This window comes from Dipodomys ordii, unplaced genomic scaffold (assembly GCF_000151885.1).
Source record: "Dipodomys ordii isolate 6190 unplaced genomic scaffold, Dord_2.0 Scaffold125, whole genome shotgun sequence".
NCBI lineage: Eukaryota > Metazoa > Chordata > Mammalia > Rodentia > Heteromyidae > Dipodomys > Dipodomys ordii.
The window spans coordinates 3,335,598-3,406,449 of NW_012267341.1; the positions used below are offsets into that span (position 1 = coordinate 3,335,598).

At 50.8% G+C, this 70,852-nt stretch overlaps 1 protein-coding gene across 1 annotated transcript; it reads left to right on the plus strand.

Annotated features, from left to right (window-relative positions):
• The first annotated feature begins 16,015 nt into the window (after positions 1 to 16,015).
• On the plus strand, positions 16,016 to 57,365 carry Alx4 (ALX homeobox 4). The gene is made up of 4 exons (XM_013029988.1): positions 16,016 to 16,588; positions 48,097 to 48,404; positions 53,705 to 53,833; positions 56,823 to 57,365. Exons 1-4 carry the CDS (start codon positions 16,120 to 16,122, stop codon positions 57,150 to 57,152), a joined length of 1,236 nt encoding a protein of 411 aa, XP_012885442.1. The 5' UTR covers positions 16,016 to 16,119; the 3' UTR covers positions 57,153 to 57,365.
• The last annotated feature ends 13,487 nt before the right edge of the window (positions 57,366 to 70,852 follow it).

Sequence of the window (70,852 nt, forward strand, 5' to 3'; positions counted from 1 at the left end):
ACATCCTGGATATTGTATCTCTTTGCCCGATATGTGCAGAAAAACAACTTATGAGTATCCATCATACAGTCCTGCCTTTCTGCCCTGGCCTTCAAGCTTCATAACAACGTGTCAAGGCCAGTGTTATCATCATCTGTCATCAAATACAAAACCAACCCAGGCGCTGGTGGCTCACGCCTGTAATCCTAGCTACTCAGGAGGCTGAGATCTGAGGATCACAGTTTGAATACAGCTTGGGCAGGAAAGTCTGTGAGACTCTTGTCTTCAATTAATCACAGTGGCGCTGTGGCTTTTGCCTCGAGCAAAAGGAGCCCAGGGACAGCGAGTAGGCCCAGAATTCAAGCACCACCACTGACCACAACAAACAAATCAAAAACAAAAAAGACCCACAGAGGTTAAGTAGCTCACCTGAGGTTGCACAGTTAATGAGTAGCAGAACCAGGATTTGAACCCTTGCTGGAAGAATGGTTGTCATCCACAGAGAAGGCCTTGTGGAGCAGGTACCCCTTCTGGGTAAAGACAAAGGGGAAGGTGGATCCAGCCAGGGGATCTAGCCAGAGCACCTCCCCTGTTTGATGGGGAGGGTGGAGTGCTTTACCCACTCAGGTCAAGCACTTCACATTCTCAAACAACCCTATCATCCTGGATCCAATTAGTAAAGTTTCTCCCAGGGTGCAGGCAAGAAAACTGAAGTCTCGCACCTGTAGGTGGAAGATCCCAAATCATTCCATCCCTGAATGCTCCTGGCTTCGGGTGTGGGACACAGTCCCCGCCTTCAGTGCCACCCTCTTGTCAGTTTAAGGCACTCTGCAGTTTACAAGCATATTTTCCATTCATTATCTTCACTTACAATGTGAGCAGGGCATCTCCCAGACCCAGGCTTTGATCCATGGCTCCTGGGAAGACTGGTGGGAGGGGCTGTGAGGTTCTGGGAAGGAAAGAATGGTGGCAGACAGCCAAAGGTGGAGGAAACTGAGCCTTAATCAGCCACTGGGCATCATCATAGCCCGTAGCCTTTACTTTTCAGAAAGTAGCCCTCACTGCTTGTGTGTATGTGTGTGTATACACTCGTACTTGGACTTGAACTCAGAGACTAGGCACAGTCCCTTAGCTTTCTTACCCAAGGCTGGCCCTCTACCACTTGAGCCATAGCTCTGATTCTGGCTCTTTGCAGATTAGTTGTAGATAAGAGTCTCTGGGAGATGACTGCCTGGGAGGGCTTTGAATCTACATCCTCCAATCTCAGCCTCCAGAGTAGCTAGGATTACAGGTGTGAGCCACTAGTACCCAGGTTGCCCTTGCTGCTTTAACAACTTGGGAGGAACATTCACCCTTGGTGTCTACCTGGAGTCAAAAGAATGGAACTAGAAGTATAAGTGATTCCTCTTTTGGCCTGTGCATTGGGATTAAGATGAGAACACAGCTTCTGTGAATGAGGGAGTGGTATGAGGTGCTTTCTAGCTAAGTCTTTGGGATGGGGATGAGGATAATACTGAGGTTTGCATTCAGGGCCTTGCACTTGCTAGACAGGCACTCTGCCACTCCAGCCACACCTCCAGCCCTTGAACCCTTTATTAAAAAAAAGATAACTAATCATTCCCCAAACAGTCATCTTTATAGCAATAACTTAATTATGGTGAAATGAAACTCTTCAGTTCTCTACCCTTCCTTCCTTCCTTTCCTCTCTCCCATCCTTTCTTCCTCCCTCCTTTTTTCCTTTCCTTCTTTCTTTTCTTCTACAGTTGTTTTATGTTTTGTTTTGCTTTGTTGCCTAAGCTTTATTATAACTAAAGATCATATTACAGCCAGGCACTGGCGGTTCATAGTTGTAATCCTAGCTACTTAAGAGGTTCAGTTCTAAGGATCACAGTTTGAAACCAGCCTAGGCAGACAAATTTGAGAGACTCTCATCTCCAATTAACCACCAAAAAGCCAAAATGGAGCATCAAAGTGGTAGAGTGCTAGCATTGTGTGGAAAAGCCAAGTAAGAGCATGAGGCCCTGAATTCAAGTGTGCATGGACACACACACACACACACACACACACACACACACACATACACACTTACACGGTTCATTACACTGCATTAAAGGTGAGAAGAGGAGAGGATAAATACTATTCAAGCCAAGGTTATATAACCCTATCGGAAACCAGGTGCCAATGACTCACACCTGTAATCCTAGCTACTCAGAAGGCTGAGATGTGAAGATCACAGTTCAAAACTAGGCCAGGCAGAAGAGTCCACAAGATCCCTCTCTAACCATAAAACTGCTAGACTGAAGATGTAGCCCAACTAGTCGGGTGCCTAGGGAAGTCATAAGGCCCCAAGTTCAAGCCTTAGTCCTGCTCATCCCCCTCCTAGAAAAAAAGAACCTCGGTGTGGGAGAAGAGTGTGGGAAGCTTCCAGAAGATGAAGCTATGCCTTAAGAGTTCCTGGGAAGAACTGAGCAGGACATGTCAAGTCAAGCACCCAGCATGGGCAAAGAGAACATTCCAGAAACACTCTGGAGCCAATTTTGGCAGGACCCAGCTGATGCCCCATGACAGTTGCTTTCTAGAGCTGAGACCACTGCCCCGTCTTGATAAGGTGTCATAATTCCCCTCCTTCCTTTCCAAGTGTTGGCTCCCCAATTTGTGGGCAGTTTATTAAAAACACATAGTTAATGGCCAGGAAAGAGGAGGCTTTTTTTTTTGGCCTCTCTCCCCCAATCTGACCCCTCCCTCCTCACCCGGAGCCCCCACTCTGGCTGGAATGTAGCCATCAAAATAAACATTAAATGTGAAATGCCAGAGCTGAGTTATTACTTGTGAGAGTTCTGGGAGAAAAAAAAATTTATAGCAACATTACAGTGTTTTGTTAAAAAAAAAATCTCTTAATGCACCCAAATGGGAAGGTGTGTGTGTTTTTTATTAAAATGTTACACTCTATAAATCCGATCTGTAGGAAGGACACAGGTGGCGACCCAGGGACTCAGCTGGGGAGACTGTCACTTCTATCTTTGGAGTGATCCTGTCGATCCTGTCCCGATCCTGTCCCGTGGCTCAGAAAGTCGCTTCTCCCCAGCCTCGGCCCCTCCCTCCTCCACACCCTTACCCTGGAAAAGAAAAAAAAAAGTTTACGTTTTCCCTCACCACCCCAGAGGAGAAGCCACAAAGGGTGTGACAATCTGTGTCACTTCCCCATCCCCTCCGGGGTCTGTGGAAAAGTTGCAATTTTCTTAAAAGGCCTTTCAGAACTGCTGGGTCCCCACAGTGCCCTTATGAAGTTTGTCTGGCATGGGGTGAAATTTCCTGTTGGTCCTTTTTTTTTTTTTTTCTTCAAATTTAGATTCTGGCTGATGTTGCACTTTTCCAGGGCTTCTTTGTGAAAGAAAGAAAAAAAAAAAAGCAAACCGGCTTCTGTCTCTAGCCTTGTGTTCTGGAATGTCCTTTCTCAAAATAGTCCATGATATCACGGGCACAGAATGGGAGCTTCATTTTTCTCTCCCTTTAACTGTATGGAGGTGAGTCCTTTCTTAAAAGGAGAAAACTGTAGAAATTTGGATTTACGTAGCAGAGGTACCTGGCTTTCTCGTCAAATAGTAATGTCTAACAGTCCCTTGGTGACATTAAAAGAGATTCTCGGACTGGATAGTAGTCTGAGAGCTGTTTCAGTTGCACATAAAGATGGGAATATGCACCTGTTTGGGGTTGGATGGTAGCCCATCCCACCCCACCCCACCCCCCCCAAAAAAGCATATCCAAATCCCCATCCTCAGTGCCTGTGAATCATTCGCAAATAAATTCTTTACAACTTAATTAAATTAAGGATCTCAAGATGAAATTCACCTGAGTGGGTCATTAAACTATAACAAGACATTCAAGTGTCCTTCTAAAGTGCTGGGGAAGGAGGGTTGGGGAATGAACAACAGAGAAGTCTGGTGCTGGTGGCTCACGTCTGTAATCCTGGCTGCTCGGGAGGCCAAGATCTGAGGTTCACAATTTGAAGCCAGCCTGGACAGGAAAGTCTGTGAGACTCTAATCTCTAATCACCAGAAAACCAGAAGTGGCGCTATGGCTCAAAGTGGTAGAGTGCTAGCCTTGAGCACAAGCGCTCAGAGACTGAGTCAGGGCCCCACTAGACCCACGGCTAACAAAAAAAAAAAAAGAGAAGTTCACATGAAGAGAAGACCAAAAGTAAGCATGGGACAATCAGAAACTTGGAAAGACAGAGGCAGATTCTCCCTCTGGAGCACCTGCAGAGGGAGGAGCCCCTGTGGACCTCTCCATTTCAGAGTTGGGCCTCCAGAGCTGGAAGAGAACAAACTCTGCTTCTTGTAAGCCCCAAGACCTGTGGACATTTGTTAGGGGAATTGTAGAACTTTTACATCCATCCACCTCTTTCTGAGAAGGGGGGGGTCTCAGTCTCATTCCACCACTCTGGAGAAGCTGCTCCCACAAAGGTTAAGAGGCACTAAGGGTTTATGTGAAAATGTAGGGAGGGGGGAAACGGTACCCATAATTTACAGCACATGTCACAAAGCACAGAACACCCAGCCCTACCTCAAAAGCTGCGCCTTTTCTTCTCCCTCTTACCTCTTCTGTGGGTTCTGAGAAAGCGCCCTCCTTTACCTTCTGGGGCCAGCTCCCAGGTCCTCTGAAGCCAATTAGTAAAACATTAGCCAAGAAGCAGTTTTATTTGTCTTTTGGTGCTGGTTCTGGTGCTTGAATTCAGGGCCTGGGTGCTGTCCCTGAGATCTTTTGCTCAAGGCTGGTGCTCTACAAATTGAGCCACAGCTCTGCTTCTGGGTTTTTTGTTTTGTTTTGGTGGTTAACTGAAGATCAGAGTCTCACGGACTTTCCCATCTGGGCTGGCTTCAAACCAGGATCCTCAAATCTCAGCCTCCCAGGAGCTATGATTACAGGTGTGAGTTGCAGATGGGCTTCTTGCAAAGAGGTTTTTAAAAGCACTGAAGAGTCAATCTGCAGGGCTCAGAACTCTGGCATCTACACTCCTGGTGTTTGGGGTGGGGAAGGGAGGGAAGCAGCCCTTAAAAAGAAAAAAGTAGCCTGATGTCAGTAGCTGACACCTGTAATCCTAACCTCTTAGGGGACTGAGATCCCCAGGATCCAGGTTCAAAGCCAGATTGAGCAGAAAAATCCTTGAGACTCTCTCTCCCAAAGAACATGCAAAATTTTTTTTTAAAAAAGAAAAAACAAGGCAGGGTTGGAGTTGTGGCACAAGTGGTAGAACACCAACCAAACAAGCTGAGATAATCAGAGTTCAAACTCAGTACCACCACCAAAAGGAGGAGGCTGGAGAAGGAGGAGGAAGAAGAAAATAGGTCCTTCTGGAGATTGAGATGTTTTGGAACTAGACAGAAGTGATGGTTGGTCCGTGCTATAGATATAACCACCAAAGGTTAATTTTATATTATATGAATCTCATGGTGTGTGTGGAGGCGATACAAATTAATTCTCGAGTACAATAATTTGCAAATTCATTTCGTCCCTCTTTTAGTCCTCAATTAACTGGAACTATGTCCCTTCGCTTGGCAGGATAGGCCAGTGAAACATTTTATGACACAAATCATGAAGGGCTGACTGGCCACATCTAGAGGCTGAGAGATCATGGCCCTGGGACCCTGGCAAGAAAAAGAACAGGGAAACCAGGTGAACACTTACTATGAATGTGTCAGGAACACAGGGCAGCCAGGGAACTTCATGCAGCCCTGTGCTGGTAAAACCTTTCACCTTGGACCACGCTAAATAAAGAAATAGACCTGAAGTTAAGAGATACTTTTCACGTGACCACCACCCCCAAGCCTTACAACCTCCCTCAGAGGGGAAACTTGTGGGGTTCTATTTCACAGGCAAGGAAACTGAGGTACAGTGAGAAGCGACCTGCTTATGATTGCACACCTGCAGGCGAGGGGCTTCACAAGCCATTCTGTGGCCTCTAGAGCCTGTGATTTTTCCATCTATCCTTTGCAAACCCCGATCTCGACCTGGAACTCCATTTAGAGAAAACAGCCAGATGCTTCCCTGCTCTGAGGAGGGCGGATTGGCTCTGTGTCCCAGGCCCACATACAGGGCCCAAGTTCCTTCCTTCTAATGAGGGGAGGTGTTTTCCTGGGTGGGTCAGAACTTATGGCCTCCCAGGCCTGGCTCTGCCTCAGAGACCTTGGATGAGGACCCAGGGAGAGCCACTAACTAGCACCCACAAAGCTGAGAGCAGGCGCCACCTCCTGGGGACCTGGGCAGCCCAGCTCCTTCCTCTCAGCCAGGCTTCTGCCCTGGGCCCAGCCTTAGGCCATAGTCTTGGCTTATTTCTTTTTCTTTCCTCCACTGCTCCCAGGCCTTTCTCTCCCAGGTTTCAAAGAGACCTGGGAATGCAAGCTGTGGGGTGACTTTGTAACTACAGTGGGCTTCTACCTTTAGAGCTGCAGACAGGGGCTTGAACACCTGCGCCCGCCCCCACAAAAGAGGTCAGCAGATGATTCCTCAGTCTTCCTGCAGCATCTTGCTCCAGGGGCTGTCCCAGAGAGTTGAAACTGCCCAGCTATGTACACAGGTCCTGGTGAGGGAGGCTGGGTGAGAGAGAGGGTAGAGGCCAAACCACTGGAATCCGCTCACACTCCAGGCAAGATGGAGGAAGGGCAAGGGAAGGAGGGAGGATGGGGGAAGAGAGGGAGGGAGAGAGGTCAGACAGTGAGTAAAGCAGTAGAGGACTGTAAGTAAAATCACACACAACTTACTAAGCATCTACTATGTGCTAAGCACCAGACTCTCTGCCAACTGGGTGCCTAAAAGTATGCAAGTATGTATCCCAGCATTCCTTTTGGCCTTGCCCCTCCCCCTCTGGAGCCACCTCCCCTGCCTTCCCTAAGCTTAGATCACCAAGATCAAAATAAGCATCCCTCCGCCTCCAAGGACAGGTGCTGGGGCAGGAAGCAGGAAAAGGGGTTGAGGCAGAGGGAGCCAAAGCCCAGAGGTGTCCACTGTCCATTCCCTGTTTCTAAGGCCCCTAAGGGAGCAGTGGGTCCTGAGCTCATGACACACCTGCCCTCTGGCTTACAGGATGACTCTGTACAAGGGAGAGGCCTCTCTGTGCTCTAGTTTTCTCCAGCTGTAAAAAGACTCTTAGTTGGAGCTCCAGTGACTCCTGCTGTAATCCTACCTACTCTGGAAGCTGAGATCTGAGAATCCAGGTTTGAAGCCAGCCTGAGCACATAAATCCAAGAGACTCTTAGCTCTAATTAACCACCAAGAAGCCTAAAGTGGAACTGTGATTCAAGTGGTAGAATACCAGCCTGTATGGAAAAAGCTAAGGGGCAGCACCCAGGTCCTGAGTTCAAGCCCCACCACACACACACACATCATTCTTCCAAAAGAGCTTGGAAAGAATCAAGGGATTTGCCTAAAACATAAGATGGGTACAGCCAAGGCTTGAAGGTTCCTAGAAGCCCTATTCCCAAAACTTTCCCCTTCTCACCATGCACTTTCCACCCTTCCAGCCCCTTCCAGCCCTTCTGGGAAGAGCAGAATGTGGGGGGTCAAATTCCTTTGGCCTTTTCACTCTTAGCTTTGAAAGGCCTCTGGCCCAGGATAGAGCTATAAGCATAACACAAGAGGATTCTGGGGGAGAATTTCCCCAGTTTGAGGAACTGAACAGAAGGTTGCCAATTACTTTGGGGACTCTGAGGCTGGGCTGTCATTCTAAAATAGCAGTCTCTAGTATATGAAGGAAGTGATTTAGAGCGCTCACCTTGATCTGAAGAGCACAGGAACAGCGCCCAAGCCCAGAGTTCAAGCCCCACGACCGACCCCCCCCAAAAAAGTAAAAAAAAAAAAAGTAAAGCATCTCTTTTGGTAGAACCAAGGACCTCACATTTTCTAGGTAGGCTGGCTACTGCTTGAGTGGCTACTGCTTTAGTTATTTTTGGAATATGCTCTCCTGGTTTTTTGTTTTTTGTTTTTTTGTATTTTTGGCCAGGCTAACCTGGACTTCAATTCTTCTACCAATAGCTTCCTACATTGCTGGGGCCACAGAGCCTAGCCACTACACCCAGCTTATTGATTGAGATGGAGATCTTGCTAACTTTTTTGCCTGGGCTGTCTTTGAACTACTCTCCTCCAGACCTCATCCTCCTGAGTAGCAAGAACTGTAGGCGTGAGTCACCATATCCTGCCCAGTAGAGTATATCGTAAGTGAATATGATGCCATTTAATCCTTCAGCTCTTTTGAGATGGGTGCTGTGAAGAAAGGGAAACTGAGGCCCATGAAGGCAACCACCTAACAGACCTTTTACATTGTATCCAATAAACCACAGAATTGGGATTCAAACCTAGATGTGAAGCCAGGCTCTAGACCACTGACAATGGCACCTTTGTCAGCTCCAGGGAATCCACCGCTGTTATGGACAGACCCCTCAGGCCAGCTGTATCCTAGAGGCTCCCTCCTAAAATTCATGAATCCAACACTGGGAAGGGGTGGGGGAAAGATTAGAATTCGAGTCAGCACAGCTGCCACTGGCTGCCCACCAACTCTCAGCTCAGGCCCAGGTGGACAGACAATGAAAGCTTAGAAGAGAAGGTCTCCAAGGTGAAGGGCAATGGTGAGAGGTGAAAAAGGGAATTACAGACCATGCTTCCTCCTGGAGGGGCAGCTAGGCACAGGGGGCTAACCACTGGTGCCCTGGGGATTGTAGGAGAAAGGGGGGGGAAGGAGAGAAGAAGATCCCCGCCCAGCTCCAGGATGCCCAGCCAATGAGAAACAGGAAATCTGTCCCTCTGCCTCTCCCTAACTCCAGCTTAATTTTCAAATGCCACTGACCTCCAACAAACAGAACCCTGCCCCCCCTCACCCCCTTGGCTGTCAATTAAGCAGTCCCAGGATGGATAGGCTTCTCTAATGCAGAGTAAAAGATGAAGGGTGAGCTGGATGCTGGTGACTCTTCACACTTGTAATCCTAGCTATTCAGGAGACTGAGATTTGGAGAATGATGGTTGGAAGCCAGCCTGGGGGCGGGGGTAAATCATGAAATTCCTTCTCCAAAATAAGCAACAAAAATCCAGGCTGGGGGCATGGCTTAAGTAGTAGAGCACCAGCATAGCAGGCTTGAATTCAAACTCTAGTACTTACCAAAAACAAAAACAAAAAACAAAAACCACAAAAATTAAGGTTGGAGAGTGGAGAGGGGGTGGAGTCTGTATCCGAGATGCCAAAGGACTTTGGCAAGGGACTTTGGCTTTGTCTAAAGACACCAGGCTAGCTACCTCAGATTTCAAGGGATCCTAAACTTTTTTTGGGTAGACTCTACAAAAGAAAGAGGCAGTGGGGGTGAGCTGGGAGCCTCAGATTCTTCTGGTCACACAGACCTTTCCTCCTATTACTTGGGCCTCCACTTCTCCAGCTGAGAAATGGGTTCCCATCTACCTCTCTGTCTGCAGGCTAAGCTAAGGCAGATCTACCCCCCCCCTGAAAGCACCTAGCCAGCCTCAAGTCCGCTCCCCCTTTCCCCCTGCCTCCCCACCTGTGTATGTGGGGTGATGTGTGGCCCAACTGCCTCCATCCACCCATCATGTGCAGCCTCGTTTGTGAAACTTTAGAGGACCGCTTCCAGGAAAGACGGGACAAGGGGGAGAAGGCACCGGGGACTCCAGAGTAAACACCTGGCTGGGGCCGGTTGGCTAATGACATTTGGGAATTCTTCGTGGACTTAAATTACCGTGTTCTCCGTTCTAACCAATACGCATGGGGTGGACGGGCTTGGACTCAGAGGCGGACTTCCGGTTCCAACAACTTTCCATTTTTTTGGCGGGGGGCGGGGGGTGCACAAGATCTAAGGTGATCCCCAGACCTCCTGTCACAAAATCTCCCGCTAGGCTTTCTAAGGAGGTCCGTGGGGCCCAGGTTCTGCCTGCTCGGTAGCCTGGCCTTGAGCTCTGGGCTCGGTCCCTGCTGGGACAAAGTGGGGGAACAAAGAAGTTGGGGATCCCAGATCCTAAGCGCACGGGGCCAGCAACAGCTGCGCATGGAAAGCATCCGGTGCCCCGCGCCCCCAAGAACAAGAAGACAAAAAGGAAAGTCGTTTTTGTTCCTGGGTGGGCAAGGGTGGGCCACGTTGCCAGCCGGAATGGCAAGGTTGCTGGTTTATCAGAACCTTGGTCTCTCCTCCCGGCTTTGGCTTCCTACAAGGCTCCAACCGAACCTCGCAGCTTGTGAGCCGCCGGACGTTCCTAGAACACCCTGTGTACCAGGCACCTCGGGACTTGTTGCGGTGAAAAAAGAAATGTGTCCCCGAATGCAAGCCACTTCAGTCCCCCTCGATGCCCGCTGGGCGGTATTAAACACCACGCGGGGACAATGGGGAGACCGAAGCTAAAGGCGGATGCCGAGCGTTCCTTCGTTGGCCATAGTTCCAGAATGGCGAAGCACTTAATTTCGGGGTACAGTTCCCTGGGTGCAGAATGGGCAGCGAGAAGCTGCCAGGGCTGTCCTACTAACAGAATAGGCCCCACCCGGCACTCCTCGATACACCCTCCACCCCGATCCTCCAGCGGGTTCAAAACCTTAGACTCCCTTGGTTGTGGGAGCGCGATGCGCGCTCGCCTCGGCCTCCGAGCGCGGAGACCTTGGGTGGGGCAGACCCTCCTCCCGCCTCCCGGGGATGGGGCGCGGCCGGACTGCAGCAGCGGGGGCGCTGGAAAGCGAGCTCTGGATGGCGCCTTGGTCCCCGGGTTCCAGGGAAATTTGCCCTGGGTCTGGGACGGCGGCGGGGTGCCTGCCTGGAGGGAAGAGTCACATCTGCTTCCCCTGGTGGATGCGGGTACGAGCGCTCTGAATCCCCGCCTTTGCGGTGTTACTGGAGAGATTTCCTGGGATTGTAAAGGGAACACACACACACACACACACACACACACACACACACACTGCGAAAGGGTGAGGAAACTTTCCACTGGTCCGCCTTAGGGATCAATCTTAACTCCAGAGATCGCTGCAACAGTGCCTGAGTTCTGAAGTCACATCACCTGCGTTTAAAATTCCAGGTTCAAATCCCAAGTCCTCTGCTCGCCTTAGGACCACCAAGGACCCTCTTCTTTATTCGCTTTAAAATAAGACTCTGCAACTCTGTGCATCGCCTGTATAATAACAATTAAAATATTTTTTAAAAAATAACAAAATGAGAAGCAGAGTTCCACATAAGCCTATTGTGAGTACTGCATATATCTAAGCCGCCAAGAGACTACCCATACAACCTCTCCCCACCACTGTCATTATCTTATCCTTATTTCCAACAGGAGGTTTGTGTAACCGGAGGGGGGGGGGGTATTGGTAGGACACAGGAATCCCCTCTCCAAATCATTGAGCTCTGGGCTTCTTAGGGTGGTAACTTGCCCTACCTGCCTATCCCCTGCTCTCCTGGAGTGTTCAAAATGTCCTTTTAGTGGCTCCAAACGTCTGAGAAGCTTGACAGACTCCGACCTTTTGTAGAGTTACAAATTCAACTTGCTGGTTTCCGTGTCATTCAGAAGGAAGCTCAGGTTTGGAGCCCCTGGTGAGGTCACTCAACTGCCAAATTCCTCCCGGGTTGGAGAGTCCCACACAGTGCCACTGTCCCCACAGCTGGGCAAGGGGTGGGAGTAAGGGTTTGTGGCAGCTTGGATTAAAGAAGATGGTTCTGACTCTGTCCTTCCCTTGGAAAGAAATAAGACAGTTCTGACTTTCCCACCGTTTAAGGACCCTCAATCCCAAAGTTCTGCCTCAGAGCTCCAGTCCTGAGCCACCAGAACCCAGCAGCTCCCAAGTACCAGGCAGAGTTCCTCATAGTCATTCGTTTGTTCATTCATTGGTTCCATCACCAACTTGTTCAACCGATATTCTCTGAACAATGCACCTAGGATACAGTGGTCTGGGATTGCCTCCTAGCAAGGAGATAGACAATTAATCCTATGCACGTGAGAGACTGTGTTTCATCATCGCTGGGCTGGTAAAGGAAACCTCTCTCTGAGGAAGGGAAATTCAGACTAAGGCTGGGAAACAAACATTTTCTTGCCTCTTCCCTGTTCCCCTAGCATGAGTGCCCCCTTGTCCTGGGAAGGAGAAAACTGTTTCTGGGGAGCTGCCTGGGAGAAGTCAAGGTGAGAAAAGTGCAGATCACTGGGGATAAGGGCACAAGACCTGAAGCCAGGCCCGCGCTCACCCCCCTTAGTTACCTCCCCCAGTAAGGAGTGAAGTAGTGGGGCTGCTGAGACACCTCCTGGCCTATTAAAGGGCCTGCAGAGAGGTAGACAGCAACCCGGGGAGCATTGGCTAAAGGAGAGACACTGCCTGGGGAGCAGAGCCCAGGGCCAGAGTTAGGCTTCAGCATCCTCCGGGTGACTGGCTGAAAAGCCTTCTTACGGAGGAGCTGGGCAGTATGGCGAGGCTTCTCACTCACAGGAGGGATGGCTGATGGACAAATGGCTGAATTCATGATTTTACACTCCTCAGCATCTGCGCTGGCAAACCCAAAGGCATTTCCTAGCCCACAGGCATACGCTTTTCCTTCCTTGTTGCATTCCTAAGGTAGAATGTAGACGGTAGAGGGCTCCAGACTAGAGGGCAAGTTGGAGAGATCCCAGTGAGTGCACCCAATGCTGTGCTTAGAATGTCCAATATTTGAATCCCAGATGGACAAGAAAAGGTTAAATGAGGCAGTACTAAAGCAGGCCATCAAAGCTCAGGTGAGGAGTGGTGACTGGCAGCTTTGGAGTGCACCTGGCCCTTGGAATACCACGTGACCACAACTATCCCCCCCCATTTCTGCTGCCCCCCTCCTTTGTAGGTTAGGAATCAGATGGGAGGGGAAGTGGAAGATTGACCACCACCATCTTGGTGTCTGTGGACAGCTTCTGGGCTCTAGAGACTGGAGTAGAATGTTTCCTAATGATGCCTTGACAGAAGTGAGTCTCTACGCCTTGGGAGTCACATAGCATTTTCATTCATTCATTTAACACACATTTTATGAGCAACTGTGTTGTGCCAACCATTGTGGTATATACAACAGGTCTGTTTCCTGGTAGGAGAGAACTCACTGTTCTCAGGACCTTGGCCTGAGGGACCAGCAGGCTGGCTATTAACATTTTGATTTTGGAAGGGGAGGTGAATGAGCAACTGGTTATCCTTGGCTAGTAGAATCTCAAAACTCTTGGAACTCTGTTCTGTGCTGGAAACTTGGAAGGAGTCAAGAGGCCAGGGATCTAAAACTCCAGCCTGCGTATTTTGTTCTACAAATATTTGTGGGGTACCATGATCTAGGAGGAAAACCCAAAAGGGTTGAGAATAAAGTTGGACAACTATGAGGTCCTGGATGGTGAGCAGACAAATGAAGGCATCTACCTAGACTACCTAGAAAATCCCAGTAGAACCCCAAGTCACCAGCCAGATAAAAGCATAGGATTGATAGTGGTAACTTCAGGTAGAGAGAACCTGGGGTAGAACTTGGTTCTAGAAATCAAAGCAACTTTGACTAGTTAGGAGCATTTAGGGTGGTGGCAGGCTCCATCACCCTTTTGGTTGGAAAGTGATTTAGTTTTGATTAGTAGTAGTATTAAGTAGTGTACAAAGAGCTTTCAATTCCGTAGGTCAGGTTATAAGTACAATGCATCTTGATTAATGTCAGCTGATATAGGTTTTTGGTTTGTTTTCAGTGATTTAGTTCCATCCACGGAGACTCTGTCTGCCCATGACAAAATGGGTATGAGAGGACAGGCATGTGCCGCCATATTGATGTGGCTTCTGGCACAACAAAGGCACAGTAAATGCACTAGTTTTAGATCTGCTGGCCAGAGATGGGGGACCTTGACCGGCAGCAAGGGAGGAGTTTGTGCCTCGGCGCCCCTGGCTTGGTTTGGGAAATATCTTTATTAACGAGCACTTCAAGGTAAGCCAAGATGGAAACCAGATGTAGGATTGCACAGTCGGCAGTGAGCAGATACCGAGGGGTGGGGTGAGGCAGAGATGGGTCCAGATGTCGGAGGTAGGTGCACAACCTCCAGGTATTTTCTCTGGGGCACCATGGGTGCTAGAAGTCTCCATCCTGGATATTCCTGGTTTAAAGCACCTAGGTCCTCTTGCCTCATGCTTACCCTCCCTCCAGGTAAGTTTTGCACCTAGGGGGATTTCCTTCTGATTTAAGGAGATTGCTCTTAGTGGTCTTCCATCAAAGTCATTCCACAGCTGGATGCCAGTTTTCTCCTTGGGTCTTGATGTTTAGGCTCAGCTTCCCAAGTCCATTGAGGCTCCCAGGAGGGACAACTTTCCTATAAGCTATTTTTGACTATGTGACCTCCGCTAGGAGTTACAGCCTCTCTGAGCCTTGGTTTGCTGGTTGGAAAATTGTAGAATCAATCTCCATGACTCAAACTTGTGAGATGCAAGGACTTAGCTATGTGAATAGAGAGATCTGGACAGGTAGTCCATCTTTCTTTTTCTTGCTGTGTGTCAGTTGGTCCAGGGGTCCAGAGACCACATGAGGGGGAAATCACAAACCATCAAATCCAAGCCATGGAAGTGGTGATGCATGCCTGTAATCCCAACACACTAGTGGTGGACGTAAGGAGGCTTGCCAGTTCAAGGCAAGTCCGGGCCATCTAGTAGAAACAAAACAAACAAACAAAAAACACACCCTCATTTCAAACAACAAAATAAGAAAAAGAAGACATCCAAGCTTCCTGTTTTACAATGGGAAGGAGTGAGTTCCTTACCTTCCTCAAGCTGTGGCAGGTGACAGACGAACGATCAGGCAGGACTAGTGTTTCTGGACTCCCTACGCTGAACCTGACCTTGCAGGAAACCCACCTGGCCATGCTCAGAAGAGAGGCTCAACCCCACTGGGCCTGGGCAAGAGAGGAGTGGGCAGCACCCTGAGCCAGTTGAAACAGCCCTAGCTGGGGGTGGGGAGTGGGGACCAGCCAGTGGCTCAGTTCCACACAGCCAACCGCACTGGTATGGATACCGGTGCTGAGAAATAGTTTAAAAAGACGAGAAAGGTGCTGAAGATGCCAAAGTTCTTGTGTTCATTTCGAAAGGCAATGTTGGAAGGAAACAGAGGCAAAGGTGCCGTCAAGCCGCAGCCCGGGGCTGGGGAGTTTGAGCACATGCATCCAAAACTCCCGCTCATTCCCAAGCGCTACTCCCAATGTCGAATTAGTCTCGTTTGTATTAGTTTCTTCACTCTTTCTTCTCTTAACCTGTCAAGGCAATTTGCATCCCGGCTCCCCCACCCCACCCCACCCCACACTAGGCCAGAACTCAGATCTCCTATCAATTTGAAGCCCAGAGTCCTGCGAGTCTCAGCACCTCGGATCCCCAGCCTAGAATCCAAGAGGCCCTCAAGCACCCCCCAGGGGTTGAGTCCCGCCCCCCCTTCCATTTGCCAGTTAGTGCGAGTAGCATCTCCTTAAGAGAGGAAAGGAGGGGCAGGGAGGGTGGAAAGGGGAGGAGGGAGGCAAGGGAGAAGGAGGGAAGCAGGAAGGAGCAAGTCAGAAAAAGAAATCACTTTTTTTTTCCCCTTCCGTCTGAAAACCTTAAGAGGGTTTGGGAGATCTGGTCAACTTTCCGAAACATCTGAATCTTTTTACAGCTCGTGGTTCTTTCCCTGGACCAGCTGTGTGGAGGGAGCAGAGAAGTGGAGAGAGGGGAGAAGAGGGGAGGGAGAGAGAGAAGAGAAAAGAGAGAAGAGAAGAGGGGAGGGAGAGAGAGGAAAGGAGAGAAGAGAGAGAAGAAGGGGGAGGAGAGAGGAGAGGAGAGAAAGGAGACAGAGAGAGGAGGGGAGAGGGGAGAGAAGGAAGGAGAGAGAAGAGAGGGGAGAGGAAGAAGAGGAGAGGAGAAAAAGGAGAGGAGAAAGGAGAAGAGGAGAGAAAGGCAAGAGGGGAGAAAGGAGAGAAAAGAGACAGAAGGGTGCAGAGAGGGGAGAGAAGAGGCGGGAGGAGGGGGGAGAGCGGGAGGCGTAGCGGGGAGGGGAGGGGAGACCGCGGGCAGGCCCGCAGCCACCGCCTCCCGCCTGCCTCCCTCTCGGAGCTCCGGGCCAAGGCGCGCGGTGGCGTCCTCGCGCCCTCGCCGGCGCCCCCGCCCGTCGCCCGCGCGGGCCCGGCATGAACGCTGAGACTTGCGTCTCGTACTGCGACTCGCCCGCAGCTGCCATGGACGCCTACTACAGCCCGGTGTCGCAGAGCCGGGAGGGTTCGTCGCCTTTTAGGGGATTTCCCGGGGGCGACAAGTTCGGTACAACTTTCTTGTCGGCCGCAGCCAAAGGCCAGGGATTCGGGGATGCCAAGAGCCGGGCCCGCTACGGCGGCGGCGCGGGGCAGCAGGACCTGGCGGCACCCCTAGTCGAGAGCGGCGCCGGGGCGCGGGGCTCCTTTAATAAGTTCCAGCCCCAGCCACCGACCCCGCAACCCCAGCCGCCGCCGCCGCCCCCGCAGCCCCAGCCGCCGCCGCCGCCGCCGCCGCAACCGCATCTCTACTTGCAGCGGGGCGCCTGTAAGACACCCCCAGACGGCAGCCTCAAACTCCCGGAGGGCAGCAGCGGCCACAACGCGGCCTTGCAGGTCCCCTGCTACGGTGAGTGCGCGTGCGGGCCACCTGGGGCGGATGGGGGGGGGGTCCGCGCCTCCGACAGCCCCCCCACCCCACCCCATCCCCTGAAACCCACTCGGGTTGAGAAAGTTAGTGGGGATCGCGGGCTAGGAGGCTCCGGGGCCGGCCGTGGGGACTGCGGGAGGGAAAGTGAGGATGGGAGATGTGGAAGGGGTCGCGGGGAGGGGGGGGGCGTCCCGATCTCCTTCCGAAGTTCCCCCCGACACACACCCCACCCCGACCCGGGTCCCGAACGCTCTGGCGGTTACACTTTGTCCTGAAGTTGCTTTCCTTGGGTCTCTCTTCGCGCTTTGCCCAAACCGATCCGTTTTACGCTGCCCCGCGGGGCCCGATTGGAAGTGGAGGCTGCGTCCTGGTTCCCGGCGTGCGGCTTGGGAAGAGGCGCCGAGCCGCGCGCCGCCGGGACGGACGCGGGGCTCCCGAACGGGCGGAGGACTCGCTCCACGCCTGCCGGCCCGCCCGCCCGCCCGCCCCCCCGGGCTCCTGGGTTTAAAGAGGGTCGCAGGTGCGGAGCCCTGCGCGGAGTCCGCTCGGAGCGCGCGTCTCGCGGGGCGAGCGCTGGAAGTCGGGGAACCACAGAAGCGCCGGTCGGGAGAGCCTGGGGGTGCTCCCCACGACAACTCCAGGAGTCGGAAAGCGCGGCTCTCCGAGGGGACGACAGCCCGCCACACTTTGCGGGAGCTTCTTCCCCGGGCGATCTTTGGGAACCGCGGGCTTCGGAACAATAGTTTAGGAAGAACCGGGGCCGGAAAGTAGGAAGCTGTGGTCGCTTGACTGTGGGAAGATGGAAAGGGTCGGGTCTTGTCTTGGGACCACAAGGAAAAGGAGGCTGTTGGCCTAAATGACCTCCAAGCCCCCTTGAGTGCGGGACGTTAGGCCTGGGTCTCTAGAGCTCAGCGACCATTTACCTTGGAGAGAAGCACTCAAGAGCCGAAGCCTAAGCCTTCTCTTCCTCCACAGAATTGGGGTTGGGGTTGGGGGCTCCCAAGAGGAGAGGAGTAACCTTCCAGTTAGGAACATCGCCTGGGTGCAATAATGTCGTCCACCCCTTCATCCCCAGGGCTTGGCCTTAAAGCAGGTCCGTAGGGAGGTGAGCCGATCCTTGACAGGATGATAGATTTGTGCTGGCCTAAGCTGGAAGTAGAGATGGTGGGCAGGCCTGGAAACTGGGGTGAGACACGGTGGAGGACTTCTTGGCCAGAGGATTCTTAGGAAAATAGCCCATGGCGCCTACATGCACTTTTTCACATTCACGTTTGCAAGCTTAGAATGAGCTAATAGGTGGTCTTAGACACACGACGACTTAGACAGCCATACAGTTATTTGTCTACATTTGTGTTCTACACATATCCCTCTTCTTCGTGATAAAACATGATTACAGTCCAAGTAGACACAATTAGGTGGCCTCAGATAAATTATGCACTCCCAAACCTACAGAGTAAGTTTGGAAAGATCTGGTAGGCTTTTCCCACTTCCTCTACCTTTTCCTGCCCACCTCCAGCCTAGAGTGAGGGCAGGCACTCAGATGGCCAACACTCACAGCTCCACACAGCCTCTCCTTCCGTGTTCAAATTCAGGAGCCCAGGCCCTGACATTGGGCTCCTAGGTGAGAGCCGTTCCTAGATTTGGGGACTTCAGAGGTACATTACACAAAAACAGGGACTCATGTGTTTTCTCTCTCGCACCACACGCTGCTGCATTTTCATATTTTAAAGAAACTCAAAACTGTGGTGAGCCTCTGAGGAAGCTGAGAGATAGTCAGTCAGACAGACAGACAGAGGGGGACCAGCTCCCAAAGTTCCTGGTCACGAAGATGCCTTCAGAGCCAGAGGGAAAGGCTGGGCACCCCCTCCGACCTCCTGGGTCCTCCTGGCCAAACTAGCCCATCCTTGTACTTGTCTTAGCCATCAGGGCTGAGGGAAAAGGCTAGCCACTTGACCTAAGGCTGCCCCTAACCTCCAGTGTGACCCCAGAGCAAGTAACCCCTCTAAACTCCCATTTCCTCACTGGTATTAGGGCAATAATAGAAAGGTCTCACTGGGTCGTAAATGTCTCAGGGGGAGCTCCTTCCTCCACAGTTCACTTCCCTAGCTCTCTGCTGTTTGGAATGGCCAATTCAGAACACAAGGCAGGGCCTTCCTTGCTGCCTGTTTCTGCTTGGACAAAGTCAGAAAGCTGTAGGTTAGAAGGGAAGGTAGACCCCTAGACCTGGCGGGACCCCCACTTGTCTGCTGCCTAAAATGGAGGCTCAAGGCAAAACATGATCAATGAATGACAAATCATTCCCCTCCTTTCCCTTCTCAACAAGAGTTTGTTTACCTGCCCTCTAGGAGATTTCTGATTCATGTAGGGAATGGCTTAGACTCATTGGGTTCAAGATGGACAAACTGAGGTACGAAGAGGCAGGGACAGGCTCTGGACTTTACAAGACTGAGGCTGTGGAATTACTTTTCTAGTCTGCCAGCAAGCAGGGAAACTGAGGTGGACTTTGACAATAGTTCTGTGCCACAATTCTGAGTAGTCTGGGGTTCAAGAAAAATCCTACGATGTTCCCCAGAGGTTGGGGAAAAGGCAGAGGCCAGATTTTGGCCTTGGCTCTGGGCCTGGCCTTGGCTCATCCAGACCCCCACCACAGGCCTCTCAGACCCGGAGAACCCTTGCGGCTCAGAGCTGCTCCAGTTGGAGGGGAGGCTGGAAGGCCTGAGCTCCAGCTCCTTTCAGCTTCTATGCCACTCCTGGTGTCCAGACACACACGTCAGTGGGAAGTGCGGACCAGGAGGCCGGGCCAGGGCTGCCCTCATGGAAGTCTTTGACCAGGTCTTCTCTGGGTTGCCCAAAGAGATAAGAGAAAACCTCGGTGGGTGCAGACGTTCCTACCCCATCCTGGGCCTCCGTTTTCATAGCTCAAGGTGACTTTAGGAGTGCGGGGGGGGGGGAGACATCTGTTTACAAAAGAGCCCCCTACCTGGTGGTGTGCGGGGAATTCCTACCCAAACTGGACCCTTCTCTTCAGTCTCCCTAAGCCCCTGCCGGCGCTTGGGGTGTGGGTGTGTGGGTCTCCTGAGCTGTGCCAAATTGAAGATTCAATGTTTCTCAGCGACGCTGGAAAGCCTCCCTGTCCCATCTAGGGACACCTCGCCTCCAAATCCTAGGCTTCGCTCGAGGAGGGGGGTGCGCGGTGCGGGGCAGCTGCGGGGAGGAGGGAATCCCCCATCTCCTCTTTCACTTTCGGTTCGGTGCACGCAGGTTTTCGTGGGAAACCGAGAGCCACCTCCCATCCCACCCCACCCGCACCGGCGCAGCGGGCTCGGCGCCCGGGGCTGGGGAGACCCAGCCTGGCCAGAACCCCTCCGATGCCGCTGCCACCGAGGGGCGCATCCTGATTTTTCGAATTAGACGCAATGTTCAATGTTAAGGATATTTTTCCTCTACCTCAATAGGATCCATACACCACGAAATGTGTACGCTCCTCCGGGGTCTGGAATTTAGTCTAAGAACGGGGACTTTATCATCGATATTATTTTGCATAAAAGAGATCCCCGCCCCCGAAAATAAAAATAAAAGAGAACCGGAGATTTGGGGGACACACAGTATGAGCCCTCGTGTGATTGTGGGTGCGAAAAGGAAACTCTCGAACCTGGGCACAGAAGTGTAGGTGCTCCAAGGCAGAGACGTCACGGCCAATTTTAGGGGGGAGATGCTTTTTTTTAATGTTTAATTTTCTTAATTTCCTTAGCCACCAGCTTGCCCCTAACAATCTGGCCAACACCCATAACGCTTTTTAAGTAGAAAAACAGAAAGCTTGGATCAGAAGTCTAGATGATTTGAAATCAATCGACTCCTACGAATTTTCTCTACTTTAATGCACGTTATAGTAAAGGCTTGGATTAAAAGTCGAGATTATTTTCAATCAGTACGTAAAGGCTTGGATTTAAAGTGGAGATTATTTTCAATCAGCAGGCTTGCTCGAGTCTTCTTTATTTTAATTTACATATTAAAGGTAATTGAGGAAAGAAAACTCTCAAATGAAAGAATTATTCGGAACGTGTGTAACCTACACTAGTAGAAGCTGGTTCAAGATTTGTTTTAAAAAATCGACATGAAACTTGGGGATATATATATATATATATACATATTTATAGCAAATGGTTTTAAGGTGCTTTCAGGGAACGTTTGGAGTGCGGGGATGGGTTTTGCGCCTCGAGGTCGAAGCCTTCCCACTCCGGACGGCGTGCGCGGTATGGGTTCTAAGCCCATGTCACAACCCGCACTAGATTCCAAGAACCTGGAGGTGAAGGTGGGGACCCCCGGAGCCATCGGAGCCCGAGCTAGAGATTATGACACGCTCTGTGGGTGGAACCTACGTTACACATCCTAAGTAGAACCTCGCCAAAGTTCTCCAAGGGCTTCGGTTGGGTGGACCCGCTGGGCGCCCTTTTGCGGACGTTACCTTTCATTCTCCTTTATGGGGGAAGCTTCGCCCGGCCTTGTTTGGGAAGATCGCCTTAAAATTGGAAAAGGGGGGAGAGGGGAGGGAAGAGAGCCGAAGAGAGCGAGCGAGCGGCCTTAGCTGCGGCGGCGGCTGAGATGGGGGGGAGAAGGTGTGCGGCCGGTGCGCAGGACCCGCACCCGGGTTCGGGTTCGGGTTCTCCGGCTAACCCCTGGGATCTGAAGACAGAAGGCCGAGAGAGGAGGAGGCTTCCCTCCGCCCTAAACCCCGAAGGCTCTGCGGGCGCGAGCGTGGAATGCGGTAGCCGGGAGGCCGAGCCCAGCAGCGCTGCCCAGCGCTTCCCGGTCCTTCCCAGCCGAAGCTATCTAGGCGGGATTGAGGGTGAAAGCCTGATGCGGAAAGTTGAAGGGATCGAGAACCCCCTACCAGCCTCAGAGCTCAGCCCCGAAGACCCCCCTGCGCAGAAAGCCCCACGAACTCGGGCGCAGACCCCGTCTGGGTGGGGCAGGGAGGGCGCCGCTCGGTCCCCGGCCCGCCTCGCCTTGCTGGGCGCCACCTGACCACGTGCGCGCTGCCGCCGTCCGGTTCCAGCGCCCGGCTTGCTAAGGGAGCTCGGAGAGCCGCTAGATCTGGGAACCCGGAGTGCTCGATCCTCTCGATCCTCTCGATCCTCTCGATCTAGCTGCAGATCCAGAGCGGAAGCTAATGGCTCCACGCGCCATCGGCTGCTCCGGCGGGGCGTTGGGTACCATTAGACAAGCAAGAAGAGGCCTTTCTTCCACACACGCCTTTGGGCCGGGGGCGGGGGGGGGGCGGACGGGCAAGAGGAGGAGGGAATTTCACTCCGGCCAGCAAACCCTCCCAGGCTCTTCTGGGGGAATCTGTGACTGGTGGCCTCGGGCGACTATGCCCCAGAGGTGCAGCCCCATGCGCCTGTACAGCTGTGTTTATGAGGGATACCCTCTCTTCAAGCGGCCCGCCCCATCACGTCACCTGCTTCCGAGGTGCCAGGTAGCCCCAGGGCTGAAACTCCTGAGCAGCCAGGAAGGGGCTCCTCAGAAAGGCGAACAAAAATCCACGGTGTCCAGAAAAGTGCTGTGGGCCTCCTCACGTCTGCGCTAGACTCTCCCACACCCTCTACCTGGCACATCTGCCACCCTAGTGAAGACCCTCTTTAACCCACCAGCATTCACCAGCACCAAGGGGGAGAGGGAGAAATAGTAAAGGAATTGAGGCTCGGAGGAAGAGAGTCCGGCAAAAGAGAGGTTCCTAGGAGCCAAGTGGCTGGGCTGGGTCAGGCTTTCGGTTTCTGACTTGAGAGGCAGTTAGCAAGCTCACTGATACTGGGACCTGGTACAGGGGTGCCCTTTTGGACAAGAAGGGAGGGTCACTTGGAGATACCAGATGAGACTAAGAGGTGACCTAACTCTCCATGCAATGGACCGTGCGCTAAAGGGTTGTGTGGTGCGGCTGGCTGTGCCCTGCGCATTGGGCACCCAGAGGGAGCCCATTCTTTGGAGGGGGTTGCTATCCTGAACGGGGTGGGGGGGTCGTGGAGCATGGATGTCGGCCCCATTTACTTCCACAGGACTGGACTGTGCAACCCTGTTCCGAGTGGACTGCTAGTTCCGAGTGGACTGCTAGTTGCTTGCATGCTCCTAGGGCTAGGACTAACCAGATCTCCAGGTTGTGGACCGGTTGGGAACTGCAACTGTTTGGGCTGCCTCCACAGCTCGGCGTTTGGGGTACAGGGAGCAGAGTCGGAGCCGAGATCCAAGTTTCTGCCATTCTCAATTCCCTGCATTGCCTTGCAGAAGTCCTTTGAAAGCGGGGTGTAGGCCCTCTTGGGATGTCTCCATTGACCCCTGTCTGGGCTCACCTTCATCCTCATTTTCCTCTCTCCATGTTCCCACACATATTTTTGTCTGGAAGAAATTATGATCAGCTTGGGCAGAAAAGGCTTCTGTCCTTGGGAGCAGAAAGAGATTTGGAGAGGGGCTACAGCCCCAAGAGAGCAAAGAAGGCTGAGGGGTTCGGAGGTGGGTTTGAATGCAGGTTCTGGGCTTGTGACTCAGCTTAAGCTTAAAGAGGTGTGAGCCTCCTGTGATTCCTTGCTCCCTGGGAGCGTATGTGGGGGGTGAAGTCCGTGCGCGGGCTCCCAGATGCGCCTGCCCACACTTTCCTTGTGCCTTTTCTAACCCCTTCTTCATTTGGCACCTCTTCATAGGCTGGGGCTCCCCTAGATGAATAAACTGAGCACACACTTCTTGTGCGAAGTGCATCAGCTTTGAAGATTATATATTGAGCTGCCTTGGCTAGGAAGCTGATGGAAGGGTTGCTGTTTGGAGAGTTGCCTCCAACCTGGTTCAGTGCAGTTATGGGCCTATTCCAGTATATCTGGCTGATGGATGAGTGAGTCAGATCAGCGTCAATTTATGAGTTTGTGTGTGCAGGTGAGAGAGAAGAACATGAATTGTGCATACTCTCTGGGTCAGCATACCCCTGCCCAAGGATTACAGGTTATGATTGTAGGTGTTGAGTTGTGTGAAGGATGTAAGTGTTCCCCAGGACTTTAATCTGTGTACCCCAGTATATGAGCCACCTGCATTATAGGCATGTTTCTGAAGGGACCCCCTACATATGGTTCAATATGCCTCTCAGCAGAGCCTCTCAGAGTTGTACCCCAGGGCATCTGTGTGTCTCTCATACCTGGGGCCTTCCAGCTGGTTGCAACTCTCCAGGAAGGCTGATTCAGTTTCTCTGTGGCCAGTCTTCAGCAACCCTCCCACCCCCACCCCCCTATGCAGACTACCTGCACTGCAGTGAAGGCTTGTCCCCTATTTTCTAGCTTGGAATTGTCCCTTATGTCCTATGTGGCTTGTTGCAAAAGAGAAGCCAGTCTTAATTGGGTGCTGGTGGCTCATGCCCGTAATCCTAGCTACTCTGTGCATCACAGTTCAAAGCCAGCCTAGAAAGAAGAGCCTATGAAAGTCTTATGTCCAATTAACCAGCAAAAAGCCAGAAGTATCGCTCAAGTGGTAGAGCATCAGCCCTGAGTAAAAAAGCCACTCATTTTAGTTCAAGCCCCAATATTTACACAGAGAGAGAGAGAGAGAGAGGAGAATGAGAGGAGAGCAAAGCCAGTTTCACACAGTCTTTATATACACCTTAAAGCCCATTTAAAGGATGAACAAACTAAGGCCTGAGGACTTTGAATCTCACAGCTAGGCCATGAGAGAGCAGGAACAGAAGGAGTTTGGGAAAATCTAGTCAGTCTCCTCCATGCAACCCACCACACAGTACTCAATAAGGCAGCTGTAGCCTTCAGTCCCTTTTCTGTCTCCTGAGAAGTGAGCAGATCCCACTATGAGCTCCAGGGGATTTAAGGGGAGCAGAGAGCGTGTGGAGAGTCCCTGTGGGGTTTTGGGGTCCTGTCTTACATGTGACATCCCTAGGTTTGACTTTCTTTCCTAAGGGCCTGAAATCCATCAGGCAGGGGTTGTCCAAGGCCATGTGACCAGCTTCTTCCTCTCAAAGATGACTGTCCTATCAGGCTCCTTGGTCCCTCCAGACACACAGGGTTATGGTGGGGAGTCACCCCATGTTAGAAGAGATAGCTAGAATGTTCACCTTCACCCAGGAGGGTCCTGAGACGGCTGGTTTCACTTATTTATGGCTCCCCAAGATTTCTCTAAAGATCGGGAGCCCTGGGTGCAAGTCTTGGTTTTTCCATTGAAATAGGCATGGCCTTTAGCATTCCTCTCCAGTGCCACTCAGCGGCTTGGTTTGTGGGGATTAGGGGGAGGACTCTTTGAGCCTGTCCTGCATATGAGGGAAGTGAAGGGGATGAGAAGGTGGTCTCACCCCTCCTGAAAGTGTCCGGAAAGTGCAAACAGTGGTAGTGCAAGTTTTGTTTGTTTTGTAGTGCCAGGACCTAGCTTGCTAGGCAAGTGCTCTATCTCTAAGCTGAACTCCGGTCTCCTGACTTGTTTCAGGATAGGGATGGGGGATGTAGGAACCTCCCTGAGGTATCATCATCCCACACATTCGGCCACATGGACATGTTTGCGCGGCTCCCCTCCTGTGCTGAGCTGGGACAACTGCACCTCCATGGCCTTGGCCTTCAGGGGAGGGAGCTCACATGGGGACAGGAAAGACAAGCCCAGGAGTGACTCTGTAGCTCAGGTTTCTGGGGACCCAAGAGATCTCCCCATCTGTGAACCCTTTTCAAGGGTGCCAGGCCTAGCACAGTGTCCTTATGACTGGCATGGGGGGTTACTGGGTGTGCCACTGGCCAATATGGGTGCAGCATCTGGAGAACCAAGCAATTTGGAAACAGTACCACTCCTCGATGAGAGCTGCATGACATGCTATATTCTTCCATATTGTTTCCAGAACCTAGAGCAGGCCCTGGATGTGCAGTAAGTCTCAGTAAACACTTGCTGAGGAGTGAATGAATGAATCATGTGGGATGTGAGCATTCTAGATGCCCTGTAAATCTTTCCACCCTCCCTTCTGTCCTCCAAATGGAAACATGGGGTGACAATCTGACATGCAATTCTCTTACACCCTGGTAGAAAATGATTGTCTTCTCTGCTGGGAGTCTTGCGGGGCTGGGGGCAGGGTGCTCTCAGTTGGCCCTGTTTTGAACCAGCCTTAGTACTTTTCGATTCTGACAGTTGGAGGAGCTCCTTGCCCCTGACCTGCTTTTACCTAGCTTTACCTCCAATGGCATAGGCCTGGTGTCTGGCCACTGCTTCCCTCCAGAACTAGCTCTAGTCATGTGGGTACCCTCCCCATCCTCACTTCATGCCTTGCCTGCAGAATGTTCCTGCTCCTTCTTGATGCAGTTCCATTTCTTGGGCCCCTGTTCCCACCTGAGAACTGCTGTGGTTCTCCCTTGGAACCCCAACCTTTTCTTCCCTCCCCCCAGGATCTTGAGACACTGACCCCCCCCCCTCCCCTGACACATACACACTCAAGGGATGCAGCCCTCTACGCCAGCTGGGATGCAACCCTAACCTCTGCTATGTTGCCTGTTCAAGAGCCTGGGCTCTCTTCCCACACCCCTGGCTCCAGCTCCCAGCACCTACAACCTGTGGGCATCAGGGAGCTGAGCCTCATTGCAGGACTTTTGCAATAGGCATCATGTCCCCATTTGGCACATCCAATGCAAGGAACATACATCACGGGTATGCAGGCTCTGGTGTTCTGCTGCCTTGGACTAAGGAACTCTGGCCTTTGCCAACTCTCTGACCTTTTCAGTGAAGAGTCCCCTCATTTGTAAATGGAGATTTACACACAGACACAGACACAGACAGACAGACAGACAGACACACACACACACACACACACACACACACACACACACGGAACTGTAGACAGATGAGACCCATGATACAATGAGACCCAAACTTGGGGGTGTCAGCACTCAGGGGTGGGAGCCAGCCCTTTCAGGGGATGGCGTGGGCAGAACCATGGAAGGGCTCCCTCCTTGCTTGCTGGATACCAGCATGGCTGTGGGCAGTGCTCTGAGAAAAGCGTCTTTTTGCACAGCAGGGCCTGCAGGCCCAGTCCTTGGCAGGCAGGGCCTAATGAAGCTGACTCCTGCCCTGTGGTGCTGGCACCCTCACTGGAATAAGCCACATGGGCTGGGTGAGAATCCTTAGTGCGGTGCCAGTGGTCTGGGGCTTCCTGAGTAAGGACATCTGAAGTGGGCCTTGGAGGCTGACTGGAAGTTCATCAGCTGAAGGAACCGGAAATAGCCCTCCAGACAGGAAATAGCATGAACCACAGCCTTAGGTTGGAAAAATGCATACAGCCAGCATGTGGCATTCGTTGGGGACGTGGTGGATGCTATAAGGTGAGGCTTGAGGAGGATGGGCAGGAGAACTGGTGGACGGGGCTTGTTTTCTGCCAAAGGTTCAGGCTTGGGGAGCCACTAGACAGATGCTCTGAGCACAGCAGATGCAAACCCAGGCTGCAGGGGGTTCTTGTGCTGCTAACTTCAAACACTTCATTTTAATTAGGGGTGAACATTGCATTGTGGTAAAACATGCATAGTATAAAATTCCATTTTAAGTATATAGTCCCGAAGCATCAAGTACAGCCACAACCCACAACAACACCCACAACCATCACCTCTGTCTATGTACAGAACGTGTATGTGTGTGTGCCAGTACTGGGGCTTGAACTCAGGGCCTGGGCACACTCCTTGAGCTTTTTTCACTCAAGATTGGCACCCTACCCCTTGAGCCACACCTCCACTTCCAGTTTTTTGATGTTAGTTAGCACATGAGTCTCTCAAATTTGTCTGCCTGGGCTGAATTAAAACCATAGTTTTCAGATCTCAGCCTAGAATTACAAGTATAAACCACCAGCGTCCAGAAATTTTTTTTTAATCATTCAAAATGAACTGTACCTATGGATGACATCTCCCAGCCTCTCCTCTGGCTCTCCGTTCTGTCTCTGTGAGTTTTCCTACTTCATTTTTTAAGTGGAATTGTGTAATATTTTATCCGTTAGTGTCTCATCATTTCTGTCTCTTCTGGGCCAATGGTGTAACTTCTCTGAAGTTCAACACTTTTGCCCTTTATTAACTCTAGTCACTTGTCTTTTTGTTGAACTGAAGGAATTCTTTTTCTCCCCAGTGCTGGAGATGGAACCCATGGCCTTGCATGTGCTAGGCAAGCATTTTTTTCCTTGGCTATATGTCCAGCCCTGAGCAATTCTGTCTTGTTTGTTTGATTAATTAGTTGGTGGGTTGATTGATGATTGACTGGTATTTTCTTAGACTACATATTTTCAGGCTGACCTTGAACTCAGGATCAACCTCCTAAATACTGGGATTATAAGTGTGCTTATCTATGCTGAATTAGGAATTGTTTATCTATTTTGGATGATAGTCTCTTATTGGATATTTGATTCATACATATCATATACCATAAGTAAAATCATAAGTCAATATCATTATGTCAAATATCCTGTGTTCTCTCATCCTGTAATTGGTATCCTTGGATGTACACACATTTAAAATTTTTATTTCTCAATTTTCCCTCTGCTGCTTTGCTGTTGGTGTAACAGCCAAGAGAAATCACTGGTAATGCCAATGTTACAAAGATCCTCTTGTGGGTTGGGAAGGTGGCTCAGTGGTAGAGTGCTTGCCTTCAGTGCATGAGGCCCTGGGTTCAATTCCACATAAGAAGAAAAAGCGGGAAGTGGGGCTGTGGCTCAAGTGATAAAGCACTAACCTTGAGCTGAAGCGTTGAGGGACAGCGCCCAGGCCCCAGAGTTGGCCCCATGACCAACAACAACAAAAATGCAAAGATCCCCTTGTTTTTTCCTGCCCCCACCCCCAGCTTCATCGTTTGGGCTCCTGGGTTTAGATCTTTGATCCATTTTGAGTTAAGTTTCGAGTATGACATAAGCTTAGGGTCGGGCTTCTTCTCCCTACACGTGGACCTGCAGTTTCCCCAGCACCATGTGTGGACAACATTGTCTTTTCCTCTGGGTGGTCTGGAGACCCTTGTTGAGAACAATGGACTATATTTACAGTTTCCTTCTGGGGCTTCTTTTCCGTGGCACTGGTCCATCTGTCTGTCTCCAGCATGGCCTTCTTATGTGAAGTCTAGATCACAGAGCGCAGGGGCCACTCGTGGGTCACCCTGTCCGTCTTCTCCCCTCCAGGCTTGAGATAGACCAGCCACAGGGATTCAACTCAAGAGCACATTGATTTTCCAGGAACCAGAGTGAGTGACAGGGATGGGAAGCCAAGCCATAGACCCAAGCTCCAGAACCGCCACTTAGCCTTTCGGTAGGGGGCGGGGTCCCTAACTCCCCTCTGTCCCATCCTATGGGCTCCTGTCCTTTAGAAGAAATTCTCATGCGCTCACCCAATTTCAGGGCCATTCACATCAGGACCACTAGGATTCCGAGACCAAAGGAGGATACACTTAGGAGAAGAACACAGAGTCACAATGTCTTTGTGCATCTGATCATATAAAATAATATTTATTGAAATGAATGCCAGGGAATGAAAACAAAAGACTTTTTTTCTTTGTTGCTATTTTTTTTGTTTTGCTTTTTTAGTCTTGTTTGTTTATTTATCTGTCTTTGGGAGGGTAAGAGGAAACACAGAAATGGAACAAAGGGCAAACAAATGCATCAATGGTACTCACTAGACACTATGTTAAAATGAACTCTGTAACTTGTGGAAGAGGATGGGAGGGAAAAATTGGGAGAGACTGAGGGAAGGGGTGACGTCCAAAAAGAAATGTACTCACTATCTGACTTACGTAACTGTAACCCCTCTGTGCATTACCTTTATAATAACAATTAACAAGATAAAAAAGAGGATTCCTGAACCTTCTCCTCTTGGGGCTGGGAGGATCCCCAGGAGAGAAGCCTGCTGAGTACTCTGCAGGCTCCATGCACCAAACATTTCTGTTTGATTCCTCTAAGAGACGCTTGCTGTTCCTGCCCCCTGCCCTGGCCACTCCACAGGAGCCTGGGGGTCTGGGGGCTGGACAGGAATACCACAGGAAAGACGCTGTTCTAATCTCTACCTTGTCAGAATATGCTAGGGTTTAACTCAACAAGGACAGGTAAAGAGTTTAGAACAGGTCCCAGGATAGAGTGAATGCTCCATCAAGTTGGCTGTTCGTGTTGGTCAGGTTTGACCGAGATTCTGACTGGATCCTGACTTGGTCTAGCTGCTCAGAGACAGGCAGGCAGTTTGGTTGACTTGGATGCATAAGAGATTGGAAAGTGAAAGTCTTATGACTGAGTCTCCTCTGTGCGATTGATGATGTCTTTTAACAAGTATGGATTGTGCTGTGAGGGTCCCCAAGGGACTTGCTGCCTGTGAGGGGTCGGGGAGCAGGAGAGATGGAGGAGTGAGAAGACTCCCCCAGCCTGCTCCCACCCCTACATCCACGGCTCCCTGGGGCGCTGCACCCTGTCTCCATGAACCACGGCAGCTGGGCATCGCTCTCTCCCTGCTCATCGGAGTGTGTATTTTCTGGGCTGTTCAGAGTTCGAAGCCTCTAAGAGCTGGGGAAGGGGGTGGGGAGTCAGATTGTGTTTATCTGCATTGGCAGCTGTTGGGCACCTGAAAGCCAGGCTCAGGGAAAGTGAGGAAAGTCTGACCTTCTGTGAGCCTCAGCTAACCTTCCAGCACTTAAGGAGGTGTTCTTTTATGAGTCACATTTTCCACTCCAACCTCTTGGAAGATATTAATACCTGCATTACAGACAAAACAGAAGAGGCTCAGAGGGGACAGTGACTGGTACACAGATCTGCTAGAGTCAAGGGCAATTTTCTTTTCCCCATCACATATCTACCCAGGGGGCTGCTGGATGAACTCTTGATCTTGTGGCCATTGTGACTCCAACACAGTGTGCACACTGGGGAGGGGGGTGCTCCTGGGCAGGTGGCCATATGGACCACACCATTTTCCCACCATGCCCTGAATCTGATCCTGATGCCTAGACTCCAACTCTCTCCCCTCTCCTGAGCCATGTGGGGACATAGGCCTGCCCACCACCCAGAGAGTGGAGGAGGGAAGAGAAGCCAACCAAGCCCTCACCCTGAGCTGAATGGGCCCCTTCCTTGTTCAGCATTAACCCTGAGGCCTGTGAAAAGGGGCCGATTGGGAGCAAGAATCATGATCTGAGCAGAGGCAGGTAGAAACATCCAGCCTTTACTTTTTCTGAATCCACAGGTGTCAGACCCTCAGGAACAGGTTCCTAGTGTGAATCTACACAAAATACAGCCTCACAGTTTCAGATTCATTCTCTTGTCACAATTTTTGTTTTTTTTTTGCTTTGTTGTCGGTCATGAGACTAGTGCTCTGTCACTTTGAGCCACAGCTCCACTTCCAGTGTGTGTGTGTGTGTGTGTGTGTGTGTGTGTGTGTGTGTGTGGTTAATTGGAGAGAACAGTCTCATAGGCTTTCCTGCCCAGATTGCCTTTGAACTGTGATCTTCAGATCTCAGCCTCCTGAGTAGGTAGGATTACAGGTGTGAGTCATTGGGCTGGGCCACATGATCCATTCTAAAGCAAAGACGTTGTTGTCTAGTGAGCTGAGTCAGTGAGAGAATGATTTCCAACCTATGCATTCATTGGGAATCTTGAAATAGGAAATGTGATTGATATTTATGCAGTGTATTAGTCAGCTTTCCATTGTTGCAACAAAATACCTGAGGTGATGTGTTTATAGAGAGAAAAGCTCTCTATAAACTTTGACTCCGTTTTGTCTGCGTCCATTGCTTTGGTCTGGTGGTGGCAGTGCATCATGGTGGGGGCACGTGGCAGAGCGGAGCCACTTCCATCCTAAGCCTGGGAGCAAAGAGAAGAAGGAAAGGGGTTGGAAATCCACCTTCAGGGGTGCGCTCTGACGCCTAAGGACTTCTCAGTGGGCTCATCTCCACCTCCCACCTAAGGCACCAAGCCTTTAACACGGGGGTTTGGCAGGAGGTGGGGCTGGGTTGGAGGGAGGGGGAGGGCATTTAACACCCAAGCTCCAGTGTACATTTGCTAGACATGATGGGCCAAACACTTGTACCTGTCAATTCCAAATCCCAGCCATCTATACAAAACCACTAGCCAAAAGCTTCCATATAAAGCTTATAAAGCTTTATACACCCCTCACAGAATGTGAATAATTTACAATTTTATAGCTATAAACGTGGGATTTCTTTGAAGGCAAACACTGAGTGGTCTTTTCCATGCTGGCCAGCCTGAGTAATTAGGAGTGGAGCAGCAGCGTCGCTCTGATCCCGCCATTTCCTGTTTCTCCTGCCCAATGACCCAGTTTACCACTAGTTCCCTAGCTTAGAATGACCACCTATCAGCAAGAAAGCACCAGATGTGAGTGCAAGGTGTGTGCTGGGTGCGGGGAGCCTGGTGCAGCCTTGTCAGGCACAGTGTCTGATGGTGGAGGAAATCAAGAGTCTACTCTGTAAAGATGGTTTTTGTTGTTGTTGTTTTGACACAACACAGGGTTCTACTATATAACCCAGGCCAGCCTCAAATTTAGGGTCTGCCTGCCTCAGTCTCCTGAGTGCTGGGGGGGGGAGGGGTACAAGTCTGTGCTCACTTGGTCCTTTAAAAAGCCATATCTGTCTGTCTGTCTGTTGGTCTGTCTATCTATCTATCTATCCATCTATAGATACCTATCTATAGATCCATATCTGTTTCTACCTACCTATTTATCTATAGATAGATACAGATATGTATATATGTACATGTTTATATGTACGTATATGTATATACATTTAATATTTATTTATAACAGAAACCAGGTACTGGTGGCTCACACCTATAACCCTAGCTTCTCAGGAGGCTGAGACCTGAGGATCATGGTTCGAAGCCAACCTGGGCAGACAAATCTGAGAAACTCTTATCTCCACTTAACAAGCAAAAAACTAAAAGTGAACATGGAGCTATGGCATAAGTGGTAAAGCACCAACTTTGAGCACAAAAGTTAAAAGATAGTTCCAGGGCACTGAGTCTAAGCCCTGATACCGGCATACACATGGGTGCACATGCACACATGTATGCACGCACACACACACAGCATCTAGACATTCATCTGGACATTCAGCATCTAGATCTGTTTTTGTTTTTTGTTGTTGTTCTGGTTGTTTTCTGGTCCTGGGGCTTGACCTCAGGACCTGGGCTTTGTCCCTGAGCTTCTCTGTGCTAAAGGCTAATACTCTCCTTAAGCCATAGCACTACTTCTGGCTTTTTCGGAGTAGTGTACTAGAGATAAGAGTCTCACAGACTTTCCTGCCCAAGCTGGCTTTGAACCACAATCCTCAGATCTCAGCCTCCTGTGTAGCTGAATTACGGGTGTGAGCCACCGGTGCCTGGCTTCAGCATCTAGTTTTTACACCAGTTCCAAGCATTCACCTCACGGTCTTTGTCACAGGTGACCGAGTGTGGGAGGCGGGGCAGGAAGGAAGGGGTGTTTACCTTGCAACCCATCTAGGATGCGAATGTCCTCAGCTTTGCTTTATAGGAAAGCTTTGCTTTGTGCAAGGCACACAAAGGCTATTTTTGCAAGAATGGTGGCAGAGCCACTGAGTGGCAGGGGAGCCTAGGCTTCTGGGCTGCCTAACCAGACACAACCACCTCTGCAGCTATGTGCACCTGCCCTCTACCTGCCCTCCCACTCCCAAGGTAAGACTTGGCAGGAAGGCCTTGTGTTTCTGCTACCTGGTGCTTTGCCAGCTTGTCGCTGGCAGCCCAGGTTTAGTGATTGAATGGAAGATCCGGGCCAGGAGTAGGCCTATCCTGCCCCAAACACCTCACATTCACTTCACTCACTTTGTGCACAATTCAGTTTCTCCCTATTACCTGCCCCGGACCCCAAGTGGCATTGTAGTGTCCTTCATGGTGTTGAGGACACGGGCTTTTTTCCTGTCACCAAGGGAAACATAAACATAGGTGATCAAGTACAGATGTCTGGGGAAGGGCCTGGGGTCACGTAGTTTAGGGGAGGTGGCACTCCACCGCAGGCCTGGAAGTGGGAAGACACAAGGCAATAGACAGAGCTGAGGTTTGGCGAGCTGGGTTAGACCCTGGATGGGGGTGGAGGGGCTGGAAAACTTGCTCTCCTGAGGAGAGCAGCTAACAGGGGTGGTCAGGATCCGTGATGGAGGTGAGACTCTCCCACCTACCCACATGCAGAGGTCAGCATCTCCCAGTGCTCCATTCGCAGCACGGGTCTCCCGAGCGACATTGTAGGGCTGCCTCTGCGTCCTCTGAGGTGGGCCTTGCTCCTGTGACTCCACTGTATTCTCAGGGCAGGTGAAGCTTGCCTGGGCTCCTGCCAAGAGCAGTCTAGGGGTGGCGGGTAGGGGACACAGCACTACCTCCAACCGGCCCTCCACTTGAGGCTGGGCCTTCGTGTGAATACCAGCTTGGTCCCTCCCAGCTGCGTGAGCCTCAGAAGTGAAGAAACCCCTCTAGGCCTCAGGGTTTTCATCTGTAAAACTGGATTCTGGGGAGGGACAAGTAAGATGATGGATGCATGGGTGGGACCTCACAGCTGCAGGGGACAAGGCTGTTGTTGGGTCACGCTGGTTGGAGGGACGCCCCTCGCCCACCATCCCCAGACCCTAGCTTCTCACTTGGACCCACACAATCCGTGGCTGGGCTGGGCTGGGCTAGGATGATGTGTTATTATTATTTTTTTTTACCATAAAATGCACCCATATGCCAAGCCCTCATTGGTTTTCAGTCCTCGGTTCCAGAGTCCCCCGACCTTTTGCCCCGAAGCAGTTACTACTCTTTCCTTCAGGTCCTGCTGTGTGCTGGTGGGACCCAGTGCTCTTGCCCCTTGACTGTGAGTGTGACCTGTCTGTCCCCTCCCTGAGGAGATGCCCAGGAAGAAATAAATGATATGAGTCCCAGGCTGGGGAGAGACTAAGAAAGACGTGTCCCAGCCCAACATGCTGAGGGCCCTGGGCCGGGACAAAGTGAGGTCATCACAGGGGTAGAAGCAAGACGGAGGCTCCAAGTATGAGTTTTTATTTGTTTATTTGTTTGTTTTCCTACAACCACTTGTTCTGATACAAGGAAGCCTTTCTTACTGAGACGGCTTGTAGGAAAATTAAAATAACAGACACAAATTTTAAAAATTAAAAAAATTCATTTTTCACATTTCAGCTCCTCTAACAGCTCGGTCCTGGCTCACAAATCACATGTGGAGGCTAAGTAGGGAGGCCAGAGGCAGTAAGGCTGCAGGCCACACTGCCACCAGCCCTCATGGGCTGACGATGCGAGCTACGCTGCTCCCCAGGGGTCTCAGACAAGGCCCTGACTCCACAAGTTGGTTCTTTGCAACCTTTCCATTGTGAAAGAATTTCAGATCTAGCTAAAAGTTAGGAGTGCTGAGAAATCCCAGAGTCTGGCGACACTAATCCACCCTTGCTGACGCTGAGTCGTTGGTGTATGTCGTCCTCAGTCTCTCCGGATGTCTAGCCGCACAGATAAAATGCATATGCCAAGAAGTGTGGCCACACAGAGAGACACACTATTACTGGAGGGCTGAAAGATCGTAGTCTGCAAGTTACAGACAATGTAAGGAGACACGGTCCACACTCTGGTGCTTAGGGTCCCCAGGGGAAGTACCCCGGGCCAGGGTTCAAATCTTAGCAGTTGTCTTCTACTATCTGTGTGTTCTTAGACAAGTTCTTTTACCTCCTTTGACCAGAGTTGCTGAGGCTGTAAAAACAGGGTGTTTCACACGGTGTCTGTAAAGGGATGGTAACCATGACAACGGCACCACAGATGCTCAGAAACCTTGTGGAGGGTGAAGCACTGTTTCTGGTTATCTGGGAGGCTCTGTGTTAGTTCCTTCCATTATCTGGACCAGGGGGAAATCTCTCCCCTCTTGTGGAAAGAACCCAGAGAGGATGTATCTGAGGTAGGGTACTGGAGGAGGGGCTGCCTCTGTTCAAAGTCAGCCCCAGGAAGAACCCAGGCTAGTGATGGTAGATGGGACCAACCATAGGGGAAGGGGCTGCAAATCACAGGGCAGTCATCGGCAAGTCAGTTGTTTCCTAAGCACCCACCGTGTGCCACTGTAGCTAGAGGCGCCAGGCTTCCAGGAAGGAAAGCAACTTCAGAGAATGGTTAGTGACATTATATAGTCCCTTGTGGAGCCTGGTTTATCCGCCTGTGGAAGGAGGGGGCTAAGAAGGGCCACGCTGTGGGAATTTTGAGGAGTGGAAATGAGCCAGGAGTGAGAACTTACTTGGAAGTAGGAGAGGTAGAGTCCCACAGAGGACAGGGCCCTCCTCACCCCTCCCTAGGTCCAGAATAACTATCTGAATGGCTAATCATTCCTAGTGGGGCCTCAACTTCTAGAAATCTCCTCTGGGAATGGGGGCCCTGGGGCACCACCTCCTCCCAGAAATCCTTTATTAAAACTGCATTGCCTCCTGGTGGCCAGTATGTGCAACTGCAGCCTTGGTTTGGGCCTATAGGAGTTGGGCCTAGAACCTTGAGGCTGGATAGAGGACCAGCCCTCTGAGAGAGGCTGCTATGTCCCTCCACAACCACTTTTTGATCCTCATTCCTATACTTCCATGGCAGGGATTCATGCAGAACTGAAGAAATAGCAACCAAGAGCTTAGTCTGAGGCCACCTGAGCAGGCACAGTGCCCCCTTGGTCTTTCTAGTAACAAGTTCTCTCCTATCTCCAAACAGCCGCTGCCGCTGGGGCCTGGAGCCTCTCCTGCAGGGGTCTTGCCATCCTTAGCAGGGCATGCAGAGCTCTCTCAGTCCTGCCAAAGGCAGAAGGACCCCAGGAGTGTGTCCTCCCAGTGGGACACACACATGCTAATGTGCACGAATCCCAGGAGTGTGTCCCAGGTCCAAGACCCAGCTCAGGAAACTTAACTGCTCAGGTGAGAGTGAGGGGCAGGTCCGAAGCCGGATCTTAAAGCAGGAAAGTGAGTGTGATCAGGCCAGCCGTGGAGGTCCAAGGGGAAGCATAGTAACTATCACTGGCCAAACCTTGGAATCCTAGGAAGGCCCTTTATGGCAGAAGAAATATAGAAAAAAATAAAGGATTCAGGTAAGGCCTCACATTCACCTAATACAGCAGCAAAGATTTTTCAAAAAGCTCTGTAATGACCAGGATCGGCTGTGAGGTGAGAGGCCCCATGGCTGAGGTCAGGGGCTTGTTTGGGGAAGGCAGTCTGGCTGGGTTTATCAGAAGCCTGGAGACGTGCATAGGATTTAACGCTGCATTTCTAGTTCTTGGCATTTCCAAGGTGATCACTGTGCATGAATAGAGACGGAAGTGTACGGTGTTCATCAGCACCGTTAGGACTCCACATAATCACAGACCCACGTGCCTAGCAAAAGAGGAACTGATTCAAGAATGATAGAATTTCTCACTGTGGTGGGAGTTCATGTAGTACAAAAAGAAGTATAGAATATGGCTCTGGATTCAAAAACTGTACAAAACTGAGCCAGGTGCCAATGGCTCATGCCTGTAATCCTAGCTACTCAGAAGGCTGAGATCTGAGGAGCAAGGTTCGAAGCCAGCTTAAGCAGGAAAAGTCCATAAGACTCTTGTCTCCAATTAACCAGCATAGAAGCCCAAGTAGAGCTATGGCTTAAGTGGTAGAGCATCAGCTTACCAGCAGAAAAAGCCAGAGTATGAGACCTTGAGTTCAAGCCCTAGTACAGATAAAAAGAACAAATTTTACAAAACGCATGTTCCAGGTGTGTGCGTGTATGTGTGTATTTATAGATTCTTTCTCTTATCATGATTCTTAAAAAAATTAGTTCATAGAGGACATAGGGTGGGGAGAGCTGCAGAAGGTACAGAGAAAGGGAAAAAGACAGACAGCAGCTAATCCTTGTTAGTCACATGGATGAGGGACAGACAGACATAGCAGTTGGGGGGGGAAAGCTGCCACTTGCACAGGGCATTGTGGGAGAAGGGCCATGGTGGGGGGACATGGGGAGGTTCAGGTCTGTGGGACAGGAGGGGACCATCTGGCCTACAAGACCCTGAAGACACATTAAACCTGATTTGTAGGGTTAGCAGACTTAGCACAAAGCAAACAAACAACATAACTAGGACACTGTTAAAATTTGAATGTTAAATACATATTTTTATATAAGTACTTAAATACTTTTTAATGTAAGTATTTGGGATGTTCTTAGATTGAAAGTGTTACTGCCAGGGCACCAGTGGCTCATGCCTGTAATCCTAGCTGTTCAGGAGACTAAGATCTGAGGATCACAGTTCAAAGCCAACCCAGAAAGGAAAGTCCATGAGATTCTTTATCTCCAATTAACCACCAGAAAACCAGAAGTGACACTGTGGCTCAAGGTGGTAGAGCACTAGCCTTGAGCAAAATGAGCTCAGGGACAGAGCCTAAACCCTGAGTTCAAGTCCCATAACCAACTCAAAAAACGAAACGGGGTTCCTATGTCATCTTTGGCCACCCCTATTGAGGACTGGGGGAGCAGTGGGAGTCTTCACAGAGGGTTCTGGCATGTGCAGAGGGCTCTGTCTTAAAAGTACCTCTGCTTCTATTTAAGGGTGGTGAGCCTGAAGGCAGCCCCCTATCACACAGCCCCCATCAGGAGTCTAATGACTGCCTTCCCATAATAGTTTAACCTGTTTCCAGGAGAACAAATAGAAAATTCACACTCACAAAAACAAAACAAAAGCTGGGCACTGGCGGCTAATGCCTGTAATCCTAGCTACTCAGGCTGAGATTTGAGGATCTCGGTTTGAAGTCAGGCCAGGCAGGAAAGTTTGTGAGACTCTCATCTCCAATTAAGCACCAAAAATGCTGGAAATGGAGCTGTGGCTCAAGTGATAGAATGCCAGTCTTGAGCAAATGAAGCTCAGGGGCAGTGTCCATGCCCTGAATTCAAAGCCCCAGGATTGACAAATAAGAATGAACAAAGTTAACCTGTACACCCCTGTTCCTACTTCTGGAAAGCCTCACACTCTATGCTTCCTTACCCAGATGAGATTTTCTTAATAAATGATGAGAGTCTTTCCATGTGTTAAAATGCTGTTCTATACTGTGAATTTTGTTCACTTATTCACTATATGTTTATTGAGCACTTTCCAAAGAGATTTTGCTTTTGTTTGGGCAGCAGACAAAAGCAAAAATATCCAGACATTGCTTCTTGCGTGATGTAAGGAGGGAGGGAAAGATGATATGTAAACAAGCAAATGAAAGGAACCAGACAAATGCATAATAAATCCTTCATATCAAGTGCCAACAAGAAACAGTATATGGAATAAAGAACATAGGAAGAGTCTCCATTTACAGAGATAGCATCCTTTATTTAACCAGCCCTTTGTTTTTGTGTATTTTCATTAATTTTAGACTGAATACCATAGTGAACTTTCTTAATTCTTTAGGCTCATTGTTAATTATTTCTTTTGGATAAATCCTTATAAGTGGAATTTCCAGGTCAAGGCATATATTTGAATAATTATGTGGGGGGGGGAGAGTTCTGGGACTTGAACTCAGGGTCTTGTACTTGGCTTTTTCATTCCAGAGTGGTACTCTACCCCTTGAGTCACTCTTTGTGTCTGGCTTTTTGCTGGTTAATTAGAGTTAAAGAGTCTCACAGATGATTTATTGGGACTTGTTTCAAATCGCAGTGTTCAGACCTCTCCCTTGAGTAGTTAGGATTACAGGCATGACCTACCAGCACCCAGCATTATTTGAATAAATTTTGTATTTTCTCCTTAGTAACACTTTTAACATTGTAAAATAATATGCTGTAAAAATAAAGCCTATACTCACCACTACAATTAGCATACAGAATACCGTCTATAGGTCTATAGTGGCACACGCCTGTGAACCCAGCTACTTGGGATGCAGAGGTAGGAGAATGGCAGTCTGATGCCAGCCTAGGCACAACAATAAGTCTTAATCTAAAAGCAAACTAAAGCAAAAACTGTTGGAACATGGCTCAACTCAAGTGGTAGAACAACTTCCTAGCAAGGATAAAGTGCTGAGTTCAGTCCTCAGGACTGCCTAGCAAGAAGACTGTTATTTTGGAAGAGTTTCACCACACCAGTGGGACTTTTCAGTAGATAGATTTCCCAACCCTTAACCCCTTCCACCACCAGCCACCACGAGCCAGCTGTTCTCTGAGCCTATAGTTCTGTCTTTCCAGGAATGTCATATGGCAGCAAATGGAACTGCACAGTCTGGACATTTTGAGCCCGGTTCTCTCGCCAATCACAGGGCTGCCTCTGCCATTGCTCCATGTCCTTGTAGTGTTCTACCGCGTGGATGCTCCATAGCTTACTTATCCACTCAGCTGTTAACACATACTTGCTGTGTTAGCTTTCTGTTACTGTAACTAAACACCCGAGGCCGCTAACTTAAAAGAGGAGAGGAAGGTTTACTCTGGCTTTCACTTTCAGAGGTTTCAGTCCATGGTCACTAGCTGTGTTGCTTCAGGTCTGTAGTAAGTGAGCCCATTACAGTGTGAGTGTGAAACAGGGGACCCTCTCACCTGAAAGAGAGAGCCTAATATCCCATAGTCTCCTTCCAGGGCCAGTGACCTAAGACCTCCCCAGATCTCAGCTTTTTTTTCCTCCATCTATTATGGAGCTTGAACTGTGGGCCTGGGTACTCTCCCTGAGCTTTTTTGCTCAAGGCTAGTGCTCTACCACTTTGAGCCACAGCACTACTTCCAGTTTTCTGGTAGTTCATTGGAGATGAGAGTCTCACAGACTTTCCTGCTGGAACTGGCTTTGAACCATGGTCCTCAGATCTCAGCCTTCTGAGTAGCTAGGCTTACAGGCGTAAGCCACCAGTGTCCAGCTGACCCCAGCTTTTAAAGATTCCTCCACCTTCCAAAAGTGCCAAGTGGAAGAGTGAGGGAGGCGGAGGCCCGGGGAGGTGAGGGTAGCACTAGGCCGCAGGCAAGTGCAAGGTACTTTTATAGGACCTAGAAGTCCTAGCTGTCAGCAGCGTTCAGTTCTCTTGTTTTCTGCATGACCACGGAGTAAAAATCTAACTGTGCACTTAATCTGCACTTCCACGATGGGGTGGCATGTTTGCATGCTTATTTGGTGAAGTGTTGGGCCAGATAGCCTCTTCTTCTTTCTTCTTCTTCTTCTTCCTTCTTCTTCTTCTTCTTCTTCTTCTTCTTCTCTTCTTCTTCTCTCTCTCTCTCTCTCTCTCTCTCTCTCTCTCTCTCTCTCTCTCTCTCTCTCTCTCTCTTCTCTTCTTCTTCTCTTTATTCTGCTTCTTCTTTTCCGGCTTCTTCTGCTTCTAGTCCTTCTCTTTCTTCTTCTCATTCTTCTTCCTCCTCTTCCTCTTCCTCTTCTTCCTCTTCTTCTTCTTCTTCTTCTTCTTCTTCTTCTTCTTCTTCTTCTTCTTCTTCTTCTTCTTCTTCTGCCTCCTCCTCCTCCTTCTCCCTCCTCCTCCTCCTCCTTCTGCCTCCTCCTCTTCCTCCTCCTTCTTCCTTTTATATTACTGTTGACTAAACTCTACTCAGATTTCACCATATTCCTCCCGGGGTCCTTGTGCTGTCTCCACCTTTTCTGCTTCAAGACGTTTCTCGCTTGGCTGGTGGCTGTTGGAAGTGGGCGCCTGTGCCATCTTCTGAGCAGCTGGCCAGAGCGTGGCGCCCCGCCTCTGGCTGCCCTCGGCAGACAGGCAGCCCGCGGGATGGGGCGGCAGATGTGCTCCCCAGCCCCTACCAAAATGTCACCCAGCTATGACTGGCCCTTAGCATTTATTTACTGAGCCTGAAGGTAAAACACATATGTCCAAATCTGAGGTCTGCACAGAGCCCCAGGGTGCAGGGGACCGATCAATGGCTGACCTTTAGCCACCGCTCCCCTTGCCCCCGCCCCACATCTGTTTGGACAGCAGTGGGTTTAGTCAGTGCCCTTTAAATAGCATAAAAGGGCCTCGTGCTGGCCTGTTTTGTTTAAGGAGATTACATCGGTGTGCTGTGCACTCCGCCACAGGGTGTGTGTGGGGCCGGCTCACCCGGGGAACAGAGTGAGTGGAGGAGCCCTGGCAAAGCAGATGTTTGCAGGGAAAATAGATATAATCAAAACCATGGAGGAGAAAATTACCCAGGCCCCCGTACCGAACGCTCCATCTGCACTGTGTGTGTGCATGTGTGTGCATGCATACACACACACACACACACACACACACACACACGGCTATATCCACTTGTGTGTGGGCTGGGTCATGCCTGCCCAGATCCACAGCCACACACAAGTGTACCTGTCTGTGCCCATGGGCACACATGAGCCCCTCAGGTGCCAGCATGTGTGCTCACAAAGCTTTCTGAAGGCAGCCATGTGGTTTCTTCACGCCTCCCCAACTGCTGGCTGGTGTGTTGGACCCTGGCGCCTCTTCCCCCTCCCCCCCCCACACACAGAGGAGTTCACAGAAAGAGGCTCCCAGCACCCTTCCCCCTTCCCACAAGGGTTCTAGAAGTGCCTTCTCTCTACATCACAGCAAAAGAAGTCATGGTCACCTTTTGGAAATCTCTTTGATTAAAAAAAAAATTGTTACTACAGAGTGAGGTGAGGTCATTAGGTTGACCACGCACACAAAGCTGGAGGCAAAAGGGAACAAAGCCAGGTTTCCCATTTCTTGAATTTCCTGAGCTCAGGCTGAAACCCCACCCCCCAGGGCTGTGGGCATGGGGAGAAAGGTTTCCTGGAAGGGAATGGGGAGAGGTGTGAGGCCCTGCCTCTGTCTCCTGCTGAACGTGATCACCTTGAACGGAATGCTTTCCACCTGCTTCAATACCAGCCTTGGATCTCACCAATGCCCTTCAGGATTGCATCCCCGAGGGGGATCGGCACTGGTGGGGTGGTCTCCGTTCCTCACTTTCTGTTGTGTGCATGACTTAACTTCTCTGGTTAGTCCCAGAATAGGGATGCATTGGGATACATTGTTCTGCCTTGGCCCATGGATAAAACCTCCCAGGCCCCTCCCCACTCTGCGAGGGGTGGAGCCTTGAGCCAGTCTGGAGCCCTGCGTGGACCAGGCAGAAGCAGTCCCATAGATGACGGCCTGACCCCAACTGGGCTGTGTTATTGCTCAGCCTACTCCAGTGTTGGCAGGGTGTGTGTGCTGGATCTGAAGTAGGTCCCCAACATCCCAGCAAGCTGGGGCTCTCAGTGGCCTCTCCTCTCCCACAGAATGTGTGTGTGTGTGTGTGTGTGTGCGTGCGTGTGCACCGCACACGCATGTGCCCGCAGGAACAGCCAATGCCTGGATTATTCATGTTGGTTCTCCCCCCACCTCTTGGGTCCCAAGTCTATTTCCTCCTCCCTCCCTCTTTCTTCCCTTCCTCATTTCCTACCCAATCACTGCAAGGAGATGCCTGTCCCTCAGTCACCTGCCACATCAGACAGCAGCTTCAAATGGTGGTTTGCTCTTTTTTTTTTCCCTCCTCATTGTAGGACTTGAATTCAGGGACTTGAGCTCTTAGCTTTCTCTATCAAGGCTGATGCTCTACCACTTGAGTTTCACCTCCACTTCCAGCTTTTTGGGTGGTTCTCTTGGAGACTTTCCTGCCAAGGCTGGCTTTGAACTCAGACCCTCAGATTTCTGCCTCCTGAGTAGCTAGGATTATAGGCATGGGCCCCTGATTTACATTTGTTTTTGCACATCTCTTTCTAATTCATCCACTTTCTCATCAGTGGTTCCTTCATTTGCTCAACAGATGTTTTCTATATGAGTCCAACAGGGTCCTTGCACATAGTAGGTGCAGAGAGAGGTACAAAATGATTTATCTTCTTGTCACTTCTCACAGATGCCCTGTGGCCTGGCCCGCCCTGTGCTGAGAAGGGACCATCCTTGAGGAAGTAACATCAGCAGGAGCTGGACAGTGGGGTCTTGATTTGAACTAGTCTGCTAACATGAGCCATCAGTGGAGAGATGAGCGGAGGGCAAGGGTTCTTGCATCCTAGAGAGCTTCCTGGCTGGGGCAGCTAATACCTGCTTGAACTTAGAGGTCAGCTGGAAGTGAGGCAGGAAGCCAGAGGTGGGGGCTGTGTGTTCTGCCTTAGGAGCAAATCTGGCCCCGTCTCAGGCTCTGTGTTTTCAGGAGCCAGTTGGTTGAGGTGGCATCATCAGGTGAATTGGATTCTGATGAACACTCGAGCTCGCCCAGGCTGGTGATCTGGCCCACCCTTCTGGACCATCTAATTGGAGAATAGTGGGCTGGCTTTGCCAGGCCAGCCTGCCACCCACCCCCTGTCACAAACTTGAGTCCATCAGGCCCCATGTGTTTGGATGCCACCTGCAGAACAGCAGTAGGAATTGTGACCTTTGAACCAGGCAGGTAGCAGAAGGCAAGAAGGGGTAACTGTCCACTGGCCTGTGCTGGAAAGAGTCCCTGGAGTTCTACACCAGGGACCAAGGCCCAGACACATAGGAAGCAGATATGGGCTGGGTCTGAGGGCCAAATGACCCAGCTCCTGGGGACCAGAGCCCCGCCCTCTCCCCCAAGGCTGGAGGAGAACACTCTGTTGAGATGCTGCTGGTGGACAGAGCTTACAGCTGGTGACCAGGTTAGGATCTTAGAACTAAGCCCCAGCCAGGGCCACTGCTCCTCATTCTAATAGTTAAGGGGCGGGGGGGGGGACACAGAACCCAGAGGCATTTTCCTTTGTGGTCTACATGAGAGACCCAGCATCAGAAGTTAGAGTGAGACAGCCAATAATCAAGAGTGACATTAGAAGGATTTCTTCTGTCTTCCTCTGGGAGTCAGAAGCAGGAGTTTCCTCAACTTCCTGCCACCCACAATGCCAGTCTATCTGCCCTCATACCCCTTTTCACATCTGCTGGCACACCCCACTCCTGGCCAAGGGGGGGTGCCCCACAGGCCGAGGCGATGTCAGCCAGCCTTGCCCTCCAGATGGGACCCGCGTGGCCCCCTCCCCGACTCAGATGAGACCCTCATTGGTGACGCATGTTGTCGGAAGTCACAGACCAGAGACTAGGTACAGGTCCCCACCTCTCAGGCTGGTGGTCTTGGCACACACCCTGCCACTTCCTTGTTTCTCCTACTTGGACTTAGTGGGTGGTGAGAGGTGGGCAGCAGTAGACTTCCCTTCCCCATGGAAGCCTGGACTCTGCCAGCTCCATGGAGGCGTCTTGGGGCTGTGTCTTGCCTCATGTATTCCGGGGCTGTCTTCTCCCCGCACCCAGGATTCTTGGGTTGTGTGAGGTCCCTGAATTCTTTTATTTTCCCCCTAATACTCAAGTTTGAACTCAGGGCCTCACTCACTTGGTTGGCACTCTATCATTTGAGTCACACCTCCAGCCCTTCTTTTAGCTGGTCAAATGGAAATAGAGTCTTGAAGACTTTTCTGCTAGAGCTGGCGTCAAACTGTGATCCTTTAGACCTAGTAGTTAGGATTAGAGGCATGAGCCACTGTATATATATATATTTTTTCCTTGCTAGCCTCAGTTTCTCCCCTCCCTTCCTCCCCCCCATTAAACCTATGCATTTGGGTCACTCCCTAAGTCTAAAGACTTTTTTGAGGGTGGGGGCCAGTCCTGGGGTTTGAACTCAGGGCCTGGGCACTGTCCCTGAGCTTTTTACTCAAGGTAGCACTCCACCACTTGAACCACAGCACCACTTCTGGCTTTTTTCTGTTTGTGTGGTGCTGAGGAACCAAACCCAGGGCTTCCTGCATGCTAGGCAAGCGCTCCACCACTGAGCCACCTTCCCAGCCCACCCGTAGACTTCATAACCTGGAGCTGCTCTTACCCAGTTGGCTCTGTTGCTGTGGGGTGGCCCCAATCCTAGACTTCATTCCGAGGCCCCTGCTGGGCTCCATAGGGTATAAGATGGGTTGGGGGAGCTGAGCTATATCAGGCAGAGGTGGGGGGAGGGGCGGGGGCATCTCCTCTTGGCCTGGCTGCTAGGAAGTTGCTCAATGGAGATGTTTATTTTTGGTGAACTGGGTGGGATTTCTTTCCTTAAAAAAAATCCCCAAACATAAAACTTATTTATGTGCCAGGAAGATGCATATCTTTGCTGAAAACCCTCAGCCCAGCTGGCAGCCACAGTGTGCACCGCGCTGTGCAGGGGAGGTCCTCCGTGCCCCTGGTCACCGCGGGGTCATTTGTGACATCTTTGGACCCGTGCACCAGTCCTCTGCACTGGGCATGGCCCTCGGGCACAGCTCTTACAAGTCCATCCGAGGTGACTCTGGGTGCCCACCTCACGCCCTTTCTTCAGTGCCTTGGAGAAGGAGAGGCAATGACAGAAGCGAGGTATCCCTCCCAGCTTCCATGAGGTACACAGCCGGGACAAGAGGATCCTGAGCCTTGGCCCCCAGGATCTAGACAGAGTCAAAGACCCGGGCAGGAACATCACTGTGACTTCGTTTTTGTTTGGTTTTGTTTTTGGTGTTGTGCCGGGGGCTTGAACTCAGGACCTAGACACTGTCCCAGGGCTTTTTTTGCTCAAGGCTGATGTTCTACCCCTGCGCCAGAGCTCCATTTTTAATTGGAGATAAGAGACTTACAGACTTGCCTGCCACGCTCTGGCTTTCCACCCTCATCCCCAGATCTTGGCCTTTTCCTGATTATGGTGGTTCTTAACATCTGCTACTTGGATGGTTTTGCAGCAGAGACCGGGTTCAGAGTGGTCAACTCTGGTACCTCAACGTGGACTTGTGACGAGGAGGCTTACCCCCGTGAAGGGTTTTGTGGACTGCTCCCACACTTCTCATTGACTGCATGCATCCGTTCTCCTGCTCTGCCGGGCCTCACAGGCAAGGGGGCTTGCACCCCCTCTGCACACCTCCAATTGGGGCCTGTCCTGCACGCCCAGACACATCCTTCCACACTTCTTCTCACTCTTGGAGGTCTGGTCCTATGTCGGGGTCCTGCAGTGCTGACGGAGCTCGTGGGCTTCCCAAGCAAGGCCAGAAATGAGAGCCAATAACCAGGCAAGCCAGCACAGCCAGCACCACACACGCCAGCCTTTGCATTCTCACAACTCCCTGTGAGCAAATAAGCAGGGGTCTGTGTGTGTGTGTGTGTGTGTGTGGTTACTAGGGTTTGAACTCAGGGCTTGTGCATGGTTGGCTGGCATTCTGTTACTTAAGCCATAGCTCCAGTTCTGCCACGTGAGCCACAGCTCCAGTTCTGCCTTTTGCTTCCTTCCTTCCTTCCTTCCTTCCTTCCTTCCTTCCTTCCTTCCTTCCTTCCTTCCTTCCTTCCTCATCTCTCTCTCTGTCTCTTTTTCATGCTGGTACTGGGGCTTGAACTCTGAGCCTGATACTTTCATTGAGCTTATTCACCCAAGGCTAACACTCAATCACTTACGCCACACATTTACTTCCAGCTTTTTGCTAGTCAATTAGCAATGAGTCCCTGGATTTGTCTGCCTAGGCTGGCTTTGACCCACAATGCTCAGGTCTCTGCCTCTTGCCTCTTGAATATCTACAAATATAGACATGAGCCATCAGTGCCCAGTTTCATTCTGTCCTTTTATTTTTGTTTGAAATAAGGTCTCATGAACTTTTCTGCCTGGGCTGGCCTTGAACTATGATCCTCTTGCTTTCTGCCTCCTAAGGAGCTAGGGCTGCAGGCATGAGGCACCAGCACATGGCTCACCTTCACTTATAGAGGGGAAAACTGAGGCTCTTGGGGGTTAGGGAACCTATCTGAAGTGCAGAGCGGGGGAACACTCCCCGGCCAGGCCCCAGCTGGGCCATCTGATTGGGCCAAGCGTGGCCTCCACCTTGTCACCCTCCACACCTCTGCTCTGAGCCACTAGGTGTGTGCTGCATTCTGTCAGCAATGCCCAGCAGTGAGCTGTGAATGTGTGGATCACCCCTCTGAGGGAGGTGGGAGGCCTGCATGTGGACATCCCGGGAGACAAGGGCCTGACAGCGCCCGTAGATGGCAGGCAGCTAGACATGGCTGGTGGTGGGAAACCTGGCCCAAGCCCAATCGTTCCAACCCCCCAAGGGAGGAAGGACCTCAATGGGCAGTGCTGGGGAACTGTGTGGAGGATGGGGCGGGTGGGGGGGAGCAGGGGGCAAGGGGTGTGGTCCTCAGCACTGGAATTTCGGAACACTGACTCCTGGGACCAGACTCTGCCTCCACGCTGGCCTCTTTGAGTCCCCTGAGCCCTGGGATCTGGGTTAGGAGGTCACTGGGTGGATTCTTAAAGAGATCTTGACGAGTGAACGTTGTTGCTGTGGGGTAGGAGCTTAGCTTTCCTGGAGTGGGGTTAGGATCGCAGATTGGCCAGGCCAGTGTCACATGTTATTGGTTTTAGAAGGGATCCTTTCAAAGATGATGCCAAAGCTACTCAGAGAGGGAAAGGGACTTACCTGAGGTCACACAGCATGTTGACACTAACCTGGATTAGAAATTGAGTCTCCTGATCTCATATTCGAGGCTCCTCTGGGGAGAGGCAGGATGGGCTCCCCCAGCCTCCCCTTCTCTCTTGCTGGGTTTGTCCATTGGTTTCTGACCGTGTTTCCTTCCCTTTTCAGCCAAAGAGAGCTCCCTGGGTGAACCGGAGCTGCCACCTGACTCTGACCCCGTGGGCATGGACAGCTACCTCAGTGTGAAGGAGGCTGGGGCAAAGGGAGCCCAGGAGCGGGCGAGCGCCGACCTGCCGAGCCCCCTGGAGAAGGCCGACTCGGAGAGCAACAAGGGCAAGAAGCGGAGGAACCGGACCACCTTCACTAGCTACCAGCTGGAGGAGCTGGAGAAGGTCTTCCAGAAGACCCACTACCCCGACGTGTACGCGCGGGAGCAGCTGGCCATGAGGACGGACCTCACCGAGGCCCGCGTGCAGGTCAGCCGGGGCTGCAGGCCAGGCTAGGGCCCCGCTGGGCGCATCCACCACGGGCAGCTGGGCCAGGCTGGCTTCACACTGGGCAGACCCAGAGAGGAGGTCGAAGGAGGCGATCCCAGTGGAGGCCCAGGAGGCCACTCTGTTCCTGGCCCTCCACCGCATGAGGCCCCAGGCTCTTGACTGAAGAACAGGGGTAATGGAGACGGGAAACAGGGTGTTCATGACAGACCCATAGCATGGGCGAAACCCCGGTGCCCTCAACCGTCTGCTGGCCATGTTCTCTCTGCCTTCAGATGTTGGTCACACACTTGTCTGAGGGGTCTTCCTGGCCACCATGGACAAAGTAGTCTCCCCCAGACCTCAAACCCACTCAACCCCACTCCACACAACCAGACCTGACACAGATCAGTACAACCCAAACCAAAACAACACGATACAATATGCACAACACAACTCAACTGAAGCCAATACAACTCAACACAACCTTACCCAACACAGATTCACCCAACACAGTTCAGTTCAGCCCAACATAGCTCAACACAATGTACCCACCACAACCCATCCCAACATTGTACAACAGGCTCAACACAGCACAACTCAGTAACCCTAACACAGCACAACACAACTCAGTACAATAAAACCCAACACAATAAAGCTCCACCCAAAACAATTCAATTCAATGCAATACAACACCTTAAATTCAACACAACACAGCTCAACCCAACACAATCTAACCAAACCTCAAACAACATAACAAATCAACACGATCCAATGTAACCCAGCACAGTTTAGCACAATTCTTACAACACACCGCAGCCAAATGCAATACAGGACAACAAGACATAGTCAAATGCTATACAGACCAACCAAACAAGCCAACACAGCCCAACATAACAGACTAACCCAGAACAGCATAATCCAACACAACATAGCCCAATCCAACACGACTTAACTCAAACCAACACTGCTCAATACAAATACAACTCTACACAACACAACACAACTCAACCCAATGCAATCCAACCCAATCCAATTCAACCAAACCAGGTCACTTTCCATCATTTTATTATTTGCCCTTTTTTCCTCTTTTTTTAAGGATTGTGTGATTGGCTTACTTTATTTTGCCTGTCCTTCCCCTCCCACTAGGAGTTCCTTGGATGTTCATTCCCATATCCCATCTCCCCACCAAGGAGAGAAGCTAGACTGTAAGCAGACCCAATGGCCCAAATCATTATCTAGAGACCAACTGCCTTGCTTTATCCAGAGGGTGAGTCCCTCTCTGCATGGAATCATAACAAAGAAAGAACCAGAAAGTGCAGATCTCTGAGTTGTCAAAATAGAGTTGACAAAACTCACTCCACTTCAGTTGCTCAAGCTTCAGTTTAGCACAACATATATGCCCAGGTTGCTTTTTCATACACTGAGTGCTAGAAGCTTCCAGGCCAGTGCTGTCATGTGGCAGACTTCCCAAGAGTGGAATGGCGTCCATGTTAATCAGTAGTGCCATTCAGACCTTTGGGCCACTGAGCATCAGAACAGCCCTGCAGTCCACCACAGAGAGCTCTGGGACTGGTTCACTAAGGAATGTGGGTCTAAGCCTTATAAGATGCCTGCCTCTCTCAACCATTCTGTTGAACATGGATGGCTGAGGCTGTAATTCAGCCCATGAGACCTCACTTGCCCGAGCCTAGCAGGAACCTCAGAGTTCTGCTTCCGTTCCAGCTGAGGGATTATGAGAGAAAGAGGAGCAGGCGGGCAAAGGGGAGATTGACTTCAAGGCATCCTCACTGGTGCTGTGTTGGCTTGGGATAAAGCAGCAAAGTCTACTCAGTGGGTTGCATGGGTGTGTTGCATGTATGCTTCCTAAGAAAGAATGCCCGTTCCAAGAGCAGAACTCACTGAGAATTATGAAGCCTGCCCAGTCATTACAGAATACAGAAAGAACACTGAGGTGCAGTTGGCATTCTTTAGTCACCATTGTGTAGTTAAAACAGGGTTCTCCTGCTCACACTTATGTACTTGGGCATACTTCAAAGACAGACTTGAGGCAGTTGACAAGTTAAGATTTCTCATTGTGATCTAAGATCAAGGATGATGTCATGAAATGGGAAGGTTATTATGTCCAAAATCTTGGGTTGAGCACAAACTCAACTCTGAGCTTCCTGGAAGCAGGTATAGAAAGGGAAACACACACACACATACACACACACACACATACACACACACACATTCCTATTCAATGGGAAGGACTATCGAAATACAGGATGGTAGTGATAGACAGGATCACTTGATCTTCTGACTTGATAGATGAGAAAGAAGTCGCAGAGGCAGGAAGTGATGGCTTGAAGCTACTATAGACTCAGAAGCAGTGCTGTGCCGGTGTTCCAGTCCAGCGCTCTTTGACTCTAGCTTGCTGTACCAGGACACATGCCAGATTGTTCTTTGGCTTTTCTTTGTACAAAGGCAGCAGGGTGGGTGGGATCTTCATGTGCGTCAGACCTCTGGGTTGAGCTCTGAGCCTGGCAGTGCCCTGGGGGGTTTGGGGCTGTGATGGAACCCCTGCCGGCCTCTGTGGAGGTTGTTTGGGGCCCCGCACTCAGCTGGTGACAAGCCAGGTGCCTGGCGTCGAGTGGCGGTGGGGATTGGGAGGGGGGTCGATGGGGTGGGGGTCTCAAGATGGACTTTTCCTGGGAAGAAGCCTGGAGTTTGGCCTTGCTCCAGGGTGGGGTGCAGGGGCCTCTCTGTGCTGTCTGGGATTCCAATATCCACAGCTGGTGTCTGAAGACAATAAGACAGAGGCCTCCCCGCCCTGGGCCACCCCGCCCTGGCCCCAGATGGGCTGCGGTTAGCCAGGCCTCCGCCAAGACAGTTGGTTCTTTGCACAGCTCGGTCCTCGGGAGAGGCCTGTGCTGAGTGGGCCTAGGCCCGGGTGGGCCCAGGAGCGGGGTGGTCCTGGGCATAACACGCAGAAGGAGAGGATGGCTGGGACTGTGCAGTGGGCTCTGCATCCCGCTGCATAGTGGAGGCAGAGCTCAGAGGCCCGGCTGGGGGTCAAAGATGAAAGACCCTGGGTGTTGGCACAGAGTGGCCACCAGGATGTGCTGGACCAGCAGACTTAGCTTTCTTCTTGGTCTGGTCAGAAGCTCTAGACCTGGGCACAGGGAGAGGCCAGAGGAGAGCTTCTGTAGGAGGTCTGGGCTGGCCTGCTCACCACCCCTTCTCCTAGCACCCCTGCCCCTGCCCCTGCCCACCTCTCAGCCTTCAAATAAACCCATCCTGGCTCTCTTCCACTCCCTCCCATGGCCAGTGCTCCCCCACCATCCTCACCAGATAGTCGCCCCTCACCCCCTTCCATCCCCACCTGTTCCTCTCCTCAATTTCAGACCCCCTTGCCAGATGCTTCTGTCCCCCCTGGGGTCTTTCCTTGTCCTCCTTGTCATCCCCAGAGCCTGCACTGATACATCCTCAGACCTCTCCATTCTCCCAATGATTGGAACCAGGGACCCCGGCAGCCATATCAACTTGCCTTGCCTTTGCCCCACCCTGAAAGAAAGGAAAGAAAAGAAAGGAAGAAAGGGAGAAAGAAAGAGAGAGAGAGAGAGAAGGAGCCAGGGAACAGTATATCTTGATGCCTCTGGTGGGCTTCTCCCCGCCCCTCGACTTCCCCCCAGAAGACTCTGGGAGGCTGAGGAAGGAAAGGGCTAAGCTCAGCCTGCAGGAAATTAAACATGAAATGAAAACAAGCGCCTCTGATTCACTCTCCCAGCCTGCCCAGCCCCCACTCCTGGCCACTGATAAAGGGGGATCCAGTTTCACAGAGCTGAGCCCCCTGTGCCTCTGGCTACCATTGGGCTGGCCTGGGCTTGCACCCCAGGGGCTCCCTGAGGAAAAGGGGCCCCAGGTGGCTCTGGGGTAGGAGCTGAGACTCCAGGGAGGTCACAGGAAGGGCACATGTGTGGACATATGTGCACGTGCACATGCACGTGTGTGCACACACATGGGTGTCCTATGCACGAAGTGGAGGAAAGCCATGCACAGTAGGGATGGAGAAACACCCTTGTGCAACCCTCCACCCTACCCTTTTCTCCCACACGGCCTCCTTCTTTCCTGACCTCTGTCCTCTAGCAAGAGAGCGAGAGAGGTCAGGAGCTATAAATAAACAAATGAGAAGTGCTCTAAAAACTCTGAAGTCCCATCTGTCTCCCCTCCGCTGCTCCCATGAAGTGCCATCTTTACTCAGGGCTCAGCGCCCCATCCACAGATGCACAGCCAAGGCCACGGGCGGGGCCAGTGCTCCATGGGTATTCTGTTTGTTCACTGAACTCCTGGGAGGCCCCTGGGAAGGCCACAATTTCTATGGCAACTCCTCCTCACCCTCCCTCTCCCACAAGCTGAGGCCCCCGACAGCAGGCCCAACGGTGAGTCCTTCCTTGCCCAGGAAGCTGGGAAGGTTCTCAGCTTGTCACAAATGCTCCTGCCAAGGAAAAGGGCACAGCATTCTCCTTACCTGAGACTCGGCGCACATCTGACCCCCAGATCTCCCTTCTCAGCCAGTGCCACCCAGTGCCCGGCCTGCCTCCACGGCATACTCACTACCCATGCTAGTGTCAGCAGGGAAGGGACAACTCTCTACTGCAGTCCACTCTCCACACGTGTTACAGGGCCACACCCCACTGACACTCTGCACCCCCCCGCCAAGAGCAAACCCCTCTTTGGCATCTGAGCCTGAGCCTGACTCCAGCTTCCATAGTTCTTTCTCTTCTACCACTTGACCACTGCCTCCCAGTCTGAGTCCTGCTTGCATAGCTCTTTCTTGTCCACTACTTGATCAAACTGGCCTCTTCGGGCTACCTGAGCATGCCACGTGTTCCTAAGCTCAGATCCTCCTGCTATTCACGCAAGGCCTCGCACCAGCCCTCTCCTCTGGGAAGCCTTCTGTGACTGTTGCTGTTGCCTGGCAGAGCACCTGTCTTCCCAGTGTACCAATGCTGGGACCAGTGAGTGACTAAACGACAATGCCCAGGGACATGTTTTCAGTGTGCGTGTGTCACTTGTCTGGAGTCTGAAGTTTAGACAAGTGGACGTACTGACCCAAGATCATAGCCATGGCCTGAGGAGGGTGAGCTACCTGCCAGCTCACAGTCGATAGTTCTATATTGTACTCTGTTGAGGACCAAGGCCAAAGCGGACGTTTACCTGTAACCCTAATACATACTTCTAATGGCCACTGTTTGTACTGCCCAAGGACAAGGCCACCCCCCCCCCCGGCCTGACACTGTGACAACCATTTTGTCTACTAGGTCTGGTTCCAGAACCGTAGGGCCAAGTGGAGGAAGAGGGAGCGCTTCGGGCAGATGCAGCAGGTGCGGACCCACTTCTCCACTGCCTACGAGCTGCCCCTCCTCACCCGAGCGGAGAACTACGCCCAGGTAAGTCCTGCCGGGAGCCTCCTACCATCCCAGGGCCAGGTGTGCTGACAGTCGTCTCTCCAAGGAAGACATAGGGTCCCAGAGTCGGTGTGTCTCGTGCCAGGTGTCTATCTGTATGGACTAGAATGTGGGAGGCCCAGAACTGCACTGCCAATGTAATCACTCTCCCAGACTCAGCCAGGCTTTTGGGGGGAAAGGACGTGGCTAGAGGGCCCCTGTATTCCTCTGGAGCATCAGAAGAAAGCAACTTCTGAAAATTGGAGGGCTCATGGCCAGGCTAGGATGAACATGGAATTCTGTGCCCCACAGTGAGTTTCTGCCCAGCCCCAGGTCTTGCTCCCCTCAGCTCTCAGCTTGTCACCTGTAAATTGAACTTGATAGAAATGTTCACCTCATTTCAGTGTGTGTGTGTGTGTGTGTGTGTGTGTGTGTGTGTGAAACTCAGGGCCTAGGCACTGTCCTTGAGCTTTTTCACTTAAGGCTTGTGCTCTACAGGTTTGAGCCACAGCTCCATTTCCAGTTTTCTGGTGATTAATTGAAGATAAAAGTTCCATGCCCAGGCTGGTTTGAACTGCAGTCCTCACACTCAGCCTCCTGAGCAACTAGGATTACAGGCATGAGCCCCATCATCCAGCTTTACCTCAACTCTTTTGTAGGACCATTCTAAGGTTTAAATTAAATCATGCAATACCACTTTGGGAATTTCACAATTTCCTGAAAGCAGTTTGCACTAGCCAGGTCCCCAGGTGACTATGTTCTGTCCCTCCTGTCTTTTCCCTGGGCATCTTTCTGGATGATGTCCGTTGGCCAGAGCTCATCCTAGAACCATCCAGGGCCATCATGAAACACAAAGGAACAAGAAGAACTGTCCGTAGTGATGTCAGCCATCCAGGATATGTAGGCTGATGAGGGGTTTTATTTTGTTTTGTGGTACTGAGGATAGAACCCTGGGTTTTGAGCATGTTAAGTAAGCAGCTCTACCTCTTGAATCACACCTCCAGTCCTTTTTTTTTTTTGAGAGTCTGACTAACTGTCCAAGCAGTCTGGAGTTCTCAATCCTCCTGACTACACCTCCAGCCCCAAGCTTGCCCCCACCCCCCTGCCTAGAGCAACCAGCCCATGTCCCAGGTCCTCCTGACTGCTACTCCCCTCCATGCCTGAGTGCCATGCTAGCAAATAGTCTCTGGCATTATTATCGCCTGGAGCAGCTCTTTACTCTCCCTGCCCCCCACCTCTCCCAGGATGCAAAGGGGCAAGGGGGCAGACCCCAAGGTGAAAGTAAGGAATGCACAGGGCCATGTACTTCTGCACTTGTGTGTCAGCCCCTGCCACATTCTTTCATGCTCTTTCTCTTTTCCTCCTTGTCTCCCTCCCCAGATCCAACCTCCTTCTGTACTCAGAGGGCTACATCAGCTCTGGATCTTTGGCTTTGAATGATGCTATCTGAGCTTGTAACTAGAGGGGGAAAACCAAGGCAGCTGCTCATCTTTCTTACCTGCAGCCCCACAAATCCCAGGCTCCACACAGCTTCCAAGAGAGGGTAAAGAGACCAACCAGCTCCCTCCCCAGGGCATGCTGGAGGAAGATGACACAGCCGATTTGCAGGCAGTTCTGATGCCCTAAGAGTGTCCTGTAGGACTAGGGGGCCCAGGGTCCACTCTGCTTTTAAATGTCTCTCTGGTACCTTTGAAGGAAGGGCAGGGTAGCAGAAGCCTGCCCCAAGCCCCCAAGACAGTGGAGAGGTGCATGTCTCCTGTCAGAGCTGGTGTCCTGTACTCCAGGTCCACGTGTCCAAGGGCAGGGTGGGAGCTGGGAAGGAAAAGGGATCACCACACATCCACAGAAGATTAGATATCTACTTCAATCCTCTCATGGGGCCAGAGCAGCCTCCCCACTCCTAGGGCTCATGAGTGCCGGGCCTCAGCTCTATCTGCTCACTCCAGAAGCTGTCCCCTTCCATTCTGGGTTAGTTCTGAAGCCTTAAGAATTCCATCTTGGGGCCAGACCCAGTGGTGAGCACTTTTAATCCCAGCACTTTAGAGGTTGGCAGGATAAGTGAGAGTTCCAGGCTACCCAGTAAGACCCTGCATCATAAACCATGCCAGGTATCAGTGGCTCATGCCTGTAATCCTAACTACTCTGAAGGATGAGATCTTAGGATCTCAGTTCAAGGCAGGGAATCCTTAAGCTCTTATCTCCAATTAACCAGCAAAAAAAAAAGCTGGCAGAGGAGGTGTTGTTCAAGTAGTAGAGTGCCAGCTTTGAGTAAAATGAAAAGAACCAAAAGCTAAGAAACAGTGTCTAGGCCCTCAGTTCAAGTTCTAGGACCATCATTCACACACACACACACACACACACACACACACACACACACACACATATGTGTTTTGTTTTGTTTTTTGTTCTGTTTTGTTTTTTTGGGTCCGGTAACTCTGGGCCTGGGCACTGTCCCTCAGCTCTTCAGCTCAAGGCTAGCGCTCTACCACTTGAGCCACAGCACCACTTCTGGCTTTTTTCTTTTTTGCTTATGTGGTGCTGAGGAATCGAACCCAGGGCCTCAGGCATGCAAGGCAAGCACTCTACCACTGAGCCACCTTCCCAGCCCACATATGTTTTTTGTCCTTGGCCCCTCAGCCTCTGACCTGGGGACCTTGAGCCTCTGCTGTCCACAACCCCCTCCCTCACACTGGCCTGCCAAACCTGAGTGTGTGCTCTCAACCAGTGCTCTGTGTCGTACATGGTGGCCTTGTGGCCTCACTCTGGATGCTAGCTGTAGCCTGATACTCAGTTCTTGCTCCTGACTTCCTGCTGCCAGCCTTCCCTGGGAACAGAGGTACCAAAGGATAAAACCCCAGTCCCAGGGGGTGTCCTTCAAAGTCAGGCAGGCAATCACAAATAATGGTCTCCTTATCATGGCGACACGAAAGACAAGGTATCTCTCCTACCACCACCAGCCAGCTCATGAGGTGTCTCTCTTCTCCCTCCCCAGATTCAGAACCCGTCCTGGATTGGCAACAATGGGGCTGCTTCACCAGTGCCAGCTTGTGTGGTCCCCTGTGACCCCGTGCCAGCCTGCATGTCCCCTCACGCCCACCCCCCTGGCTCTGGGGCCAGCAGTGTCACCGACTTCCTGAGTGTCTCTGGGGCTGGCGGTCACGTGGGCCAGACACACATGGGCAGCCTGTTTGGGGCCGCAGGCCTCAGCCCAGGCCTCAATGGCTATGAGCTGAATGGTGAGCCGGACCGCAAGACCTCCAGCATCGCAGCGCTGCGCATGAAAGCTAAGGAGCACAGTGCGGCCATCTCCTGGGCCACATGACAGCACCCCACCTGTCCCTCCCAGTGCCCCTCCCTGCCTCGGGGTCCTGGCCATGCCCCTGCTTTCCAGGCCCCCAGTCTCCCACTCAACCCTCTTCTTAGGAACCTGGCCTGGCCCAGGGGCCTGGCCCTCAGCACTTTCAGCCACCCCAAGTCTGAGGTCCCATGGACTGCTGGGACTGAGTAGGCAGCAGGCCCCTGCATCCCCCCTCCCCCAAACTATGGTGGAGAATCCTGGTCGCGGCCCCAGGCAATGGAAAAAGCCAGGTGGCCACCTCCTGCAGCGTTGTGTCATGATAAGCTGAGGCCTTTTCTCCTCTCTTGCTCCTCCAGCCTGGCCATTTGACCTTGAGTCAAGGTTAGGCTTCCCTCCTGACCCAGCAGCCTCGATGATTGGTCTTGTACCTTTTCTGGGGGGTTCACTGGGCACTGGGCTGGTGGCTGTATGTCTGAGAGACAGGCACTATGGAGAATGAGCTCCTGTCACCTTTCTTCCTGGACCCACATCCTGGACCCAAGGCACCTGGAGAGCCATCGATCTAATGGGCCTCGCTGACTGCAGCCTGGCTGTCCCTTGGTGCTCTGTGCTGGATGCACTGGAGAAGTGAATGGCGGAGGGGAGGAGTCAGAGCTAAAGGACCCTGCAGTGGCCCATCTGGAAGGATGGCCCTGGAGGAGAGGACATGGACCTCGAGACTCTGGTATCTGTGGACACTGCCGAAGAAGAGCCAGGGGTGAGGGCAGCTAAGAGCACGGCTCCCCGGGACTCCATGGTGCTGGAAGTGGATAAGCGCTAGGAGGAGGAAGACTGCAGGGAGGGCCCCAGGGGCCAGGAGGGGCACCACGAGGGAGATCTGAGCAGCTGTACTCTGTGGCTTCTGTAGGGTCCCTCTACGAGGATCTGGGGCACTTGGCCCTTCCTCTCTGAGCCCTGTCACTCATTTGGAACTGCTTAGCAGTGTCCTGGAGTGGCAGGATGTACAATGTGGAATAAGCAAGCTAAGGCTCAGGGTCCCAGCGTAGGGCTCAAGAGTAGCGGGCAAGCTGTGCTAGAGGATATGTGTCATGCTTGGCTTCCAAATAGGATGGTCTCAGACTGACTGCCCCTGGGCAACACCTCTGGAACCCCTCTGCCCAGAGCCTGGCATGGTATAGAGGTTATGTCCATCTAGGCTAGGGGGATGGGCTGCTCTCCTATAGCTCTCCAGGCCCTTGTAGAGCCTCTCTTTCAGCTTCTTCTGCAGGGGCCAGAGTCTGTGTCCTCTCTGTTCTTTGGAAGGACTCATAAGTAAGCTGTAAGCTCCTCTGGGTCAACCTTGCCAAAGCCAGTTCCCCCACTCCCACCCCAATCATCTGACTTGATCCAACGCTACGTTGGCAGCAACCCCAGCCCTCCCAGCACTAACAGCAACAGAGCCACCTTGAGCTAGATCCCTCCTGCAGGTGCCCCTCGCCAAGATGTGCAGGCCTTCTCCACCTTCTACCTTGGTTCATGTCAGTGGGGAAGGGAAAAAGCATGAGACTCGGGGTCCTGGACACGGAATGGCCTCCCAGGTTGGGCCTGGAGAAAGCTTGACATATCTGATGGCCCCTGCCCCAGAGCTGCTCAAGGTCCTGGTAGGCAAAGGTGTGTTATCCTCTGGGCTGGTGTTCTGATCTGCTCTGGAACAAAACTGGGGAAGGACCTGGGTTTGGCTGGTTTCATAGACCTCTCTGTGGACCACAGCTCTTAGGTTGATCTTAGGGAGAGGAAAGGGTCTTGGATATTAAATGTTAAATGTTCCCAAAGCCTTGGCTGCCAAGTGTTTGAACTGTTTGAGGGGCTTGGGGAATGTTTCTCTAGTTCTGAGGCCCACTGAATTAGCACGTTCTCCCCAGAATCCAGCACAGGGAAGAAGGAAGACCTCAAGGCCAGAGCAGTTCCCAGCACCCTTCCTAAGTGTCTTCATGGCTGGGGAAGGGTAGGTGTGAGAGAAAATCTCACCACGGTTGTGTCTCACATGTGAGAGAATCAGAACAATGAACTAGAAGACCAGGAAAGCTAGGGAAGAGGAGGACCAGAGGGAAGGTTTGGTTAGATTTTTAGAGAAGGGATTCCCTGCTGCTTTATTCCTCTATGTTTGATTTCTGGCCAGGATAGATTCAAGACAGGCAAATTTCAACCCAAAGTGGTTGAGAAGGAAAGTCCTCCATTAGCAGAAGGTTTTGTGCAAGTGTCCGTTTTAAACACAGCCCTGTCACCTCTCAGAGGGAGCCACGCATGCCCAGGTTGGGCATCGTCCATTCCTGTCCTCACCCTCCGGGCCTGCCTAACTCCAATCACTAGGCCCTGAGTGAATTTCCTGAGGCTGTGCTGAGACAAGAGCCCAGGCTTACCACCAAGGGCCTGGGCCTCGGCTGGCACCCGGTGTGACACGGGTCTCTCAGAGCTTGCCCAGAGCCTTCCTCCATCAGTTCAGCTGTGTTTAGTTTTCCACAAGAGAACTTATGGCTCTTTCTGGATCCTTTTTTGCTTGCTGTCTCCCCTAGCAGCCCCTAGGATGCTGGGTGGTTGTTGGAGCTCTCTGTGGCTACTGAAATCAGGCGAAAGAGATTCTGCTAGGCAGATAAGCAGAGAAAATAGAGAATTTCCTTTGGTTATATGTTCAGAGATGCCACTGAACAACAAAGCAATGGTCATCAGCTGCAGAGTGGGTCTCCCCAGCCCTGACAGGCCCCTATCTAGTCCTTCCTTGCTTGGATCATGACCCAGCATGTCGAGGCCACACACTAATGTGCTGCCTTCCAGGCATGGGGGCCAAGGCTCTGGACAGACAGACGACCCCATGTCTGGAATGGTACTGGGATGGAGGACATGGGTTTTCATAACTTTCCTTGAATTCTTCTCTCTGTACTTGACTCTCAGCTCTCACAACCAGCTTTGAGAAGCAGGGCAACTGCGGGTATAGAATGCAAGAGAGCGAGAGTGAGGAGGACCCAGCTCTGGTGCCTTAGCTCTCATCATCCTGCTGGGTAGGCGAAGGAATGTTTCCATGGAAACCATCTTGTGTACCACATAAGCAGCCATTGCTCCCTGGGATATCCTTGGTGAGATTGTCATCCAGGGCTCCAGGGCTCTGGGATGGCCCTTCAGGCATCGAGGCAAACAGCCCAGTGTATGGGGATGGGGTGTGGTAGGAAGAGAGTGTGCTGACAATCTGGTCCTCAGATACCTAATACTCCATGACCATCCCATTAGAAAAGAAGACTTACTTCCCAAGGCTCCATTAGCCAAGGGAGGGAAGCGGTTCCCATTGGACACTATCAACCCAATGAACGTATTTTCTCCCAACCCATTGAACGTATTTTCTCCCTTTCCTTCTCCTCTTCACCCTTGCCTATAGTTCTAGATCTTTATACTACTGATTTTGAAGGACAGTTTTCAGTGTATAATAACCTGTTTGGTTGTGCAGTGCTTGGACAGAGAGAGAGAGAGAGAGAGAGAGAGAGCCGAGTGCAAAATGGAACATGAACCTCAACCAGTACTTGCTGTTCCTATTGTAAGATATTTTAACCCTGTATAATTGCAACTTTTCCTTTAGCTTAATGGCCTGGGGTGGAATATTAAATATATATATTAAAAAACTTAAAATTCAGAAAAAAATGTAAAGAAAAATGAGGTCGCTTCCATAAAGTTTGATGGCCTCTACCACCATGTAACTACATTATAGCAAAGTATTAAAAAAAAAAGAAGAAAGAAAGAAAGGAACGTTCTTACGTTTTAAAGTAAGTTATTGCACTTACATCTTTTGGGGGGAGGGGGAGAAGTGGGGGGGTTAGGGACGGGGACGCAGGATGAAATGCCACAGTCCCTGTGGGTGCTCCCAGCACCCCCTTTCTTGGGCACAGCCCAGACTGTCTGTTTGGTTGTTGTTGTTTGCAATAAACTCCTTCTCCTTCCTCCTCTCAACTGGAATCTGTCTGTTTTGTTCCTGACTTATGACAGATGAAATGTGATCAGAGGGGCCTCTGAAATCTCACGTTAATTGAAGTCGGCAAAAAATACTAACAGTGCCCTTTTGAACTGCTGACACAGTGCAGAATGGATTACCAGGCTAGATTAACAACAGGTGGCCGGCTGATGCTCCCGCACAAAGAGGGGTACATGGCCTGTGAGGGTCTGGGGCTGCATTCCCCCCCTTTGCCCCTTTCACAGCAGGCAAGCTAGAGGGGGGCAGAGGCCCTGAGAGCCCGCTCCTCAGGCAGCTCCTGGCCTCTCCCAAGTCTGCAGGGTGCTCAGCACGGCCTAAGCGCTCAGGGCCTTCTGAGCAGCTTTTCATGTCTTCCTTGTCACTGTTTCCAGGGGCTGTTCTGGAGGAGTGCAGGCATGGGGGTTGCACTATTTAACACTAAGAGAGGTGCTCCAGGTCTGTGACTTAGTGGAGGGGTAATTTTCCATACAGGAGGTATAAACAGATTTTGTGTGTGTGTGTGTGCATGTGTGTGTGTGTGTGTGTGCATGCACACATGCATGTATGCCAGTACTGGAGCCTGGGCACTGTCCCTTCACTTTTTCACTCGAGGCTGGCAATCTACTACTTGAGGTACAGCTCCCTGTTTTTTTTCTGGTTAATTAGAGATGAGTCTCACAGACTTCTGCCCAGGCTGGCTTGAACTGCAATACTCGGATCTCAGGCTCTGGAGTAGCTAGCATTGCAGGGGTGCCCCACCAGTGCCTAGATGAAAGGAACCATCTTTGTAGACCAAACCAGCCAGCCCTTTGTTCTTACAGGGGATAATAGGCTTGTCCCTGTCTACCAAGTTGGGGGAAGACTACACACGTGTACACACATGCAATTTGTAAGCTTTGCGGCAGAGGGGCATAGAGATCGATGAATGTCCCCGGTAGGGGACACGCATCTCATAGAAACTCTTCTCAGCTTCTCTTTCCAACTATTCAAATATACCCTTGGAGCCACATCTCTGACTTGCTGCCTGTGGTGAGTAGATTCTCATTCAATGTACCCAGCTAGGTGTTGAGTGGGCCTGGAAACTACTTGAAGAAAGACAGCTGTCACCCATGAAGATTCTGGGTCACTTGATCCTTACACCAAACCACTAACAAGTCACAGGAAAGGACTGAAGCAGAGATAGGGTCTTGTGCCAAGACACAGGAAAGCCAGGGAGCGAGGTTCAGGCTTACATCTTACCTTTTCCTTTGGAGCGGGGGACACCAAACCTTACCAAATACAGATACGGGAAGGGAAAACTGGTCTGGTGAAGAGCTGACTGGTTGCAGGATCCTTGTGGGTACCAATATCCAAGGATGCTCAGTTCCCTCATACAAAATGGCAGAGTATTAGCATACAACCCATGCAATCATCGTTATTTACTCAAACTCATCTCTTGCTTGCTCAATATCAAATGCAATGTTCTACTATGAAAATTAGATATTAAGTTGAATTGTTTATAGAATAATGAAGGGAGTTTGTATATGCTCAGTAGAGATGCAAGTATTCTTTTTTCCAATCCTGGGGCTTGAACTCAGTGCCTGAGGGCTGTCCCTGACCCTCTTTGTGCTCAAGACTAGCGCTCTCCACTTGAGCCACAGCACCACTTCTGGCTTTTTTCTGAGTAGTTTAATGGAGATAAGAGTCTCAAGGATTTTCCTGCCTAGGCTGGCTTCAAACATGATCCTCGGGTCTCAGTCTCCTGTGTAGCTAGAGTAACAGGCGTGAGTCACCAGCAACCAGCTGCAAGTATTCTTTGTTTAGTATTTTCAACCTCAGTGGGTTGAGTCTGTGGATGGGAAGACCTGAAGGCAGGGAACACTGACTTTAGTCTCAGAAGACCCAGGCTAGCAGGGCTTCCTCCGACAGTTCACCATGACTCTATCCTCCACCCTCTGCCATAAATCACTGTTCCCCAAGCCATCCAAGCCTTTCACTCATCTCCACCACTGGATTGGCCATCTCTTTGGCTCAGAAAATTCTGTCTCCCCACCCCGGTCCCCCCCAATCCATGGATTCCTGTTGATGCTCTAAGATTCCTCCAAATTGCAACACCTCAGAGAAGCTCTTTCCTAACACCATGCCCAATTCATCTTCTACCCAGGCCAGTTGCTCCCACAGGACTGTGGGTAATGCCACATGATCACCTCACACTGTGCAAGTTATCTGTTTATCCCCTGACTTCCTGCATATCTGAGGGCTGTATGAGGACATAGGCTGCAGTCATACCTGAACATGTCAGAGACTGAGTCCTGAGTGGGGTAATGGGAGGATGAGATGTTGGATTGAGATTGAGTGGGGGAGGGAGAGCAGAGAAGAAGACTTAGGATTTAATGCAGAGAAAGCCAAAGGCTGATACAGACAACTGGAGAATAGCCTGGGGTCAACTCTGCTTGACCTTGGACCCTGCCTATGGCGTTTTTCTAGGGTTCATGTGCATCCCTGAGGAGCTGTGGCCATGACCAGAGATTTAGATGCCTTAGTGTTTCTGAGGCTAGGCCAGCACATGACCAGCTCCCTGTGATGGTGAGGGATTAGTGGGATGAGTGCTCATCATGGAGGCTCTCTATCAAGCCTTGGACTCAAATCCAACTTGTTCCCAGTCACCCCTGAACCATCCTTATGCCCAGGACCTCCATTTTCCAACCCTGCCTCAGGAGCAGCCTATAGACAGCTTCTTTCCTGTGTTGGTGCCAATCTAAGTAAAATCTGATCTTGTCTTTGACTCACCACCAATCTTATGGTCCTCACGGATGCTCTAAGAAACATTGGCACCACCAGCTGGTTGGTTGGGGTACAGCAGAATCCTCTGGGTGGCCAGCAGTTTGTGGAGTGGTGGCAAGCTTCTGGGCTTCAAATCCAGATGTGCCTGCTCAGCAGCTCAGGAAAAATGGGCCCTCCACAAATAGCCATTTCCCCAAAATAGGGCTGACTGTAAACTGTCTATGTGCTCACAGCAAGAAGATACAAGCTAGAGCCAGAAGACAAAGGGTGTGACAGTTGAAAATTTCCCAGGAATTCCAAACAGATTTTTTTTTTAAAGCATAATATGCCCTTGAAGAAGGGCAACCTTCCACATGGAGCTTCAGTTTATGGCCGTGTGCACACCATGTGTTAAGGTGTTGCTTTCACTGGTGGGAAGCAAACCAGCTATGGCGCATGCACAGAAGCCTCACGCGGTATTGATGTTGGGGTCTACTGGGTGTCAAGCTCCCTCCCCATTTCTTCTTTGTCTTTTATGCATAAAGTACCTTTGTCATTCTGGCATTTCCTTGCTCTTCTGAAAAGAGGAAGAAGAGGAGGGCCAAGTTACATAAGAATGAGAATGAAAATGAGACAGGGAGGAGGGGGGAGAGGGAGATTTTGGAAAGACTGGAGAGGCCTAAGTGTCCAAGGAAGGATGCAACAGGAAGACAGCCCTCACCTCACCTCCTCAGCTTCAGGGCAGATTTGGACAGAGAGGTACTGATTCTAAGCATACAGAGGGGCAGGGCATCACAAGGTCTGAAAGTCATGTTCCCTTTGACTCCTGTATTGGGACTGAGTCCCTATAGCAATGGTGTTGGCAGGTGGGCTGTTCTTTTCAAAGTTTATTTAGCTCATGGTTCTGGATACTGGGAACTCCCAGAGCATGGTGCTGGTATCTGGTAGAAGGAATGGTGGAGAGACTTCAAGCTTGCCTTTATAACAACCCAGTCTTATGAGAATCATTCCTGTGAGAACGGCACTAACTCATTCAGGAGAGTGGATCCATTAAGCCTTGACTCCCAACACTGAGACATTGGGAACTCATGTTCTAATACAAGGATTTCTGGAGGATATAGTCAAAGCACAGCACACTCTTACCACTCTTACTTTAGTTACAGTGTTTAGTCAGTTTACATTTAATGTAATTATTGATATACGTGGGATTAAGTCTACCATCTTGCTATTTGTTTCTCATTTGTCCTTTTTTACCTTCTTTCCTTGCCTTCTTTTTAATGAAGTAGATTTTTGGTATTCTATTCCTAGGACTGCCTTATTAACTATGATTTCTAAAACTATTTTACTGGTTGCTGTGGAGTTTACAGTGTGCATATGTAATTTGCCACAGGTTATCTTACAAACCTCCTTATTTTTCTTCCTAATTTGCTACCAATTCCTTTTCTTCTTCTTTCAAAAGGTAAAGTAACCTAGTGCTCAGGCCCAGTCCCTTCTCATCTCTACCTATTCTTACTTTATGGATAATCTCATCTAACCCTGTGGTTTTTAAACCTCACCTATATGTTTAATCCTAACTTTCTCCTGAAAGTATTGGACACCTTATGTGTCCAATAGATATCTTAATGTAATGGGCCTAAGGTACTGCGCTTCATACTCCCTGTCAACACTTCCCTCTTCTCACTCTGCTCTGTCTGCCATATCTTAGCTAATGGTATCACTCAAGAGGGCATTAGTTGTGAATTTTTTTTTTTACTGTTTTCATTTCCTTTACTCAGTTCATCAGGGAATCTAATAGATTCTACCTCCCCAAACAACTTGTACATCAATTCTGCTGCTATTGATCTGCTGCTGCTACTGTCTTCCCTAGGCTCTCGATTAACTTCTTTTACCAATTAAGACATTCTGCTTCGTTCTTTCAAACCTCCCAGTGTCTTTCTATCACACTCATAGTAAACATCTTGAATTCCTCTGGTCTTCAGGATGCTAACACAATTTGTCCCTGGCTTACCAGTATCACCTTCTACCCCTCTCCCTATACATCCATACACACACACATACACACACACACACACACTCACACACTGCAGGTACACAGGGGTTCTTATTGATGTAATAGGTTTATTAGTCAACAGAGTGTTAGACTAGTGTCTGCTTATAATAAACCAAGCCTACTCCCACCTGGGACCCTTTATGCTATCTCTTCACTCTGTATGAGACCTCACAGTTCACTTCCCCTTCTCAACATTTAAATGTTGACCATGATTAAATGTCAACCTCTGGCTAACCTATCCAATAAGCTGCCTTAGCCCAAGTCATTACCTACCTACAATATTCTGCTTTATTTTCTCCATAGCACTCACAGACATTTGAAATGACCCTCATTTATGCATCCTGGTTGTCTTTCCTCTTAGAATGTAAGCCTGATGATAGCAGGTACCTTCACTGCTCAGTGCAGCATCCTCTCACACTTGGAGACTTTGTCAACTGATGAGGTGATTACATCAGGCTTTTTATTTCTTAAAGGAACAGAACCTTTTTTTATTTAAATTTTATTTTATTTGTGAACATACTGTACAGAGGGGTTACAATTGCATGGTCAGGATAATGCGTACATTTCTTACCAAGCATTGCAGCCTCCTCCTTTGTTTACCCTTCCCATCCCTTCCCAGCCTCCCCCCTCCCCCCCATCCCAATCCTTCTCCTTCCCCCCTCACCCCTACCCCCTACCCCCCCCACCGACGTTGTAAAGCTCGTTTTGCATATGACAACTTGTACTTCTCATTGTTGCATCAGAGGAACAGAACCTTTTTTATCATTTATTAGATTAAAAATAAAGAGGAGAAATTTGCATCCTTCTGGTCCTTTACTCCTTAGAAGTCCTCAGTCAGGTTAGGTGTGGTGGTGCATGCCTACAATCTCAGCTACTCAGGGGCCAAGATCAGAAGGATTATGATTTGAAACCAGTCCAGGCAAAACATTAGCAAGACCCCCCCCCCAAACAACAACATTGAACTGGACATGGTATTACATACTTGTAATTTCAGCTATATACGAGGTGAAAGATTACAACCCAAGGTGGCCCAGGTAAAAACATAACAACTTATCTCTAAAAATAACTTAAAAACCCCCAAAGGATGGAAGTGTAGCTCAAATACTAAAATGTCTGCCTAGCATGAGGCCTTGAATTCAAATGTTCCTTACAGGGAATGTTTACCAGTTCGAAGACCTCTATGTGGCATATAACACCCTGGCCAGCGGGCAGCTGTTTCCTTTCTATCTCAGCATCCTTCCAAGTCACTTGTCCACTGAGCTGAACAGATGACACAAGACTAGCAGGAGTGTCAATCTGTGCTTGGTTTGAACATTCATCCATATAGCTTCCAATGGAGAGCCCATGAACAAACAGAAGGTATGAATAGGAGAGAGAAAAAATCCTGGAATCTCCTATGCATCGGAGAAGATGGAGTTAATAAAATCCTCGCTTGTCAGGATCTCAAACCAGGCTGGCGACAAGAAGAAGGCTTTTAGGAGCGAAATTACTGGGACCGTATCCAGAAAGCCAGGACAGGGAGCTGGCGCGGGGGCAGGCAGAAGGAGGGAGATGAAGGTGAGCCCCTCAGGATCTACCAAGAAAGACTATTGGAAACCCTATCGGAGCCTCTGCCACCAATGCACAATTTCCGTTAATTACCTCAATTGTGGCTGTTATCCCTTTAATGAGAAACACAACTTTACTTCTAAGCAGACAGCATGGCTGGCAGAAAGCTGAAACCTGAAAATCAGCAGATACAGGGTTGCACGCAGCCCTTTCTATGGAAATTAAGCCACATCCAAAAACAGAGAGGACTCCAAATCGCTTCAGACAGCAGCCAGCCATGCAGGGTCCTTACCAGGCACCGGATGGACGCTCTCTGGACTCGTCAAAAGAGGCCCAAGTCACAAGTGCTCATTTCAATAACATAAGAAAATAAACACAGGGCTTATTTATAGCACAGGAAAGGGACTGGGGCAAAAGAACCACTCATTTGGTAATCCACCCTGACGGGGCCAGACAGGATCCAGACCCCCAGGCTCTCTGGTAACAGGGTAGAGTAGGGAGAGGGGCCAGAAGAGGGCTGTGTACCAGCCTCACCAGGTACAATCTGGTGAAAGATCTGGTTAGGAGGGAGAGATCTGAGACCAGTTCTTTCTCCTAGTCCAGGTCTCCATTCTCTGTCTCCAGTCTCTGGCTGAGGAGACTGCCAGGGACATGGACTCTCTCCAGGCCTAAGAGGTAAGTCAAGGACAGGTGGCATGAGTGAGGAAATAAGCAAACCTCATATTCTCTGCCTTTGCATAGATGGGCTTAATGGGGTCCTGTGTAGTTGGGACTGAAATATTCATGCTTATAGGTCTGACCACAGATGGGCTCAGGCTACTTGCAGAGCTCAAGAACACCCCTAAGAACCAGAGGTCTCTGAGGACACTGCCTGCCTAACAGGGGGATCACAGAAGGCATGCTTGCTGCCTCCCATTGGTCAGAACTGACAGCTCTTCAGTCATGCTCTTGAGAAATCCACAGGGCCCCTGAGGTTATTTTCAACAGGAGCCAAAGCTTGAGTAGAAAGGTATAAAGAAGGGGCTGGGAAGGTGGCTCAGTGGTAGAGCGCTTGCCTTGCATGCATGAGGCCCTGGGTTCGATTCCTTAGCACCACATAAGCAAAAAGAAAAAACGCTGGAAGTGGCACTGTGGCTCAACTGGTGGAGTGCTAGCCTTGAGCTGAAGAGCTGAGGGACAGCGCCCAGGCCCAGAGTTCAGGCCCCACGACAGGACTCCCCCCTCCCCCCAAAAAAAAGGTATAAAGAAAAGCCCATGTGTACGCAGACTGAGGGGAAGGGCATGTGGTGGCAAGTCCTGGTGGGTGGCTCTGGTCTAAGCCAGCTGGGGGCTCTGGAGACAGCCCAGTGGAAGACATCATAAAACAGTTCCCTAGAAAGGCTCCATACTTGAGAAAACAAAATGCCACACCCTGATGCTGGTGACTCTGCTGTGCCTTGAAAGGGAAAGAGGCTTTAGAGGTCAGGATAGGGGGCCAGGCTCTCACCCTCTCCACGTTCCCATTGCTAACAGCAACAGTGAACATAAAGGTAAAGTCACAGCATGCTTGGCATTAGTAGCTCACACTTGTAATCCTAGTTACTCAGGAAGCTGAGATTGGACGACCCCAGTTCAAAGCCAGTGCAAGCGGGAAAAGTCTACCAAAGAAACCACCAAAAAGTCAATAGTGGAGCTGTGGCTCAAGTGGTAGAGTGCTATCCTGGAGCAAAAATTCTAGGGGAAAGAGCTCAATCTCTGAGTTCAAGCTCCAGTACTGGCATCAGTTTAAAAAAAAAAAAACTCACAGCATAATGCTGCCTGTATAGATGTCTTTGTTCTCCTAGGGAACCTTGAGCCACATGGTAAAAGATGGGGGTCCTAGGTGTCTGCTTAGTTGGGGTGGAGGTGGGCTGAGAAGGTTGTACCAGATTTCAGATGCTCTCACTGCTCCTACTTAACATGTGTGTGTGTGTGTGTGTGTGTGTGTGTGTGTGTGTGTGTGGCCTTGTAATGTAGCCTTGTAAGGTTAGAGTGGATCCTGCCTGATTTTGCTCCATCAGGAGCAGCTCAGGGAAGCTCTGAGTAGGCATGGTTGGTACAATGGGAGCCCCAAACACCCAATATCTGAGTAGCAAGCACTGGCCTCAGATCGGAGCCACAGGGCCCAGACAGAGCTGTAGGGTAGGTGACTGCCTCCAGGTCCTGCAGTGGAAAGCTCGAGTTACACCCGGTCTTCCTGGATGGGAGTCCCCCAACAATACAACCCCTGGCCTCCTGCCAGGGATGCCTCTCAACAAGTGGCTGCAAGGTCTCTGCCCTCCAGTGACACAGCTTCGTTGGGCGCAGCCTGTGGTGACTTCTCTTGCTATAGCTAAGATTGCCTGGGCCACAAGGAAAGGGGAAAACATTCAACCTCTGAAGACACCACTGTCATGAAGCATGAGAACCCCAATCCCAGGGCGGTGTTGACAGGGCCCCCAACAGGCTCTTCTGACTGCAAAGTGCTGGGAAGAACCCAGCACTCCCAAAGTTGGCTTCTGCTTCTTCAGCCTATTGTGCTTATACCCCCAAATCCTGTTTCAGCTGCCTCTGTCTCTGTGATATGGACTCTGCAGCCTCTTTGCTATTCGAGGTCTGTCTAATAGGCACCCCAGGAAGAAGCTGGAGCTGGGAAATCCTCAGCAAATCCCTCAGCCAGCATGGAGCTTGCCTCTTCCAGATACGCTCCTGTTCCCCCCACCCCAGTAGGGTCACCTTCCCCATAAATACAGCAGATGCAGATGAGGCTTTCCGTGCTCAGTTCTTAACTTGCTGAACAGAGAGGGGACATCAGAGCATCACTGAGCAGATTCTGAAAGAAAGCTATTTCCTTCGTTAATTTCCCCAGAAAGGGAGGATTGGACATAACCATGTGTGAGATATGGTAAAGTACGGACAATTATCTAATGTTAATCAGGAAAAGCAATGAAGTCTTTCTGAGCCTGGTATTCCAAGCAGGCCCGTGCCAGTTAAGGTCCCTGGGCAAAGGTAGTAAGTAGCTGTGGGATGCTGGGCCATGCCAGGGCCAGTTCAAGGCTGCCTTCTCTACAGGCCAGTAGGATGTAATTGCTTAAAAATGATTTCTTAATCTAGAACCAGCTGTTGTCTGCTGTAGGCCAGAACATGACATTTTAATTAGCATTGTTGTTCTGCTTCTGAAATCAAGCTGTGTGTGCCAAGGGCAGATGGTCCTGACCCAAGCTTATAGTTGGGGCTTTCTGGTTGGGGCTCAGTGGGTTGTCCTTTGCCCCCTGAGTCCCTGAACCCTGAATGCTTGTTGGGCTCCCATCCTGCCTTTCTACTGTGGCTGGACCACCTGTTCCCCAGAAGAACCTTTGAAGTCTGTCTCCAGCACCCAAGATGTATCTTATAATGCAAGTGTCTACAATGCAA

Bases quoted from the DNA above. Each gene is read 5' to 3' on its own strand.
- Alx4 (XM_013029988.1), top strand. From the start codon at position 16,120: ATGAACGCTGAGACTTGCGTCTCGTACTGCGACTCGCCCGCAGCTGCC. The intron at 16,589-48,096 runs GTGAGTGCGCGT...TTCCCTTTTCAG, and splicing joins CTTGCAGGTCCCCTGCTACG to CCAAAGAGAGCTCCCTGGGT. The intron at 53,834-56,822 runs GTAAGTCCTGCC...CTCCCTCCCCAG, and splicing joins GAGCGGAGAACTACGCCCAG to ATTCAGAACCCGTCCTGGAT.